Genomic DNA, 72,089 nt, shown 5'->3' with positions numbered 1-72,089 from the left:
CTCTATGGGCATGGCTAAACTTGCAGGCTCAGCTGGCCCTCCCTCCTATCTATTGGAACATAAAGGGAATGTTGGAGGTGAACTCAAAGGATCTGCCTGCCATCACCCTAAGATGGCCCCACATTGGGACAGTACTGACACCACCCTTTTATCCCCTCATTTTCTTATCTTGACTGATTGTTACCACCACACCCAGGACACCAGGTCCTTCCCACTTCACTCCTTGCGTTTAGCATGTTCCGTGTAGGTGACCGAGTCCCAGATGATATTTTCCAAGAAGACTTTGAGAGCCCCACGAGTTTTCTTGTAAATGAGGCCGGAGATGCGTTTGACACCTCCACAACAAGCGAGGCAGCCAATGGCAGGTTCAGTGATTCCCTGGATATTATCTCGGAGAACTTTCCAGTGCCGTTTAGCAACCCTTTTACCGAGACCTTTACCGCCTTTGCCTCTACCGAACGTCACACCTGGAGACAAAGTCTTGTAACCCACTTCACTCCTCCATGACCCCAACCCAGGGTCCATTTAATTAGAAATCCTTCCTTTAGCAGATTTTTAAAATACATTCATGGGATGTGGGCTTCGCTGGCTGGGTCAGCATTTATTGCCCATCCCTAATTGTCCTTGAGAAGGTGGTGGTGAGCTGCCTTCTTGAACCGCTGCAGTCCATGTGGTGTAGGTACTGTGCTGTTAGGGAGGGAGTTCCAGGATTTTGACCCAGTGACAGTGAAGGAACGGTGATATATTTCCAAGTCAAGATGGTGAGTGGCTTGGAGGGGAACTTCCACGTGGTGTTCCTACATATCTGCTGCCCTTGTCCTTCTAGATGGTAGCGGTCATCGTTTTGGAAGTCGCTGCCTAAGAAGCCTTGGCAAATTCCTGCATCTCGTAGATGGTACACACTGCTGCTGCTGTTCTTTGGTGGTGGAGGGAGTGAATGTTTTTGGATGGGGTGCCAATCAAGCGGGTTTCTTTGTCCTGGACGGTGTTGAACTTCTTGAGTGTTGTTGGAGCTGCACTCATCTAGGCAAGTGGAGAATATTCCATCACACTCCTGACTTGTATCTTGTAGATGCAGCATGTCATCCCACTGCCCCCGCTGACTGTCTGGAGAATCCGGAATGTTTACAAGTATAAAGCTCAATATCTCCAGGGTTTAATGATATGTTTTAAACTCCTATAGCTTATGTCCATGAATATCAACATGAATCAATCTACTTTTAGTTGGAATTCAATCTGCTGGAATGAATGTATTCTCTGTCTCCCTCCCTGCTGTCACCAGCTGCAAATGAAATGACATTGGGCAAAATCATACCAGTTTCTAGCAACAACAAATCTATCCATAATTTGATAGAAAGTGGGCCTAAAGTAACAATCTTACTCATGCTACTTAGTGCAGGACGCTTAGTGCAGGAAATGAACAGTTTACACTGGTACAGTTGCGCTAAAGCACATGTGGTTCAGGGGATGTATAAGTGATTTTGGCCTAGCAGCCAATGAAAGGTTATCTGACTGAAGAAGCCTCAATGGTGATACTGGAACCAAACCAAAGCAGCTTGTTGGATGAGGCAAGTGAAGCACTGATTCACTTAAAATCCTGCACAGAATTCCCATTAGGAAGTTGCAGGTGTTTAAATTTGGATGGCTTGCTGCTTTTCTTTCCCCAACATCCTGTGGCAATCTGAGGGAGAATGTCTCACCATCATGTTCCCAGCCCCACTATTAAATTAGACCCTGCCCACCGCCTGGTTTTCTTCCCTTTACTAAAAGGCAATGCAAGGGAGGACGTCCCAGAGTTAGATTTATTGATTGTTGCACTTTGCTGGTGATACTCCAGTTCATTGTTTTCCAACAAATGTTTAGTTTTTTCTTTCAAGAAGATTGAATCCTGCACGTAAAGGTCTAAAAGAAAATGATCGCTGGACATGGCAGGTAGTAAAAGAAAATATCTGGCTTTTGAGGCTGGTGGTGCGACTCCACAGGACAGGCCCATTGCCATGCTGGGTTGGTTAGGCATGCATAGTTGTGTCGCAGCTCTCAAAAAGGTCACAGTCACCCAGTGGATCAACAGAAGACACTTTCTGTCTATACACTGCTGAAGGGAAGTCTAACCTATCAGGAATACATTGCCGATTCCTGGGTGTACACTTTCTATGGTTTTCCATTTGTTTAAATCAATGGTTGTTAAATCATATGAAACATGTTTCTCAGTTTCCAACTCTTACTGCTCATGGGCTACACAGCGTGAATTCAGAAAACTGGCGCATCTGTCCCAACAGGGTGTATACAACACTCCATTGTATTTTTAATATGAAAATAACCTTCCTTCACAATTTATAATTGAAGTTGGTGAATAATAATCAAATCAGCGTCCGTATAGCAGTAAAAGCTTTGCAACCCTAACTAGGCAGGGAGAAACTGTTCCCACTCACGAAAAGATCGAGAACGAGAGGGCACAGATTTAAAATAATTGGCAAAAGAAGAAAAAGCCATGTGAGAAAAAAACTTTTCCGCGCAGCGGGTGGTTAGGGTCTGGAGTGTGCTGCATGAGAGTGTGGCGGAGGCAGATTCAATCGAGGTATTCAAAAGGGAATTAGGCTGTTATTTGAAGAGGAAGAATGTTCAGGGTTACAGGGAGAAGGTGGCACTAAGTGAATTGCTCATTCGGAGAGCCAGTGCAAACACGATGGGCCAAATGGCCTCCCTTTGGCTGGTAACAATTTTGTGATTCTGTGAACTAACTCCAGGTAGCTGGACACTGAAAGGTGAGCTAGTCCAGTAAATCCCCTGCTCCCTTGTTATGCTGAAAGAACATGGAGAGATTATTGAATTTGTTGATCTTCAAATGACATTACTGTGATGTCGGGCTCTGCTGGCATCACTTGCATCACTCTTACCAGGCAATACTAATGCCTGCTGGATTGAGATTCTAGTGTCTGACTCAGGCCTGGATTTTCACCACGGCAGAGAGACTCTCGAATGGCCAAAATTTCTAAATCCTGCCACCGAAAAGGGAATTTCCCATCTTTGTGGGGGCGGGACTGGAGTCGGGCTGGGGTTTGCACACCTACAATTCACGGAGGCAGCGGTCCATTGAAATCACCAGCTGCCTCCAAGGAAGTGGGATTTTGGAAGGACAGGAGTGTGGAATCCAGAGTATGCAGATCAGGTCAGGTAAGAGGGAGTCTGAACTTGGTGGATTCTTATGGACAGTCAGAGTACCCCTGTGGAGAGGTAAGATACCCTTTGGGATTGTTAAAAGCAAACATCATTATGCAATTTTACACACAAACTCATTGGGCAGAATTTTTCGCTGGGTAGGCGGGCACGCACCCGACCCGTTCGAGCGTAAAATAGCGCCTGATGATGTCGGGCAAGCATCCTGACGTCATCGTGCACTCACGCAATATTCCGGTCGGCAGACACATGCAGGCACCAGAGCCGCATTCGCCATTAACTAAGAGGCCACATAAGGCTATTAAAAAGGCAACTGATGCCGATTTTTCATTGACCATGTGATTTTGCGCTCGTCACACAAGCAAACGGGCAGGCGGGCAGCCCACTTTTTGCAAAACATCACCCAAAGGCAAGATAAAAAGTGTGAGCAGCATTGCCAATGTGAGTAGTGAGGGCTTTGGTAGATAGTTCGCTGCTGGTGATTTATTGGTACTTGGCAGCTTCATCTCTGTTTGGGGCTTCATTCTTAGCATTCCCAGGCCTCATTTTAGGTCTCCTTGGTGTCTCCAAGGCCCCCGGAGGATTCAGACCATGTGGACCCTTCCAGGTATCAGATAGCCTTCCGTTACCCTGGTAATGAGGATTGTGGTCTCTGCTGGTGGCACCTTCTCTGATGGGGAAGAGAAGGGCAGAATAGAGAGGAGGCCACGTGTCCCAGTGTAGCTTACAGGGGAGCGACCTGTGGGAGAAGAGGCGCAGGCACAAGGGGGCGCAGGGCCAGCAGGTAGTCCAAGGCGGAAGGGGCCGCAGAAGGTGCCACTATCCTGCTGCCAGGGTTTACAGGCGGTGATGCAGCTACCTCAATATGTCTGAGGTGCAGTGCCGAAGGAGACTCCGCTTCTCAAAGGAAACGGTGACCTCCATCTGTCAGATGACTGAGTCTGAGATCAGCTCCGACTGTGTGGATGGACACCCCATGCCAGTGGCCCTCGGCTTCTATGCTTCCGGCTCTTTCCAGGGGTCAGTGGGAGATCTTTGCGAAGTCTCCCAATCAGCTGTCCACAGTTGTCTCAAGCTGGTGACCGACGTTCTGTTCAGGTGTGCATTGACTTTCATTCACTACCGCACAGACGAGGCCAACCAGGCAGAGCGAGCCAGAGGCTTTGCAGCGATTGCTGGCTTCCCCCGCATCCAGGGTGCAATCAACTGTACAGATGTGGCCATCAAGGCACCAGCAAGTGAGCCCGGTGCCTTTGTCAACAGGAAGGGCTTCCACTCCATGAACATGCAGATAGTGTGTGATCAACACCTTGATCCATGCCAACACAGTACTCTTCTTTCCTGAGCGCAGGAGGCCGTTAAACCTCTACCGGCACTGGACCCAGATGCATGGCACAACATCATGGCTGCTCACCAGTGCTGCCATCTCCTCCCAAGCTCTTTTTGTCAGGTGCGGTGGCCTCCTCCTTCCATCCGTGGGGACAAGAGTGTACCTCCTGGCAGCCACTTCCTCCAGGAGGGCCGCGAGGCTTTCATCAGCCTTCCAGGGCCTGACTGAGCTGGTTTTAAACCAGCTGCCGGGTCGCCATTGGACCTGGCGGCCAACAGGCCCCCGCCCCCTGCCCGGCACTTCCCGACCATTGGGGAGTCGCTGTTCAAGCTGGTCAGGCCTTAATTGGCTCGCCAGCGTGAAATTGCAGTCGGAGGCTGATCGCAGGCGGTGGCACATTTCCTGCCTGCTCCTGGGCCTGCCGATCACGCCCGTCCACACGCCGAACTCAAAATTCTGTCCATCGGAACTATCAAGCCGTAAAAGAGGTGCCCAGCTGCCCAGCTGTCAAATCTCTCAAAGCTATCCTGGAAGTGTCAAAACTGTCAAGGAACTGTCCAAGGATACTAGGTGAGTTGGTATGGAGGGGGTAATGGCAAAGGGTGGTGGGGTGCATGGGTTGACATGAATTGGCACTAAAGTTGACATAGGGGAATGGAGACAATGGGGGTGGGTAGGAAGCATGGGTTGGCATAAGTTGGCATGGATTGGGCATAGTGAATGTGTGGGTAGTGAGAGGTGAGGTCAGGAGGGATGTTTTTAGTTTAATTTTTATTTATTTAAACACAGTGCCAGGGCACAGAGGCAAACCTTGCACCAAGCCTGCCTTGGCACCGAGCAGCCTACAGATTCGTCCCGGGGTTGCCCGCCCCTGACTCTTAGTTCACTCCCCCCTGCCAAAAATCCCACCTACGGAGTGTGGGTGGGGGGGCAGGGGGTACATTTTTAAAAGTTGGGTTCACTGAGTCGGGAGACCATCTGCGAACCTGACCCGGGGACAAAAATCGAGGCCTTGGTGTCCCTTTTTATACTGTTCAATATTTGGAGTCATGCCAACACGCAACAGAGCTGCAGGTGTTTTATCTTTCACATTAGCTGCAGATGTGTAGTTAGTCCACCATCAGCTGCAGCTGTAGTGATAAAATCAATAACATTGTAGAGTCACAAGAGCGTAGGTCGAATCCGCTTTTCCATTGCAGCAAACACGTAAGTTGGTCAGCTACCCGATGTTTGTTCCACTCTAACAATCAGGTCTATGTACCTCACTGGAGAATCCAGTAGGCCTTATAGCCCGCACTCACTGGCACCATAGAAATGATGGGAGTGGCAGACGGAGTTTAACTCCTCCTGAGGCAGGTAGAAGCAAGGTGAAGTAAAAGCACTTCAGCAGTAACCCTCTCTACTAGTTTACAACAGAATCACATTGTCGAAAGGGAACAATGGCAGAAAACCATCGACACCCCTTTGTCCTTTTGTCTCTGACACCTTTGACAATCTCATCTTTGCCTCCACCTATCACTGGCCCTCTATCCAGCTCTATCTGTCCCACCCCCCTCTAACAGCTTATATTTCACCTCATTTCTATATTTCCTCAGTTCTGATGAAGAGTCATACGGACTCGAAACATTAACTGTATTCCTCTCCCCAGATGCTGTCAGACCCGCTGAGTTTTTCCAGCTATTTTTACTTCTGTTTCAGATTTCCAGCATCCAGCAGTATTTTGCTTTTATATTATTATAATGGCAGAAATGAAATGTTTTTATTTCATTAAGTGGAAAAGTTAACATTTAAAAAGTGACAAATAACGCTGCAGGAGCCATAGTCGGCTCCAAAAGGAGGCAGACAGGGGTCTGGCAGTCACATCACCATAGCAACAAATGTCACACCCTGTTTGGTCAACAAATTTGTCAGTTATTTAATGGTATTCCTGAGTCTCACATTGCTTACAGAGGTTGACAGGTATACGCTGGTTGAACACGTTCACATATCGTTCAGTTCAAATTATTTCGACCAGTTCTGAAGAGATTAGTTCAACTTGAAAAGATTGCTTGCAATTTATCTTATGGCATGTTCAACCCCTTTAGAATATCCACAAAGGCAGCTCGACAACAACCTGCATTGATATGGCACCTTTAATGTAGTAAACCATAAGGCACGTACAGGAGTGTTATCAAACAAAACATGACACCACGTCACACAAGGAGATATTAGGCCAAAAGGAGGTCTTAAGAAGTGTCTTGAAAGGAGGAAAGAGGTAGAGAAGTTTAGGGAGGGACCCCCAGAGCTTAAGGCCCAGGCTGCCAATGGTAGAGCGATTAAAGTCAGGGATGGTCAAAAAGCCAGAATTGGAGGAGCTCAGCTGGCTATGGAGCTGAAGGAGATTACAAAGATAGAGAGAGGCAAGGCCATAGAGGAATTTAAAAGTGAAGACAGGAATGTTAAAATTACAATGTTGCTTAACTAGGAACCTGATCAGCAAGCACCCGGGTGATGGGTGAACAGGACTTGGGAACTCAGCTATCAAAGTGTTCAGTGTGTCACCTTTTTCAAAGAAAGACTGCTGATGAGTACTGCCCCATTTGTGTGAACTATGGACAGAATTGTCCCAGATTTGCACAAAGTACAGTAGCGAGTGGGAAAAAAGTCGTTTTACCTGTTGGCCACAATGGCAGGTTTTCGTGCTATATCGTCCCATTTCCGCCTCATTAATTATGCAGCCACAGGAAACAAGATGTCTCGTTGGCGGGCGGCCTTCGATATACCCGCCACGCCGTTATCTCACTGCTTCCTCACGCAGGGCACCATATTTAAACTGTAACTGCGCACATACTTCTCAATGCTTGTAGCCCAGGACTGCTCCAGTGAAGACATGACCCCAAAAGCCAAGAAGAGTGCAGCCCCCTGAAGCAATGATGCATTCCTGGGACGCCTTCTGGACGCTGTGGAGGCTCACCACGATGTCCTCTACCCCCGCTCTGGCCACAAGAGGCCCATCAGTCTCACCACTCTGGCATGGGAGGCAGTGTCAGAGGTGGCCAGTGCCAATGCTGCACATAAGAGGTCGGCCATCTAGTGTAGAAAACGGATGAATGATCTCATCCATGATGCCAGGGTAAGGCAACCATCTCATCACTCTAAACTCACACACTCACAAGGCTAGCACACATTCATTGGCACCTCACTCACTGCCAGCTCAAGGGACATCACCACTCACTCTTTTACACAGACCCTCACATCTCCATCCAGCTTCATCTCCTCTGGAGGCTGGCTTCTCAGCCCTCACCATCTTGAGGCCACTTGCACAGATCAACATGTGCCCCCACACACACCCTGGGTTACCCCCACTTCCCAGTACCGCCCTCGTCCTGCAGCCTCTTCCCTTGCCTGAGGCCACTTCTCCCCCTTCGCCAAGCAAGCCTGAACACTGCAGCTGTTGAAAAGCTATCCGCCCCGCCTTACAGCTGGTCTGGTAAGCAGAGACCTGCCCGTGAGCCCTCCTAAAAGTGGTGTGGTGCTGTCTGTGAAGCCTGGTGCTGATGACAGCGAGTGCTGACCCGAAGCAAGGTGGACAAACAAACCTCGAAGTCCCGAGTGAGGTACAGCTCACCAGGTGCACGTCGCTTATGTTCAATTGTGAAACACGTCAAAGTGCAAAGACGCCGATGTGCCTGGATAATCTTGCGTGGGGGGCTGTTTCCAGTGAGCAGGACTTATACTGAGATGCTGAAGTAATGAAATGAGCTTCCCAACGTGCGGTGGTGGGAAACACGGCCCACTATTGACGGACGGAGCAGAACATTGCAAACTGGTTCCACGATGGCATGAAACCAATTTTTGGCCTTCTTGCCGTATTGCTCCCCCCTCCCCTGGCCCGACACCCGATGCCAACAGGGCCAGAAAATCCCAGCCCATGTCAGTACCAACTCTTAAATGGAACAAAATGTTCACAATAAACTAAGCAATTAACAAAGCAAAGGAAAATCTTCCATCAAACATGATCTAATTGGAAACCTTTGGACAGTTCACACATTCCCAGTTAAGGGTCTTCAACTGCATGTATTTCTCAGGGGAAAATAAAGCCCAAGCATGAATCATCCCGGACTACTTCACCCAACTCTCACTCCAGTCATATGCCTGGTTGAGTTCTCAGTTATCTGCGATGACATTATTGCTCTGCCAATGTCTACCTCGCTTAAACATAAGGGGTGATGAACGTTGGGTGTACAATAGACTTTTTTGAATAGACAGTACAGAATTGTAATTATGGATAATATTGAATTGTGGAAGTTTCTGTTAGACTAATACATGAGATAAAGTGCTTCTCATTTCATAAATGTTCCATTTATTTTATTGCATATTGTTACTCACACACCTTCGGGTACACCTTCCAAACGCACAACTGCCAGCATCTAGAAGGACAAGGGCTGCAGATGCATTGGAACACCACCACCTGGAAGTTCCCCTCCAAGCCACTCACCATCCTGACTTTGAAATATATTGCCATTCCCTCACTGTCACTGGGTCAAAATCCTGGAACTCCCTTCCTAACAGCACTGTGGGTACCTACACCACATGGACTGCAGCGGTTCAAGAAGGCAGCTCACCACCACCTTCTCAAGGGCAATTAGGGATGGGCAATAAATGCTGGCCCAGCCAGTAACGCCCACATCCTGTAAATGAGTAATAAAAAAAACTGTGTGATAGAGCTGGTACCAAAATGGTAACTGTTGAACATTAGTTTGAAAGTGGGAATTATCATTTTTGAGTTTCACACACATAAATATTGTTTCCAAGTGTCAGGACTGGGGTCTATTTTTCTTTATGCTGCAATTATTTAAGCACTAGCCATTTTGAAGGAAGCCATTAAGCAATGCTGAGAATGTTATCTAAAATGTTTAAAAAATGATTTTAAAAGCTTTTCAACTACTCGGGAAGCATGGCTACATTTTCTGGAACTTCTCAAGAGAGAGGAATGTTTTTTCTCTTCCCAGAAGATGATAAACTAGAAAGAGGAGATCATTCATCATAGTTTCGAGTTTGACTTCAAACACAGCGAGCCCGGAATATTTAAATGAGTTCTTTGAATAGTTTTTATTTTAAAAATCCAGCTTGTTTGTGGCTTACAAAGGCCACCATTTTGCAATTCCCTATTAAGTATGCTGTCCTCTGTCATCATCCTTCTGTGCAAGTATTGCTGACATTTGTAAATGGATAGAAATCACAAGCAGATGACAGGCAGCCTTGTGCCCTGCAGCCAGAGGTAAAGTGCTGTCATGACTCTGTTGGTAATGTCAATCAGGCTGTTCTGCCTTATTAACTGGTATAAGTGGACATTTGCTTCACCACATTAGATAGCTTAGACAGGAATATAGAACCCCTCTGTGTGCTGAAGCAGCATTTCTGCACTTGGTCACTGTTCTGAGCCAAATTAGGTTTCCTTAGATGCACAGGTCGACCTTCAAACATCTACAATGCTGTTCCACTAATCTGAGGATCTGGAATTGTCAAATATAAAATGAATTTATTTTCATATTGTTACAGCCACGTGAGGAAGGGTAAAATATGATTCTCCTATGATACTGTTCCAAGTCTGACCATGAAGGAATTTTATAGAGTCATAGATTCATAGAGGTCTACAGCACAGAAAAAGGCCCTTCAGCCCATCGAGTCTGTGCCGGTCAAACAAGTACCTAACTATTCTAATCCCATTTTTCAGCACTAGGCCCATAGCCTTGTATGCCATGGCATCGCAAGTGCACATCCAAATACTCCTTAAATGTTATGAGGGTTTCTGCCTCTACCACACTTTCAGGCAGTGAGTTCTAGATTCCAACCACCCTCTGGGTGAAAAAATTCTTCCTCACATCTCCTCTAAACCTCCTGCCCCTTACCTTAAATCTATGCCCCCTGGTTATTGATCCCTCCACCAAGGGGAAAAGTTCCTTCCTGCCTACCCTATCTATGCCCCTCATAATTTTATACACCGCAATCATGTTCCCCCTCAATTTCCTCTGCTCCAGGGAAAATAACCTCAGTTTATCCAATCTCTCCTCAAAACTAAAACTCTTCAGCCCAGGCAACATCCTGGTAAATCTCCTCTGCACTCTCTCTAGTGCAATCACATCCTTCCTATAATGCAGATTCCAGAATTGCACACAATACTCTAGCTGTGGCCTAACCAGCATTTTATACAGTTCCAGCATAACCTCCCTGCTCTTATATTCTATGCCTCGGCTAATAAAAGCAAATATCCCATATGCCTTCTTAACCATCTTATCTACCTGTCCCACTACCTTAAGGGACTGGTGGACATGCACACCAAGGTCCCTCTGATCCTTGGTACTTCCCAGGGTCCTACCATTCATCGTGTATTCCCGTGCCTTGTTTGTCCCGCCCAAGTGCATCACCTCACATTTATCCGGATTAAATTCCAATTGCCACTGATCAGCCCATCTGACCAGCCCATCTGTATCCTCCTGTAATCTAAGGCTATCCTCCTCAATATTTACCACCCCACCAATTTTCGTGTCATCCGCAAACTTATTGATCAACCCTCCTACATTCAAGACAAAATCGTTTACATATACCACAAACAGCAAGGGACCCAACACGGACCACTGTGGAACCCCACTGGACACAGGCATCCAGTCACAAAAACACCCCTCGACCATTACCCTCTACTTCCTGCCTCTCAGCCAATTCTGGATCCAATTTGCCAAATTGCCTTGGATCCCATAGGCTCTTACCTTCGTTATCAGTCTCCCATGCAGGACCTTATCAAAAGCCTTGCTGAAGTCCAAGTAGACTACATCAAATGCATTGCCCTCATCTACACACCTGGTCACCTCTTCGAAAAATTCAATCAAATTGGTCAGACATGACCTCCCCTTAACAAAACCATGCTGACTGTCCTTGATTAATCCCTGCCTCTCCAAGTGTAGATTAATTCTGTCCCTCAGAATTGCTTCCAATTGTTTCCCCATAACTGAGGTTAGATGACTGGCCTGTAGTTCCCTGGTTTATCCCTTCCTCCCTTCTTGAATAACGGTATCACATTGGCTGTCCTCCAGTCCTCTGGCACCTCTCCTGTGGCCAGAGAGGTATTGAAAATTGTTGCCAGCACCCCTGCTATCTCCTCCCTTGCCTCATTCAACAGCCTGGGATACATTTCATCCGGGCCTGGAGAGTTATGTACTTTTAAGCCTGCAAGATCACTTAGAACCTCCTCCTTTTCTACACTAATTTCTTTAATTATATCGCAGTCCTTCTGCCTGATTTCAATACCCACGTCGTCCCTCTCACTTGTGAACACCGACACAAAGTATTCATGTAGAACCCTACCTATGTCTTCCGGCTCCACACACAAATTACCACAAATGTCCTTAATGGGTCCTCCTCTTTCCCTAATCATCTTCTTACTCTTAATGTACTCTCACTGTGTTTCACCATTTACGTGCTGCTTGCAAAGAAACTAGTCAGGCAGGCTTTCTTGAGTTTTAACACAAGAAACAGTTAGTTTTTATTGAGTTAAAAACCCATCCAGGGAAAGATAGCAAAATATTTAAAGAGGTAATTACCTTTAAAAAGGTAATCTCACAGATCTTGACCTTTCGCAACCCACATACACAACACACAACGCACACAATCACGGAAAATTTACAAGTTATACTGTAGGTAGTTACTTTATTAGCCAAATTAAAGTTCAATGTTGAAATGTAAAAAATTAAGTGTTCACTGTTTATGAGTCCTTTGGTCACTGTGGCTGCAATAGAAATTTTTCTAGGTTGGCTTTTAGATTCCAGGAGTTGAGTTGAAGTCCATGTGACTGAAATTGCTGGAGAAATTTCTTTTTGCACCTGAGGATCCTTTGGATGGAAATTAACTATCTCTGTGCTGGATTTTTAAACTAACAGAAAAAGGGTCCTAACTTGGGAGAGGAGAGAAAGGAGCTCCTTACTGCTTTATCACAGCTTTTCCAGACTACTGACTACTTCTGTCTTTAGCAGCTTGTATTAAAGAGATTTCAAAATGGCTACTTCAGTCACATGGCCTCTCCCTATAAGCATTTCGGAAGGGGTTTGTTTATCTGCTGTATGAACCAGTGGTTGCTCTTGTTTCATTGCCTGGGGTTGAGCAGATTCTGTAATATCCCAGCCATTATCCCACTGAATGAGTCATTATCCATCTTGATGAGATAGGAAGACATATCTCCATATATCCATTGTTCTGCCAGACTTTCTGTCTCTGCTGGAGAGGTAGTCTTGTAGAAATGCAAATGCTATGTCCAAGACATTTCAGTAAATCCCTTTGAAGCGGTTTTTGACATCCTCAGTTGTGAAATTTCAGAGAAGGATGTCATGGCACCTCTGAACTGCAATTCGCAGTGGAACTTAGAAGCTGGTCAACTTACAATACCAGACATCAGGTGACTTGTGGCAGCCATTTTTAGTCAGTGTTTTTCTTTTCTTTAAAATGTCCTTTTTAAACTTTTCAGTAAATGTTTGGACAGCAGTGAAATTAACCTCATTCCTGCAAAAGTGACATCATCGTGACAATATTAATATGAGTCCTTTTGAGGAATGTTTGATTACTTTTCCAAGCGACACACCACACCTGTGTGCAGAAGCTATGGGCAACGGGCTGCTCTCTGACTTCTGTAATCATTGCCTCAGAGGAAATGGCTCTATCTCATTTTGCCTCAGTTGCTGTGTGGGAAGTGCTTGTTCTCCTGAACATCTCCTTGTCACAGCACAGTTAAAAGTCACCGCATTTAAAGTTAAAGGCATTTCCTCTTTATATCTTATTGCATTGGAATTCCATGGCATGCCATTGAGTTCTGACAGTTCTGCTAAATAACTGGGAGTTTCTAATTTATGTTAATACCATTAACATTGCAAGCAATCTGACACTAGTTTTCATGGGAGAATGGTTGGAAATTAATTGTTAGAATGGCTCTTAGGAAGCTTTAAAATAAACTCCCCCATCAACACAATGCTCTCCAACGATTCACCACGAAGGATGTCACACCTTATTATTTCTAAATTTCTGATTTCAAGGCAAGTTAAACGTTGGCCTTGCTGCAATGGCTAACAAGTATCACTCCAATTATCATGGACTGTGAATGAGTTGAAAAGGTAATTCTCTAACACAACATGAATCAATAATACACAACGGACAGCAATGGAAATAATGGAAAGGGTCATCAACAGTGCTACCAAGTGGTACTTACTTAGCAATAACCTGCCCACTGATGCCCAATTTGGGTTCTGCCAGGGCCACTCAGCTCCTGACCTCATTACAGCCTTGGTTCAAACGTGGACAAAAGTGCTGAACTCCCGAGGTGAGAAGAGAGTGACTGCCCTTGACATCAAGGCAGCATTTGACAGAGAATGGCATCAAGAAGCCTTGGAAAAACTGGAGTCAGTGGGAATCAGGAGGAAAATCTCTGCTGATTGGAGTCACACCTAACACAAAGGAAGATGGTTGTGGTTGTTGGAGGTCAGTCATCTCAGCTCCAGGACATCGCTGCAGGAGTTCCTCAAGGTAGTATCCTCGGCTCAACCATATTCAGCTGCTTCATCAATGACCTTCCTTCCAACACAAGGTCAGAAGTGGGGATGTTCGCTGATGATTGCACAATGTTCGGCACCATTTGCGACTCCTCAGATACTGAAACAGTCTATGTCCAAATGCAACAAGACCTGGACAATATCCAGGCTTGGGTTGACAAGTGGCAAGTAACATTCGCACCACACAAGTGTCAAGCAATGACCATCTCCAACAAGAGAGAATCCAACCATCGCCCCCTGATGTTCAGTGATATTACTATCACTGAATAGCCCACTATCAACATCCTGGCGATTACCATTGACCAGAAACTGAACTGGTCTAGCCATATAAATACTGTGGCTACAAGAGCAGGCCAGATGCTAGGAATAGTACGACGAGTAACCCACCTCCTGACTCCCCAAAGCCTGTCCACCATCTACAAGGCACAAATCAGGGTTTGATGGAATGATCCCCTCTTGCCTGGATGAGAGCAGCTCCAACAATACTCAAGAAGCTTGACACCATCCAGGACAAAGCTGCCCACTTGATTGGCACCACAACCACAAACATTCACTCCCTCCACCACCGACTCGCAGTGGCAGCAGTGTGTACCATCTACAAGATGCACTGCAGGAATTCATCAAGGTTCCTCCAACAGCACCTTCCAAATCCATGACCACTACCATCCAGAAGGCCAAGGGCAGTAGATAGAAGAGAACACCACCACCTGGAAGTTCCCCTCCAAGCCATTCACCATCCTGACTTGGAAATATATCGCCATTCCTTCACTGTCGCTGGGGCGTAATCTTGGAACTCCCTCACTAACAGCACTGTGGGTGTACCTACGCCACTTGGACTGCAGCGGTTCAAGAAGGCAGCTCACCACCACCTTCTCAATGGCAACTAGGGATGGGCAATAAATGCTGGCCCAGCCAGCAAAGCCCACAACCTGTGAATGAATAAAAAAAAATAATCCTTTATAATTTCCACAAAATTTTTGCCAAAGAAATAATGTCAGGTTGATAATATCTTGATCTAAATTTCTGAGTTACCATATACTGGGCTTGCTTAGTTAGGTGGGAAATAAAGCTATCGAAAAATATAACTGTGATCCTGCTGAAACTGAATCCGTTACTTACAATTAAATTATTATTAAATGACTTTTTAATTTGTAAAACTAAAGGGCAGAATTTTATGTTCCCCTGCTGGCGGGTTTGCAGGCAGAGGGGACCTGTAAAATTCCTCCGATGGCCTACCCATCAGGATCTCGCCTGACCTGACACCGCAACAATTTCACAGTGGGATGAGTGAGGCCTAGGCTGGCCTGCCCCACCTTTGCACCAACTGAAGCTCTTAAGTTGACCACGTAAGGGCCATTTCCCACCCAGCCTCGGTTTTCAGGATGGAGGGAGGAGTTCAGAAGCAGGGGAAAGGCCTGGAAAGTGACCCTGCTCAGGCTTCCAGTGGGAAGGGGGGTGGGGAGGTGGGGGGGAGGGAGGGTGTGTGCCTCTATCAACAGCCTCCTTTCAACTTTGGGCACCTTCCACCCTCCACAAGGTCTGGCCCCTGCACGTGCTCCTGCTCCCTTGGCCTCTGCATCAAAACCCCCACCCCCCTCTGCCCAAACCCCCAGGTCTCAGCTCCCCTTTCCATCCTGAGACCCCAACACTTACCTGGTCCTGGACTCCTGGGTCTCAGACTCTGTTGTAGTCTCAGTCCTGTCCACTGCAGCTTCTGATACTGCTGGGACAACAGAGCTGCTGGTCAATCACATTGGTCGGCAGCTCTCTGAGGTGGAACTTCCTCCAGACTCAGAGACAGAAGTCCCATCTCCAGCCAATTAATGCTCATTGGAGCATTACTGGTTACCCTGTAGCCATTTATGGGAGGTGGTGCACTGGCCATCAACTCTTTGGTGGCAGGAATGGAAACCCCGCCATCTTAAGAGCCTGAATTTTACCCGTGGCAGACGTATGTGATCAGTGGGCCTGGGATCATTCGGGAAATGGATTGCCAACCACGATCGGCCCTGGACTGCGATTTCACACTGGCTGGCCAATTAACAGCCAGCCAGCATGAAATGCGCGCTGAAATGCTCAACACTACCAGGGTGAGGGCGGGCGATGACATCACCGCGGGCACGGGTGAGCGCTGCGAGAGAGCTCCCTGAAGGCAGCCAGCTGCCTCAGGGAGCTGCAGACCTTCAAATGATTAAATAAAGGTTTAAAAAGCTGCCAAAAAATGTCCATGCATCACAATCAAGCACCTGAAAATATATCTGATAAAAATGCTGTCCACAGATATTTATTTTTATTTTATTTCATAGCAGAGATTTCATCCTGCCCTTGGACGAGGTTAGATGAAAATTGCAAAGGCCGCCTGGCCGAGTCGCCCGTCCGCCAACCCTAAGGTTGGACAGGCCATGAAAAATCGGAGACAATTGCGCTGTTAAAGCCTCGCCAAAGTTACCAAGAGCAATAGTGAAATACCTCCCTAATGAAAATCAATAAAGCAAAAGAAACATGATCACTATTTAGTGAATGATGGAGTGCAATCACTTGTTAATGAGTTAGGAAATCTGATTATTTATTAATGGAATTATTCATTCAGTTTTACTAGTAATTGGAATTAGTCAGTGTGATCTCTGGAATTATTCAATGTTATCAATTGTCGGTGCAATCATTTATCAACTCTGATCAAAATGATTCATCTTAATATTGAAAGTCTTCTACTGTGTAAATCCTCAGAGCAAATAGTGACTTTACAATATTTTAATACCTTCATTTTGTCTGCTAAACTCTTAACAGACCATCTACAAAAATCTACAATTTTTTCTCAGGATAATGCCTTTTATTTTAAATCACGCCCACCTTGGCTTCTTGTTCAGCAAACACTTAGATCAGGGCCTCTACCCCTGGACAATAAATTCATAATAAATTCCAGCCTTTTCACTTTGGAACTGTACCTGACAACACTGGTTGACAGAGGGGACCTGTTCCTCGAGTCGTACTGAGGCACACCAAGTTATTCTGTGCCATATCTGCGGTTTGCCTAGCTGTTTGTTCCTTCAGGGACCATATATCTCAATAATATTTTAATAGCCCCAAGTGCTCAGAAGTGCCATTAGCAGAGCTGATGATTGATGGTGAGATAACAAAGGGGAGGCTTGTTGTTTTCATTAGTTTTAGGGAGACAATGGATTGGTCATCTGCAGGACTGGCAGTTGAGATAATAAGGATGAAACCTTGTAAAGAAGGGGAATTACTTTACCATTACAAAAATAAAAATACCTGGAAAAACGCAGCAGGTCTGACAGCATCTGCGGAGAGGAACACAGTTAACATTTCGAGTCCGTATGACTCTTCAACAGAACTAAGGAAAAATAGAAAAAAGGTGAAATAGAAGTTGTTTTAGGGGTGGTTGGGACAAGTAGAGCTGGATAGAGGGCCAGTGATAGGTGGAGATAGCCAAAAGATGTCATAGACAAAAGGTAAATGTGGTGCTGAAGGTGCTGATATTATCTAAGGAATGTGCTAATAGATGACATTAAGGGTAGAAAGCAGGACGAGTAAGGTACAGATAGCCCTAGTGGGGGTGGGGTGGGGGGAAGGGATCAAAATAGGCTAAAAGGTAGAGATAAAACAATGGATGGAAATACATTTAAAAATAATGAAAATAGGTGGGAAAAGAAAAATATATATAAATTATTGGAAAAAAGGGGGATCGGAAAGGGGGTGGGGATGGAGGAGAGAGTTCATGATCTAAAATTGTTGAACTCAATATTCAGTCTGGAAGGCTGTAAAGTGCCTAGTTGGAAGATGAGGTGCTGTTCCTCCAGTTTGCGTTGAGCTTCACTGGAACAATGCAGCAGGCCAATGACGGACATGTGGGCATGAGAGCAGGGTGGAGTGTTAAAATGGCAAGCGGCAGGGAGGTCTGGGTCATGCTTGCGGACAGACCGAAGGTGTTCTGCAAAGCGGTCACCCAGTCTGCGTTTGGTCTCTCCAATGTAGAGGAAACCGCATTTGGAACAGCGAATGCATAGACTAAATTGAGGGAAGTGCAAGTGAAATGCTGCTTCACTTGAAAGGAGTGTTTGGGCCCTTGGACGGTGAGGAGAGGGAAAGTAAAGGGGCAGGTGTTGCACCTTCTGCGTTTGCATGGGAAGGTGCCGTGGGAGGGGGTTGAGGTGTAGGGGGTGATGGAGGAGTGGACCAGGGTGTCCCGGAGGGAATGATCCCCGCGGAATGCTGCCAGGTGGGGTGAAGGGAAGATGTGTTTGGTGGTGGTATCATGCTGGAGTTGGTGGAAATGGTGGAGGGTGATCCTTTTAACGCAGAGGCTGGTGGGGTGATAAGTGATGACAAGGGGGACACTATCATGATTCTGGGAGGCACCAAACGCAGACTGGGTGACCGCTTTGTGGAACACCTTCGGTCTGTCCGCAAGCTTGACCCAGACCTCCCTGTCGCTTGCCATTTCAACACTCCACCCTGCTCTCATGCCCATATATCCGTTCTTGGCCTGCTGCAATGTTCCACTGAAGCTCAACGCAAACTGGAGGAACAGTGCCTCATCTTCCAACTAGGCACTTTACAGCCTTCCGGACTGAATATTGAGTTCAACAATTTTAGATCATGACCTCTCTCCTTCATCCCCACCCCCTTTCCGATCCCCCTTTTTTCCAATAATTTATATATATTTTTCTTTTCCCACCTATTTCCATTATTTTTAAATGTATTTTCATCCATTGATTTATCTCTACCTTTTAGCCTATTTCGATCCCTTCCCCCCACCCCACCCCCACTAGGGCTATCTGTACCTTGCTCGTCCTGCTTTCTACCCTTAATGTCACCCATTAGCACATTCCTTAGATAATATCAGCACCTTCAACACCTCTTCTGTCCTTTTGTCTATGACATCTTTTGGCAATCTCCACCTATCACTGGCCCTCTATCCAGCTCTACATGTCCCACCCCCCTTAAACCAGCTTATATTTCACCACTTTTCTATTTTTCCTTAGTTCTGCTGAAGAGTCATACGGACTCAAAACGTTAACTGTGTTCCTCTCCGCAGATGCTGTCAGACCTGCTGAGTTTTTCCAGGTATTTATATTTTTATTTTTGTTTTTAATTACTTTACCATGGTGTTTATTAGCTCATTTAAGATTGTTTTTATTCAGCATGACTTGGAATGTGGTAAACTCTGTTAAGTTTAATGATGTGCTGCGAATCTTGTGATCTGGTTAAATATACTGTTTGGCAAACTTGGGAATGGGTCAAACCCTCCTGCCCATTTATACTGGGTTATGATACTCGCTTTATATTATGTTCACAGCTGTATTCAGAGCAACTTGGATGTTCACTCCAGATACCAAGTGGCTGTTTATATTGCTGCCCTTAAGATCCAAAGGTCTGGCAAAGAGTACCGTACTATCGAATTTTGTTTTGGAATGCGCAACTGATTTGTTTCAGTGCATGGGCCTTTACATTTTTTTATGTAGCTGCACAAGAACCAACAAGAGGGAAAAACATACTTGAACTCATCCTCGCCAACCTGCCTGCTGCAGATGCATCTGTCCATGACAGTATCAGTAGGGGTGACCACCGCACAGTTGTTGTGGAGACGAAGTCCCGCCTTCACATTGAGGATACCCTCCATCCTGTTGTGTGGCACTACCACCGTGCTAAATGGGATGGATGTTGAACAGACCTAGCAACTCAAGACTAGGCGTCCTTGAGGTGCTGTGGGCCGTCAGCAGCAGCAGGATTGCACTTGAACACAACCTGTAAACTGATGGCCCAGCATATCCCCCACTCTACCATTACCATCAAGCCAGGGGATCAACCCTGGTTCAATGAAGAGTGCAGGAGGGCATGCCAACTGCAGCACCAGGCATATCTAAAAATAAGGTGTCAACCTGGTGAAAGTATAACACATGACTACTTGTGTGCCAAAAAGCATAAGCAGCAAGTGATAGACAGAGCTAAGCGATCCCAAGCAAACGGATCAGATCTAAGCTCTGCAGTCCTGCCACATCCAGTCGTGAATGGTGGTGGACAATTAAACAACTCACTGGAGGAGGAGGCTCCACAAATATCCCCATCCTCAATGATGGACGAGCCAGCACATCAGCACAAAAGATAAGGCTGAAGAATTCTCAACAATCTTCAGCCAGAAGTGCCGAGTGGATGATCCATCTCGGCCTCCTCTGGAGGTCCTCAGCATCACAGATGCCGGTCTTCAGCCAATTCGATTTGCTCCATGTGATATCAAGAAACAGTTGAAGGCACTGGATACTGCAAAGGCTATGGGCCCTGACAATATTCCAGCAATAGTATTGAAGCCCTTGTGCTCCAGAACTTGCTGCACCCCTAGCCAAGCTATTCCAGTACAGCTACAACACTGGCATCTACCCGAGTATGTAGAAAATTGCTCAGGTATGTCCTATACACAAAAAGCAAGACAAATCCAACCCGGCCAATTACTGCCCCATCAGTCTACTCTTGATCATCAGTAAAGTAATGGAAGGGGTCATCAACAGTGCTATCAAGTGGCACTTGCTTAGCAATAACCTGCTCATTGATGTCTAGTTTGGGCTCCGCCAGGGTTACTCAGCCCCTGACCTCATTACAGCCTTGGTTCAAACATGGACCAAAGAGCTGAACTCCCAAGGTGAGATGAGAGTGACTGCCCTTGACATCAAGGCAGCATTTGACAGTGTGACATCAAGGAGCCCTAGCAAAACTGCAGTCAATGGGAATCAGGGGGAAAACTCTCTGCTTGTTGGAGTCATACCTAGCACAAAGGAAAATGGTTGTGGTTGTTGGATGTCAGTCCTCTCAGCTCCAGGACATCACTGCAGGAGTTCCTCAGGATCGTGTCCTCAGGCTAACCATCTTCAGCTGCTTCATCAATGACCTTCCTTCCATCTTAAGGTCAGAAATCGGGATGTTCGCTGATGATTGCACAATGTTCAGCACCATTTGTGGATCGTCAGATACTGAAGCAGTCCATGTCCAAATGCAGCAAGACCTAGACAAAATCCAGGCTTGGGCTGACAAGTGGCAAGTAACATTCACACAACACAAGTGCCAGGCAATGACCATCTCCAACAAGAGAGAATCGAACCATCGCCCCTTGATGTTCAATGGCATTACCATCACTGAATCCCCCATTATCAACATCTTGGGGGTTACCATTGACCAGAAACTAAACTGAACTAGCCATATAAATACTATGGCTACAAAAGCAGGTTAGAGGCTAGGAATCGTAACTCACAAATAACTCACCTCCTGACTCTCCAAAGCCTGTCCACCATCTACAAGGTACAAGTCAGCAGTGTGATGGAATACTGCCCACTTGCCTGGATGAGTGCAGCTCCCACAACACACAAGAAGCTTGACACCATCCAGGACAAAGCAGCCTGCTTGATTGGCACCACATCCACAAACATTCACTCCCTCCAACACTGTCGCATAGTGGCAGCAGTGTGTACCATCTACAACATGCACTGCAGCAACTCACCAAGGCTCCTTCAACAGCACCTTCCAAACCCATGACCGCTACCATCTAGAAGAACAAGGGCAGCAGATATATAGGAACACCACCACCTGGAAGTTCCCCTCCAAGTCGCTCACCATCCTGATTTGGAAATATATCGCTGTTCCTTCACTGTCACTGGGTCAAAACCTGGAATTCCCTCCCTAACAGCTCTGTGGGTGAATCTACACCACATGGACTGCAGCGGTTCAAGAACGCAGCTCACCACCACCTTCTCAAGGGCAACTAGGGATGGGCAATAAATGCTGGCCCAGCCAGCGAAGCCCACGTACTGTGAATGAATTTTAAAAAACATGCATGGTAACTTAAAAGGAACAATTTGTGTGCAGTCTGTGCAGGAACATTCAGATTGCTGCATGGGAACATTGGCACAGAGGCAACTTACAGCCATCACAGTGACATCTTTTTGGTGTTATGGTTCCCATGGGAATCCGGAAACTAAAATAGCCAAATTTACCAAACCTGAATGAAGAAATTTACAAGACATGTTTCGGCATTTCATAACTTTGATTCACGTTAAAGTAATGTAAATTAAACATAAATTAACAGGCAAATCACAGTTGGTATGAGCTATAAATGGCACTTGGAAGAAGAGATGCAACAAAGACTATCTTATGAAGGTAGTAGGCAGTCCACTCCATCAGTGTGGTCTCAGTTTCAGCCATATGGCTCGTTGAAGCAGAATTCCAGTTGCTTTCCTTCAAGGACTTAGCTGATTCTCCACAGGCAGCAGCTTCCATGTAAACAGGTTTCCGCCTGTGCAATCTTCGTTATTTTATTTTTCTTTCATGGGATGTGGGTGTTGCTGGCTAGGCCAGCACTTACTGCACATCCCTAATTGCCTTTGAGAAGGTGGTGGTGAGCTACCTTCTGAAACTGCTACATTCCACGTAATGCAGGTATACTCACAGTGCTGTTAGGGAGGGAGTTTCAGGATTTTGACCAGAGATTATGAAGGAACAGAGATATAGTTCCAAGTCAGGATGGTGAGTGGCTTGAAGGGGGACTTGCAGGTGGTGGCAGTGTTCCCATCTGTCAGCTGCCATTGTCCTTCTTGGAGTTAGAAGTCACTGGTTTGGAAGGTTCTGCTGGAGGAGCCTTGGTGAATTCCTGCAGTGCATCGTGTCGATGTAACACACTACCACTGTGCATCGGTGGTGTTGGGAGTGAATGTTTAAGGTGCTTGATGAGATATTGATCAAGCAGGCTGCTTGATGGTGTTGAACTTTTTGAGTGTGGCAAGTGGAGAGTACTCCATCACATTCCTGACTTGTGTCTTGCGGATGGTGAACAGGCTTTAGGGAGTCAGGAGATGTGTCATTTACCACAGAATTATTCCCAACCTCTGACCTGCACTTGTAGCCACAGTATTTAGAGTTAAGCTTTTGGTAATGGTAATCCCGAGGATGTTGATAGAGGGGTTTTCAGCGATGGTAATGTCATTGAATGTCAAGGGTAGATGGCAAGATTCTCTCCTGTTAGAGGTGACCAATGCCTGGCACTTGTGTGGCGTGAATGTTACTTGCCACTTATGAGCCCAAGCCTGAATGTTGTCCAGTTCTTGCTGCGTATAGACACAGACTGCTTCGGTATCTGAGGAGTCACAAATTGTTCTGAACATGGTGTAATCATCAGCAAACATCCCCACTTCTGACCTTATGATGGACGGAAGGTCATTGATGAAGCAGCTGAAGATGGTTGGGCTGAGGACACTACCCTGAGGAACTCCTGCAAGTGGTGTCCTAGAACTGAGATGATTGACCTCCAACAACCACAACCATCTTTTTTTGTGCTAGGTATGACTCCAACCAGTGGAGAATTTTCACCCTGATTCCCATTGACTCCAGTTTTGCTAGGGCTCCTTGTTGCCACACTCAGTCAAATGCTGTCTTGGTGTTAAGGGCCGTCATTCTCATCTCACCTTGGGAGTTCAGCTCTTTTGTCCACATTTGGACTAAGGTTGTAATGAGGTCAGGGGCTGAGTGGCCCTGGTAGAATCCAAACTGAGCATCTTGAGCAGGTTATTACTGAGTAAATGCCAATTGATTACACTGTCAACGACGCTTTGCTGCTGATCGAGAGTAGACTGATGAGATGGTAATTGGCCGGGTTGGATTTGTCCTGCTTTTTGTGTACAGGACAAAACTGGGCAGTTTTCCACATTGCTGGGTAGATGCTGATGTTGTAGCTGTACTGGAATAGCTTGGCTAGGGATGCAGCTAGTTCTAGAGCACATGTCTTTAATATTATTGCCGGAATGTTGTCAGGGACCATAGCCTTTGTAGCATCCAGTGCCTTCAGCCGTTTCTTGCTATCACATGGAATTAATCAAATTGGCTGAAGACTGGTATCTGTGATGCTGGGGACCTCCGGAGGAGGCCAAGATCGGGTATCCACTCGGTATTTTTGGCTGAAGGTGGCTACAAATGCTTTCGCCCTGGTACATTTCTTTCTGGAACTTTCTCATCTCTTAGTTCCCATCAGTCATGATGATGTATGTCTAATAGAGCTGCCATTACCTCGACAGGGTATATGGTTGATTCTGGGCATTCAATCACTTGGAAGTGAAAGAATCGGCGGCAGCAGTCCTAAACATGTATTCTGACTGCTCAGGAAACCAACTTTCCCACTTGGCTTGTTGACTGCCTCTCCTCTCTCCAGTTCTTCCCTTTCTTCTTTGTATTTGTGTGCCATACAGCCTCCGTATTTTAACTTCCTTCCTGTTGGTACTGCTTCCAGGTCAAGGGTCACCAGGTGGATAAAGGGGAACTGGTGGATGTACTGTACATAGATTTCCAGAAAACATTTGATAAGGTGCCACATCAAAGGTTATTGCAGAAAATAAAAGCTCATGGTGTAGGGAATAACATATTGGCATGGATAGAAGATTGGCTAGCTAACAGGAAACAGAGAGTAAGCATAAATGGGTCTTTTCCTGGTTGGCAAGATGTAACGAGTGGTGTGCCACAGGGATCAGTGCTGGGGCCTCAACTTTTTACAATTTATATAAATTACTTGGATGAAGCAACTGAGGATACGGTTGATAAGTTTGCTGATGGCACAGTGATAGATAAGAAGATAAGTTGTGAAGAGAGCATAAGGAGGCTACAAAGGCATAGGTTAGGTTACATGACTGGGCAAAGATCTGGTAAATGGAGTATAATGTAGGAAAATGTGAAATTGTCCATTTTGACAGGAAGAATAAAAAGAAGCTTATCTAAATGGTGAGAGATTGCAGAACTCTCAGATTCTTTGGGATCTGGGTGTCCAAGTGCATGAATTGCAAACGGCTAGTGTGCAGGTACAGCAAGTGATCAGGAAAACTAATAGAATGTTATCATTTATTGTGTGGGGAATTGAATACAAAAGTAGGGAGGTTATACTTCAGTTATGTACGGCATTGGTGAGACCACATCTGGAGCACTGTGTACAGTATTGGTCTCTTTATTTAAGGAAGTTCGTTGGAAGCAGTTCAGAGAAGGTTTACTAAACTAATACCTGGAATGTGGGAGTTGCCTTATAAGGAAAGGTTGAACAGGCTAGGCTTGTATCCACTGGAATTTAGAAGAGAAAGAAGTGACCTAATTGATGGAACCAACAAGAGGGGCAAACATACTTGACCTCATCCTCACAAACCTGCCTGCCACAGATACATTTGCCCATGAGAGTATTGGTAGGAGTGACCACTGCACAGCCCTTGTGGAGACGCAATCCTGTTACCACACTGAGGATACCCTCCATCATGTTGTGTGGCACTACCACCATGCTAAGGGTGTTAGATTTCGGATAGATCTAGCAACTCAAGACTAGGCAACCATGAGGCACTGTGGACCATCAGCAACAGCAGAATAGTATGCAACCACAATCTGTAGCCTTATGTCTCGGCATATCCCCCACTCTACCATTACTATCAAGCCAGGGGATCAACCCTGGTTCAATGAGGAGTGTAGCAGGGCATGCCAGGAGCAGCACCAGGCATACCTAAGTATGAGGTGTCAACCTGGTGAAGCTACAACACAAGACTAATTGTGTGCCAAACAGCATAAGCAACAAGTGATAGACAGAGCTAAGTGATTCCACAACCAAAGGATCAGATCTAAGCTCTGCAGTCCTGCCAAATTCAGACGTAAATGGTGGTGGACAATTAAACAACTCACTGGAGGAGCAGGCTCCAAAAATATCTCCATTCTCAATAATGGAGAAGCCCAACACATCAGTGCAAAAGATAAGGCTGAAGTATTTGCAACAATATTCAGCCAGAAGTGCCAAGTGGATGATCCATCTCGGCCTCTCAGCATCACAGATGCCAGCCTTCAGCCATTTTGATTCAATCCACATGATATCAAGAAATGGCTGAAGGCACTGGACACTGCAAAGACTACGGGTCCTGACAATATTCCAGCAATAGTACCGAAGACTTGAGCTTCAAAACATTCTGCGCCTCTAGCCAAGCCGTTCCAGTATAGCTACAACACTGGCATCTATCCAGAAATGTGGAAAATTGCCCAGGTATGTCTTGTACAGAAAAAGCAGGACAAATCCAACCAGGCCAATTACTGCTCTGTCAGTCTGCTCTCAATCATCAGTAAAGTGATGGAAGGGGTCATCAACAGTGCAAACCAGCAGCACTTGCTTAGCAATAACCTGCTCACTGACACTCAGTTTGGGTTCCGTCAGGATCACTTGGCTCCTGATCTCATTACAGCCTTGGTTCAAACATGGACCAAAGTGCTGAACTCCCGAGGTGAGGTGAGAGTGACTGCCCTTGACATCAAGGCAGCATTTGACCAAGTGTGGTATCAAGAAGCCCCAGCAAAACTGTAGTTAATGGGAATCAGAGGTAAAGCTCTCTGCTGGTTGGAGTCATAACTAGCACAAAGGAAGATGGTTGTGGTTTTGGAGGTCAGTCCTCTTAGTTCCAGGTCATCACTGCAGGAGTTCCAGGGTAGTGTCCTCAGCCTAACCATCTTCAGCTGCTTCATCAATGACCTTCCTTCCATCATAAGGTCAGAAGTGGGGATGTTCGCTGATGATTGCACAATGTTTAGCGCCATTCGCGACTCCTCAGATACTGAAACAGTCCATGTCCAAATGCAGCAAGACCTGGAAAATATCCAGGCTTGGGTTACAAGTGGAAAGTAACACTCACGCCACAAAAGTGCCTGGCAATGACCATCTCCAACAAAAGAGAATCTAACCATCGCCCCTTGACATTCAATGGCATTACCATCACTGAATCCCCCACTATCAACATCCTATGGAATGCCATTGATCAGAATCTGAACTGGACTAGCCATATAAATACAGTGGCTACAAGAGCAGGTCAGAGGCTAGGAATCCTGCAGCGAGTAACTCACCTCCTGACTCTCCAAAGCCTGTCCACCATCTACAAGGCACGAGTAGGAATGTGATGGAATATTCTCCACTTGCCTGGATGAGTGCAGCTCCCACAACACTCAAGAAGCTTGACGCCATCCAGGACAAAGCAGTCCACTTGACTGACACCCCATCCATAAACATTCATTCCCTCCACCACCAATACACAGTGGCAGCAGTGTGTACCATCTACAAGATGCACTGCAGCAACTCACCAAGGCTCCTTAGGTAGCACCTTCCAAACCCACAACAGCTAACATCTAGAAGGACAAGGGCAGCAGACAGATAGGAACACCACCACTCCCTCTAAGCCACTCACCATCCTGACTTGGAAATATATCACTGTTCTTTCATTGTTGCTGGGTCAAAATCCTGGAACTCCCACCATAACAGCACTGTGGATGCACCTATACCACATGGGCTGCAGCAGTTCAAGAAGGCAGCTCACCACCACCTTCTCAAGGGCAATTATAGATGGGCAATAAATGTTGGCCTAGCCAGTGACACCCACATCCCCAGGGTGAATAATAAAAATATAAGATTGTGAGGGTTCTTGACAGGGTGGATATGAAGAGGATATTTCCTCTTGTGGGAGTATCTAGAACTAGGAGACACTGCCTAAAAATAATGGGTCGGCCATTTAAGACAGAGATGAGAAGAAAGTTTTCCAGGGTAGTGGCTCTTTGGAACTCTCCTCCTCAAAAGGCTGTAGAAGCAGAGTGTTTGAATATTTTTAAGGCAAAAGTAAGTAGCTTCTGGATAAGCAAGAGGGTAAAAGTTTATCAGGGATGTAGAATTGATGTTACAGTCAGATCAGCCATGATCTTATTGAATGGCGGAGCAGGCTCAAGGGGCTAAGTAGCCCATTCCTGCTCCTAATTCATATGTTTGTATGTCATATAGCCCATTATTTCTTATTATCCAAAAATTATAATTGAATCCTTTACAACTGATACCAACTCTTAAAAGTCCCTTTCAAACATTTTTAAAAACAATTACAGATTCCCCAAACAGTTTAAAGTAATTGCAAATTTTCCTTACCTGCTTCTGGGTCAAAGGCTGTCACACTTCAATGGGTTTCTGTTTGAGTTTCTCTCCCCATGGCAACCCGATCACATGAGCATGTCTCTGAGCTGATGTGTTTATCCAGAATTCTCTGTTTTACTTTGAGTTAAAGGTATGTTTCAAAACATAACTGTCTTGTACAGTTCAGCATTCATGACACTGGTTTGGAAACAGGTGGGAAAATCGACTACTCCGATGTCAGCATTTGCAATGTGTGAGGTGCAGCATGAAAGCAATGCTTAGAGGAGTGGGTGGGAATACTTTTCGGCGGGAGGGCCTCATCTGGGTATGAAAATTTTCTGGGGGACCATGTATGTATCAGAATTGGATGATTAAAATAAATAAAAATTTTTGCTACAAATAAACATAAAATCCTTATTATCATAATTATAACATCATATCATTACATTACAATAAATAAATAAAGCATAGTCCCTCTTTCACGCCCTCTTGACTTAATGTGAACAATGCAGTTCATCATCCTTCTTTACAATGGCATCAAAGTCTGTGTTCTTGTTGTGGAAATCCACAACAAGGAGCTGAGATGCTGATCAGTCAACTGGGACCTGTCGTGAGATTTGATGCTTATCAGCGAGAAAAATGTTAGCTCACACACATCAGCACAGCCGAACAAATCAAGTATTTTCTGCACCATCTTGAAGATATTTCGGAACTTAGGGCAGAATGGCCTGGTCCCATTGATGGTGGGCGTCATGACAGGCATGAGCGGACAATATGGCGAGAAGGCCAAAAATCATTCTCACGCTGTCATGAAACCAGTTTGCGATTGTCTGCTCCACCCGTCAATGGCGGGCCGCATTTCCCACTGCTGGACATTGGGAACCTAATTTCAACACTTCAGTGTCTCATTATAATCCCTGCTCACCAGAATCATCCCCACACGTCAAATTTACCAGCCACGTTAGCGTGAGTTCAGAATGGTGTGCTTCATGACTGTTTTTAAAAGGCGTGCACCTGGCGAACTGAACTTAGAGGGGAAATTGGAGGTGAGTGCACACAACCTTGTGCAGCGTTTGCGACCATCAACCATTGGACATCAGTGAAGAGGCACCACGCATTCAGGGGTTTGGGGAGGAGGGACAGCCAAGTCACCTTTTCCCATCTGGCTTTCAGTGCAGTGCCGGACAACGGCTGCAGTGTGGGTGGGGTCGGGGTTGAGGGGGTGGGGGGTGGGGGAAAGGCAGCACAGACGGAAGGGAATACTCAAGTACATGCTGGGGGTGGGTAGGGGAGGCGTGGGGGTGGGGGAAGTTGAGGGAAGCAGCCACACACTTGGAAAAGCTTGTTAAAAGTGAGCATTCTTCTGCAGCTGAGACCATTCAGCAGCAGCTCCACTGACATGCTTGGAGTCGGGCCTCTGAAGCTTTTCTGTCCACTCAAGCAACGCTAAAGCAGGAAAGTGCCAACAAATGCTCCAGAACTTTTCACCCCTCGGGCGCAGACTGCAAATTAATGTGGGTTTTAAGGGGCAGCAGAGCAATTGGCCGGCTGGGCAAGTTATAAAATGCCCTTGTGAAAGGCGCCCACGGCGCAATCACTGGTGGAGCCCCTTGCAATGTCTTTATTAAGGTTTGGACCAGTATCCCCCATGGTTCAAGCTAACAGTGCAGCCTTGCAGCGTGGGTTAGGAGAATGCCTGCACCTGAGCTGAGAACACAAAATGTAGTCCAATGGACAAAGCTGCCGCCAATCGGTCAAGTGGGCGGTGGGTGGGGTTTCAGACAGCTATGAAGCACACTAATATCCGAGTGGTGGCCAGCACTCTCCTGCATGAATGAAGAGGCCTTCAGACTTAACCAAGGGAGGTTCCTAGGACATATATCCTAACCCACACATCTCTCTCTTTGATCCTGCAGGAGGAGAACATCAGGAACATGGAGCCTGGTGATCTAGTGGTATGCCTCATGGCTTACAGAGAGCAGGGAAGAAGAAGAAGAAGAGAGCTGTGGCGGCACCTGGCTCGGCAAAGGGAGGAGCACCTCTCTCAACATGAAGGGTTGGCGGGGCCTGCTGTGCACGCAGCTGTAGGTCCACAGAGAGCTGTAGCTCATTGGCGCTTCACTGGAGTCAGGGTCTATAGACGGCACTTGTCATTCCTGTTGACTGAGAACCAGTGTCACTGAAGATCGCGTGCATCTAGGGAACTGGTCAGTCACATATGCCACCTGCTGCAGGATTTGGCGCCATGGGGACAGCGAGGGCATCAACCGTGGCCGTGAAAGTGACCATGGCGCTCAATTTTTACACCAGCGGCTCCTTCCAGGGCTCCACAGGTGACCTGTGTGGGATCCCGCAAGCCTCCAGGAACAAGTGTATTCAGGGGGTCACAGACACCATCTTCGCGAAGGCACAGAACTTTATGCATTTCGACTGGGATCAGGGAAGCCAGGAAACAAGAGCGCTGGGATTTGCGCAGATCTCTGGTTTCCCACGGTACAGATGTCATCGACTGCACTCACGTGGCACTTAGATCTCCGTGGGAAATAAGCTGTCAACTGCAAGGCCTTCCACTCACTGAATGTTCAGCTGGTCTGCAACCACCACAAATGCATCCTACAGGTCTGCACACAATTTCCAGGGAACGTCCATGACTCCAACATCCTTAGCAGCTCTCAGATCCCTGACATCTTCCAGGGTCCAGAGAGGCAGCAGGGTTGGGTCCTCGGGAACAATGGCTACCCACAGAGGGTGTGGCTGATGATGCCCATGTGGCGACCTCAGACTGCAGAAGAGCGGCAGTATAACGGGGTTCGTGCCAAGACACGGACTTTGGTGGTGCAAACGATAGGCATTTTGAAAATGAGGTTCCAGTGCCTTGACGGGTCTGGTGGAGCACTGCAATACAGTCCCCAGAGCCTGCTGCACGCTTTACAATCTGGCGCTGCAACAGGGGGAGGACCTGGCTGAGGAGGAGATGGAAGAGCTGCACGTCTCCTCTGATGAGGAGGACTTCAAAGTGGATGATGATGAGGAGGTCCTTGGTGACGAGGTGATTGTACTGGCCAAACGAGGCAGGCACACTCAGGAGGCCTTCATAGCCACAAGATTTGTGCAGTATAATGATGAGATACAGTGAGGACAGTCTGGACATCCTCACCTTGCATGTGAACATTTGACTCCTGTGTGGCTGATGGCAGTGCACATACTCTCAGCGCTCAGGCTCTTGATGTAGCGGAGACCATAATAGTTGTTAGATTCTAGGAGGATGATGACAACATGCAGTGAGGACACTCCATAGATCTTCACATAGCCTCTGTGAATGTCTGACTCCTGTCTGGCTGAGGGCAGCTCGCTCACGCTCTGTGATTAGGATCATATCATAGAGACACAGCCGTGAAACTTTATAAGCATCTGATCCTTTATCAGCCTTCAGCACCTGAGCCCTTTAGGAGCACAGTGTCAGCAGTCACAGATGCTGAAGAGATTGTTATGATACGGCAGGTGGTATTTGCCAGGCTGACTAAATCCACAGGGAAAACTCGGCCACTGCAATACAACGATTTTGCAATTTGTATTTATTACGAGAAGGCTTGTGTACTGAAGGCAGAAGTAATGAGTCCACTACCACCTTTACCGATTTTAAAGATTAAATTTAAACATTTATTAACAAAAGAAGAACAAACTTAAACACGCACAAGATTACAGTTATACATTTCTAACAGTTCCCAAATTTCTACCTAACCAGACTCCTAACTACACAGCCCCTTTAAGGCAACAGTCCAAACAGATTCCAAATATATAAAATCAACCAGCAGTTTTATCATTAGCACCCACTGGACAGTAGACTTCCAAAGGTTTTTAACACAACTTTGGTTACTGGAACAGCAAACTTCTGCAGGGTGGCTACAGGCTTTTTCCCCCAAGTCTGTTTCATACAGTCACCTTTCAGACCTCACACGGCCACACCTCGCACAGTCTTCCATCCTTCTTTAAATACATTTTATCCCTTTTGATTTGTAAATCCCATTGTTTTTACTTGTCTTTAGCAGTTACTTTCCCCAGAATATTAAAATCTTTCATGTTATCATTATGGCCAGTACTTCTGGGAAAAATAAACGTAAACACTTTACCTTAATTATCTTGCCAGTTGTAAACGTTTTCCATGTTCCTTGAAAATCAAACATTTCTCCACTTATCTAAAAATACAAATATGCAAATTTCATTCACACCATCTCTGCGAAGACATCACCCTAGCTTTACTTATCTCCATTTAAAATGCCTGTTTCACACCTCACTTCCTTGATAATTTAAACTTTGCAGTCTAATCGTCTCTAGTTTAATTAAATTAGCCACACACAGAGAACCATATACACACAAACATAAACCTGCTTTAAAATATTCCACAAAAATATTAGGAAAAATATAGTTTCTTGACAAGATGGGGGCCAGCCTCACCTTAAAAGTGTTGAGAGCACACAGAGAGAACGACGGAAGTCTAAGATGCCTGCCCACAACATTCTGGCAGCAACGACAAGCACCATCAATGTGCAGGCATCAGTAGTGTGTCCAGTGAGTGTGAAGCTGGACCATCATTTTGCTCTGAAGGTTACACACTGTACAGGGAAGAGGCCCTGGACTGAGACACCTGCCTTTGTCTTGTGCAGGAACCAAGTTTCACATGTGAGTGACACAAACACTGCTCATCAGAACAAGGAGCCATAGGCAGGGAGACATTCTTGGGAGTTTATTTTCAATAGTGAACATTATGTACAAGCGATTAATACCCGAGCCCAGGGTCTGCAACTACATCTTCTTACCCTTCCTAACTCTTGGCGCTCCCCTGTCATCCACAGCGGAGGTGGAGGCAGCCTGCTGACTGCTACGCCCTGTCTGTGATGTCCTTGGCGGGCGTCCTCTGTGGGGCCAAGACCTGGAGGGCCCCGGCGTTCTTTTGGTCTCCTGCTGCGGGACAGCTGCACCCTATACGGCCTGTGGAGCTGGAGCTGCTGAGGTCACAGGAAGAGGGGATTTGGATGGGATGGACATTCCCGGAGTCACCTGGGTGGATGGCCCCAGGGTGTGCACCTGCTGATCCTCCTCCCTATGGGTGCCCAACAGCCCCCGGCTGACTCCTTGAGGAGAAGGGGAAGCTGGAGTGAGATTGAGCTACCCGTACCCTTCTCGTGTTGACAGTCTTGGAGGCCAACTATAGCGTCAGTGATGGAGTTCAGCCTGCGTAGCAGTGCAGGACCAATGTCCTGGACCATGGACTCCATGGCGGCCGCCATCCTACCTGTGTTGACCTTGGTATGTTGGCATATCGGCGCTATCACCTCAGCCTGAAGACAGATGGATTTCTCCATTGTGCCTTGCAACTGGAGTAGTGCAACGGACATCCCTTCCTGATATTCCCAAGCTTGCCATTGCAGCTGGTGCAACTGAGGTATGACTGAGTCCAGAGCCTCCACTTCTGACTCAGACTCAGCCAATTTCTGGTCTCCAGCAGTCCTCTGAATGCCAGACACCTGGGAAGCCTCTGCCGCCACCTGCTGTGAATCAGACAGTGCGATGTGCTGACCAGATTGTGACCCCAAGGCTACTCTAGAACTAGGTCCCACTGAGGTGTGTGCCTCTGTGCTTGTGGTGGGTGTTGATGAGCGCTGTGACGGGTCTTCAATTAGGGTGTCCTGAGGTTCTTCTTCTGAGGTATCTTCGGGGCTTGAGTTGAGGACCCGACTCATAAACCCCCTCGGCTGCTTCTCAGATGGGCCTGCTAAAGCAAGGAGAGTTAATTAGTGCATGGCAGGGGACTGCAGAACAGAACTCACTTACAATATGGTTGGCTAACGGATTTTTTTTAATTCATTCATAGGATGTGGCTTCACTGGCTGGGTCAGTATTTATTGCCTATCCCTAGTTGCCCTTGAGAAGGTGGTGGGGAGCTGCCTTCTTGAACCGCTGCAGTCCATGTGGTGTAGGTACACCCACAGTGCTGCTGCTGTTCCAGGATTTTGACCCAGTGAAGGAACGGCGATATATTTCCAAGTCAGGATGGTGAGTGGTTTAGAGGGGAACTTCCAGTTGGTGGTGTTCCCATCTATCTGCTGCCCTTGTCCTTCTAGATGGTAATGGTCTTGGATTCGGAAGGTGCTGTCAAAGGAATCTTGGTGAGTCCCTGCAGTGCATCTTGTAGATGGTACACAATGTTGCTTCTGTGCTTCGGAGGTGGAGGGAGTGAATGTTTGTGGATGTGGTGCCAATCAAGTGGATAGCTTTGTCCTGGATGGTGTCAAGATTCTTGAGTGTTGTTGGAGCTGCACTCATCTAGGCAAATAGAGAGCATTCCATCACACTCCTGGCTTGTGTCTTGTAGATGGTGGACAGGCTTTGGGGAGTCAGGAAGTGCATTATTTGTCGCATGATTCCTAGCCTCTGACCTGCTCTTGTAGCCACAGTATTTATATGGCTAGTCCAGTTCAGTTTATGGTCAATGGTAATCCCCAGGATGTTGATAGTGGGGGAGTCAGTGATGGTAATGCTATTGAATATCAAGAGGCGTTGGCTAGATTCTCTCTTGTTGGGGATGGTTATTGCCTGGCACTTGTGCGGTGCAAATGTTATTTGCCACTTGTCAGCCCAAGCCTGGATATTGTTCAGGTCTTGTTACATTTGGACATGGACTGGTTCAGTATCTCAGGAGTCGCAAATGATGCTGAACATTGTGCAATCATCAGTGAACATCTCCATGTCTGACCTTATGATGGAAGGAAGGTCATTGATGAAGCACCTGAAGATGGTTGTGCTGAGGGCACTACATAGAGGAACTCCTGCAGTGATGTCCTGGAGCTGAGATGACTGACCTCCAACAACCACAACCATCTTCCTTTGATTCCCATTGACTCCAGTTTTGCTAAGGCTCATTGATGCCACACTGGGTCAAATGCAGCCTTGATGTCAAGGGCAGTCACTCTCACCTCACCTTGGGAATTCAGCTCTATTGTCCATGTTTGAACCAAGGCTGTAATGAGGTCAGGAGCTGAGTAGAACAAAAACGGAATTACCTGGAAAAACTCAGCAGGTCTGGCAGCACCTGCTGAGTTTTTCCAGGTAATTCTGTTTTTGTTTTGGATTTCCAGCATCCGCAGTAGCTTTTTGTTTTTATCTCAGGAGCTGAGTAGCCCTGGCGGAACCCAAACTGGTCATCAGTGAGCAGGCTATTGTGAAGCAAGTGCCGCTGGATAGCACTGTTGATGACCCCATCCACTACTTTACTGATGGTCCAGAGTAGACTGATGGGGCAGTAATTAGCCTCGTTCAATTCGTCCTGATTTTTGTGTACAAGGTATTCCTGGGCAATTTTCCACATAGCCAGGTAGGTGCTAGTGTTGTAGCTGTACTGGAACAGCTTGACTAGGGGCGTATCAAGTTCTAGGGCAAAAGTCATGAGTGCTATTGCTGGAATATTGTCAGGGCCCATAGCCTTTGCAGTATCCAGTGCCTTCAGTCGTTTCTTTATATCATGTGGAGTGAATCGAATTGGCTGAAGGCTGGCATCTGTAAAGCTGGGAACCTCCGAAGGAGGCCGAGATGGATCATTTACTCAGCACTTCTGGCTGAAGATCGTAGCAAATGCTGCAGCTTTATCTTCTGCACTGACATGCTGGGCTCCTCCATCATTAAGTATGTGGATATTTGTAGAGCCTCCTCCTCCAGTGAGTCGTTTAATTATCCACCACAATTCATGACTGGATGTGGCAGGACTGCAGAGCTTAGATCTGATCCGTTGGTTGTGGGATCTCTTAGCTCTGTCTATCACTTGTTTGGCTCGCAAATAGTCCTCATCCCTGCCACACGTCAACGTAACAATAAAAATCTATCATTTAAAAAGGTGACAGGTCACGCACACACAAGATCTTTTACTATAACCGTTCTAGGGGGCAAAGGCACTCTTCAGCGCATTATTATGCCCATACAGACCTAGAATCACCCAACTTAACGGCCGTAACATACTGCCATCTATGCCTCATGGACAAGCAAAGGGCTTTCTTAACTTCTCATTTCTGATCTGTGTGTATGTGTGTTGCATTTTTACTATTTTTCCTGAGTTTTAGTAACTAGTAAACTTACAATTTCTTTGACTCAAGAAAGCCAGGTTAAATTGGCTCCTTAATATAAGTAAATACATTTGGACTGGAAAAAGGTTTCCATGGTGAAAGGATTTTTAAATTAACCTTGTTGCAACCTACCGAGGAGGTTGAATAAAGAAGGGGAGCCAGCTCATACCTCCTCATAGCAAAATCGGGGTCCTGTCCCAGTCATAACAAATTGGGCATCTTGTCTGGGAATTTAGCAAATTGGGGACCTCATCTGGAGACCGGTTGTAACTATAGATCTGTATACTTTTGAATTGACATAATCAAGAGACATACCCTTAAACTCAGTCTAGTGTACATTAGCTCACAGAATGATTTTCACATTCTACACATGAGCTTCAAGCTCAGAGTTACATGAATGAATGGAAGCCAAACTTCAGTTTATTTTGTAATTAAATATACGCTCCAATTACAACTATAAATAGACCAAATTCACTCCAACTGTTTCCTTAGAATGCTAGCTATAAGTAGAAAACTAGCTACTAACCTTTTTTTATATCAGCTATTGTGACATACTGGGCATTTTTAGCAGTTGAATTTTATACATTTAGAAAATCCTTCTATTTAATTCCAGGGTAAGACCAATAGTCAAAGACCAGTGTTGTCATTCAGCCAAAAGTATTTAAGAAAATATCTCTTTCAGCCAAAAACAGATCAGTAAAATAACATAACTGGTCACAGCTATATTCCTCACGATGTCCCAATTATTTGGCAACACTACACAAATGCAAAATACTGCAGATCTCAAAATCTGAAATGAAAGGAGAAAATTCTAGAAATTCTCTGTGGGTCAAGGAGAAGTTCTGACAAAAGGCCACAGTCTTGAAATCACAGATTTATAGAATGGTTACAACACAGGAGGCCATTCAGCCCATTATGTTTGTTCTAGCTCTCCGCAAGTACAAGTCACTGAGTGTTGCTTCCCACCCTTTCCCCATGATCCTGCAAATGTTAACTCTGCTCCTCTCTCCATAGATGCTGCCAGACCTACTGAGTATTTCTAGCATTTTATCTATTTATTTAGCAACACTAATTTGATTGTAACATAATCAAAGACGGCTGCCCACATTCTGAGAGAACATGAAATAACTTTGATTGATGTCATGTCGAGAATGAAGCTTTTATTATTAGGACGGGTTGCATAAACTTTGCTCCTCCCCTCTTGAGACTAAAAGGCCAAGGGTTGATCTAATCAAGGTCATTACAAAGCGATTTTCTGGGGTAGATACAGACAAACTATTCCCTCTGCCACAACAAAGGAGCACAATCTTAAAATGAAAACAAGGTCACTCTAACTTAAATCAGGAAGTTTCTTTTCAGAGAGAGAGTAGTGGAAATCTGGAACTCTCCCCCAAAAGGCTCTGGATGTTAGATCAATTGAAATTTTGAATTCTCTACAAAAGCCACTCTGAATCAGACAGAGTCACCCACAGCCCACCTCAGAGTGTTTCAACCTTGTCTCCCGAGATTCCATTCCCCTGGATCTCAAAGTATGCACTCGAGCACCAACTCACAAGCACAACTTTAGGTCTTCTGCCGTGCCAAACAGAGCACTGCTGCTCCAAAGGGGAACCTTTGCTCCAGTGGCCTGCAGCACGGAGATGCCAGCCTTCAACTGCCTTCTTCACTTACAGTCTGCCTGCAGTCCTTTTCGCTCTTTGAAGCCTGTTTTTCTGCTCCTTTAATTTAGCAGAACTGGGACCTTTTCCTGTCCCTGTCCCCTGTCTGAGATTTTCTTTTGGGACATCCCCCTGTCCCCTCCCCCTCTCTTCTTTGGGACCTGCTCCTGTCCCCTCTCCCCATTGGGACCTCCCACAGTCCCCTCTCCCCATTGGGACCTCCCACGGTCCCCTCTCTCCATTGGGACCTCCCACGGTCCCCTCTCCCCATTGGGACCTCCCACAGTCCCCTCTCTCCACTGGGACTTCCCTCTCTCCCCATTGGGACCTCCCACGGTCCCCTCTCCCCATTGGGACCTCCCACAGTCCCCTCTCCCCATTGGGACCTCCCCCTCTCCCCTGCCCGAGACACCTGCCTTCTATGGCACTCTACTCCCTTCTTGCACAAACACACTGGGCCGAAAGAAGGTTAAAAATGCCGGTCTGCCCATATGCAAAAGCTCCGACGTCCATCGGGAGTTCCCGATCTTCACTCTCAACTCCGAGTTAAGTATAGTTTCATAACAAGCTCTACTTTGTGAATCAACCTTGTACTGATCATTTTAATTCTGCCCAATTCGTACTGAATGGACTTCTGTAAGTATTGGTGTGGGGTTTTCTTCACCTCACCCAACCAACCCCCTACTGAAGAATCCAACTTTTTGGCCCAAATCTTCCGGTCAGTGTCGGATCCCCATGTCCGACGCTGATCAGATAGAAAACTGCACATTTACCTAAACGGCTTGTCTGTCCAAACTTCCGATGGCTGAATACTTCTAGCTGCCGTATTCGGTAAGTGTTTAAGGGTCTCTACTCTCCTCAGTGTGTTAGTGAGTAAGTGTATGAATGAATGGGTGGGTGTGTAAGTGAGTAGGTGAGTGGGGTAACTAAGGAGGTGGAGTGGGGAGTCGGGGGTGAGGGTCAACATGACTGCCTAGGGTGGGACTGGGGGATGGGGGTCAGTTGTATAGCTACCCAGGAGCTCTGTCTAACATTTCCTGGGTAAATATCCAGGCAAGTAAGTCAGTACTGTCCGAACGCAGAGGTTCCTGGGGAGCAGGAGAATTGCCGATCAGAAGTTCAAACTTCCTGAACAATTCCCACGGATTCAGTGCGTTGGGACTAGCGCGGGGTTCCAGTGCGCATTTTGGGGTCCTACATCTGGTCTTCACGATCTGGAGACCAGAAGATCTTGGCTATGGTATGGTACAATTCCATCAGTTCTAGTACCTTATCTATTGGATATACTTCATATGTGAACCTACAATGGACGCATTCATAGACTATTCAACATGGAGGGAATCGCAGATTTGTCCAACCCTGCCCTTTTTCAGATCCATACACATAAGGGAGTAATTCTGATTTTGGATGATGTAGGATCAGCTGTCCATTATACTCTCTCGAGTTTCATTCCCATCGAAGTCCATGAAACCAATACACTTTCCAGCAGATTTCACTTTCTAACTGAGAGGTGGTGGATCTAATTATAGCATCCCAATAGCTTCTGTAGCTCAGGTCAGTGAAATCCAGGCTAATCGCTGTGGCTGAATTCCCCAGCACCCTGTGGTCATTGGGCAGGATAGTTCAGCCAAATGGAGGGTGGACACGGAGATGGCAGGCATGGAATTTCCACCTTCAGCCAATGTGCTGGTTCTCCGGCTCCATCTGCACCAGGCCATTTTTTCCAGAAGTGGATTGGTGGATTGGAATGGCAGGGCCAGACAATTGACCTTGTTAGTAGCCTATTGTTGGAGGCCAACTGGTCCCTCGAGACATTGGGGAACAGTGTAGTTGCCTGGAGGTGGCCTCTCAGCAGCTGGCTGACCAGGGACCAGTGCTACAGACAAACGTAGAAGCCCTCCGTGACTATCTGGCTGCAGCCACAGGCCACCCTGTGGGTGGGGTGGTCTGAGTGCTGAGACCATTAATTATTTTAAGTTTGTAAAAATTGCAGAGAGGGTACCTCCATCTTGAGGCACCCCCCCACCTCTCTCATTTAACTTTGAAAGGCCAGCCTCTGCTTCTTCAGTGCTGGAGTACCCTTCTATACAGCCTCCAGCTTTGAGAGCCCATCCGTCATCTTTAGTTGAATGGTGAGTCCGCTGTCTGGTCACTAATTGTCCAATTTGGGGAAAATTACTGATGAGTGACTGTTTCCCCCCCCACAGTGTGGGTTCCTGACACCCATTGGCAGCTGATGGTGGAGTCCTGAAGCCTGCTGGGCAAATCCTGTCCATTGTCTTTGCCAGCAGTTAATGTCTGAAAATGGGACCTCTTCAATGATTAAACTTTAAAGGTTTCACTTTTTCACGCCATGAAAGAATGACTCTATACTTAAATGTTATTTGGTTAATGAGAAGCTTGAGGCTAAAAACAATGACATCATAAAGAAAAAGCGATTGGTTGGAACATGTCAATTTGTGGCATCCCTTCCCACACATCCAAGCATTGCCAATTTTCAGGCAATGTCAAATGATTTTGAACGCATTCATTGGGATTCCACATAAATTGCTCCAGAAATGCTATTGGATTTAATTTCACGCAGTATGTTAGTGAAAGATAACCATCCCTGTTTGTCAAATTGTAGCTGAAATTCAGTCTCCAACAAAGAAAACAGTAGTGCATGAATGAAGACAATACCTGATAAACCTGATAACCACACAGTGCATTCAGGTTTTTATCACTAAATGTTTTGTGAGGCCTCTAGGTAATTATATCCAGCTGTACTCCTACACCAGAAAAAAAATCAAGGAAGTAGCTTTCCCTATGATTGGAGGGACACCCTACATATTGTCCCCTTATTTAAATGTCTAAAAGTGACGTGACAGCATAAAGTCCCATTAATCAAGCTCCATGCCATCTACCCACAATGTAAAGGATCACAGGGGATTAGTGAGTGAGACAATAAATAGCCCTTACACCATCGTGCCTGCAGGCACTTCCGGCTAGAACATGGGCAGTCTTAATCTTGTAGATCTATAAGGAATATTAAAGTCAGAAAATATCCTTTAAGAAATGTAAAATGTTCCAGTCAGGCAGCTGCATGGATTTGTGTTTAACATTGGAACTGCATTCTGTGCATACCATGGAAAAAGATGCAAAGCGTCAGACTGATGATTCCGCCACACTAATCAACTCATGGTGAAAATGCAAACAATAAAAATACTGTTACCATACAGAAATCCAGTAATGTCAAAGCTGTGAGCAAAATGCAGTGAATAATGGCAGCTTTGTATTGGAATAGGCATCAGAAGCTCAATAAACATTATTGGCTGGCTTTTTCAACTAAAGAAAGAACATGTTGAACAAGAAACCCCAGTTCTGTGTAAATTAAATGTTTCTATCTGATTTACTTGTTAGCCTGCGCAGCTTTAGTGCACATTTTCCTGAAATTCATTAGCTGCCCTAGATAGTTGGCACAATGGAGCTAAAGGTGCAATATTCTGCCTCTCGCCCTTTGCCCCCCCTCCTTGTCCCCTTCTCTCTATCCCCCTCTTTCCTGATGCTCTCCTTTTCCTCAAACCTCTCCTTTTCTTTTCCACTTTTCCACTCATCTACTGCCCCACTCCTTGCCTTCATCCTACCCAATTCCCTGTTCCTTTTTCCTCCTCCCAGTCTCCCATCTCCCCTCTGTCTACTGTCTACTCACCACCCTCCCCCTACCCCATCTACCTTTCCCATACCCACCTCTCCCCACTCCTTTCCCCCTACCCTCTGCCTCATTCCTCTATTCTCCTCTTCACACTCTCCATCTCCTAACTCTTTCCCCCTGCTCCTTGGTCTCCCTCCTCATTTCAGTCTCCACCTCTATCCCTCCTCCCTGCCTTCCCATCTCTGTCTCCAATTCTCCTCCTCTTCCTTCCCCATCCCTTCCTATTCCTTCCCCTGTCCCTTCCTCTTCCCTGACCCTCCCCCTCCATCTGTAGTCTCTCCTTTGCCATTCCCCTCTCCACTCTCCCTCCCATCATTGTTTCATACCCTACAATAGAAAGACCTGTGCAGTGACTTGGAGAGAATACATCCCACCTCACTTTGACCAGCAATAATTCACTAAAACAATTAATTGTACACTTGAGAAGGTTAAATCTTTTTACACCTCAGGTGCATTCAACTTCTAGATAACAACAGAACTGGAAGCCACAAGATTCTGAGATCCTGACTAAGCTATTATGAAGAGTTCCTGTGCAGCTTTAATATGTTTCCTGAGCACTATCATAAATCAAAATGTGCCCAAAATAGTATGGAATTGCTGCAAAGGTCTCTATGAGCCTGTTCCCCTCATTGTGAATTGTTCACAGTGTATATTGCACAAATGATGATTGAGATTGAGTCTCAGGAAGTTTGGCTGCAGGACAGACTGTATTACCTTCTTGTGTGTCATAGGGACATTTGTTGACAAGTGTCCAGTACATAATTGGAACAACCAGTATAGACCAAGATCGCATGACAGTGCAGGTTTCATATCCTCCTGATTTCCAACCTGATATGCAATTGAATGATATATCGCAGGTGCATTCTCATTACAAAGAATTGTAATGAGAATGTAAGAAGACAACATCCACTACACTATCCTCATCAATCCTCCTTGTTACTTCCACAAAATATTTGATTAAATTAGTAAAACATGACCTTCCTCAAACAAAATCAAGCTGACTATCCCTGATTAATCTGTTCCTTTCTAAGTGACAGTTTATCCTGTCTCTCAGAATTTATTCTAATAATTTGCCCACCACTGAAACCAGACTAACCGGTCTATAATTTTCTGGCCTACCCCTTGCCCCCTTTTTAATTTGCCCACCACTGAAACCAGACTAACCGGTCTATAATTTTCTGGCCTACCCCTTGCCCCCTTTTTAAATAATGGAACAATGTTTGTAGAACTTCAATCCTCTGGTATCTTGCCTGCATCTAGTGAGGATTGAAAAATGATCCTCTGAGCATCTGCTATTTCCTCCCTGGCTTCTTTTAACAGCCTAGTCCATCCGGCCCTGGTGATTTATCCACCTTCGAGGATGTCAGTCCCTCCAGTACATCCTCTCATTATGCTTGTTCTATCTAATATTTCACACTCCTCTTTAACTGGAATATCTGCTTCATCCTTCCTTAGTGAAAAGACAGAAACAAAGTACTCATTGAGAATTCAACATCAACCCACAAGTTATCATGTACATCTCTGACAGGCCCTACCCTTTTCTTAGTTATTCCCTTGCTCTTACTATACTGGTAAACACCTTTGGGTTTCCTTTGATTTTACCTGCCAATATTTTTTTCATATCCTCTCTTTGTTTTCCTAATTACCTTTTTTACTTCACCCCTGCACTTTCTATACTCCTCTAGGCTTTCTATAGTATTAAGGTTTTTGCGACTGTCATAACCTTTCTTTTTCTGCTTTATCTTACCTTGTATCCATCTAGATAACCAGGGGCTCTAGATTTGGCAGCTCCCTCCCCTTTTCTTTGTGGGAACATATATACACCGTGCCCATAGAATCTCACTTTTGAATGCCTCCCACTGGTCTGATTTCCCTTCAAGTAGCTGTAACCAATCCACTTTCACCCGGTCACCTCTCAGCTTCATAAAATTTGTCTTTCCCCAATTTAGAACTTTTACTCCTGTTCTGTCTTTTTCCTTTTCCATAATGATGCTAAATCTAACTGTATTATGGTCACTATCTCTAAAATGTTCACCCACGGCTTTTCAACCACTTATCCAGCTTCATTTCCTAATACTAAATCTAGAATTGCACCCCCTCTCATTGGGCTTGTTATGTGTTGGCTAAAAAAGTTCCCAGAATGCCATTCAAAATTTTGTGCCCTCTGTACCTATTACACTGTTCGTGTCCCAGTTGATATTAGGGCATTTGAAGTCCCCAACTATTATTGTCCTATTGTTTTTTCACTCAGTAATTTGCCTACATATTTGCTCTTCTATCTCCCTCTCACTATTTGAGGTCTATAGTGCACTCCTATGAGCGTGCCTGCCCCCTTTTTATTTCTGAGCTCAACCCATATAGCCTCATTGAGATTCCTTTGGTATATCATCCTCCTCCCAGCTGTAATTGCTTCTTTAACCAATAATGCTACATCCCCACCTTTTTTAGCCTCTATCCTGCCTGAAAACTCCATATACAGGAATGTTGAGCTGCCATTTTTGCCCCTCTTTAAGCCATTACCACAACGCCAAGGTCTCCCCCACCCCCACGCACCTCCCCACCCCCACCCCCATCATGCCCAAAGAAGAAACAGAAAATGATCCTTGGCCAGACCCCAAGCTGTTGGTAAGACCCGGTTAGGGACCAATACCATTTTGTGTAAAATAGATGAAGTTTGAGATTCGAGACACTTGTCCAGTGAATAAAGCCACAAAATTCCATGGGTTTTGAAAAACAGAAGTAAACTTTACTGTACAAAGTCAGAAAGATGAAACAATTTACAATATCTATCTTATACTCTAACATTCAGGCATTATGTGAGGTACATGTGAATTAACAAGCGAACTGTGGTCGAACATACCACACTGCACAACAAATGCTAAATGCAGCCAAAACAGATTCAATGGATTTCTCAACAGCCCACGCAGACATCCGTAATACTGAGAGTCAGCCAATCTCACTGAAAGTTCGTCTTTGTCATGGGGATTTCCAATCTTTCCCTTTAAAGATGTTGCCTTGGAATTCTCTCCAAAAGTCGCTCCAACTAAGACTGATTCACCAATGGCCCACCTCACAGGGTTTCAATCTCATTTCCCAAGATTCTGTTCCCCTGGATTCCCAACTATGCACTCAATTACCAAATTACAGGCACAACTTCATATCTTCAGCCAAGCTGAGCAGAACGCTACTGCTCCAAAGGGGTATCTTTGCCTTCTTCAATCACCAGGGCTTTTCCTGAGCCCTCTTTCCTTAAAGGCTGCTCCCTGCAGCCCTTTCTCTAACTTGGAGCCTGTTTCCCTGCTCCTTTCTTTTAACTGAACCTGACTGGGAGCTGTTTCTCTCCCCTGCCATTGTCCCTTACCTGGGACTTCCTTTTGGGAACTCTCCTTGTCTGAGGTGCAGTGCCAAAGGAGGCTCCATCTCTCTAGGGAGACAGTCAACTATATCTGTCAGATGATATGGCCTGAGATCTCCCCTAACTATTCGGGCGGACACCCCATGCCATTGGCTGTAAAGGTCACAGCTGCCCTCAACTTCTATGCCTCTGGCTCCTTCTAGGGGTCGGTGGGTGATCTTTGCGGTGTCTCCCAATCAGCTGCCCACACTTATGTCAAGCAGGTCACAGACGCTCTGTTCAGGCATGTATTGACACTCATCCACTACCGCCAGGACCAAGCTAGCCAGACAGAGCGAGCTACAGGCTTTGCGGCAATTGCTGGCTTCCCCCGTGTCCAGGGTGCATTAGACTGTACACATGTGGCCATCAAGACACCAGCAGGTGAGCCCGATGCCTTCGTCAACAGGAAGGGCTTCCACTCCATGAACGTACAGATAGTGTGTGATCACAGGATGTTGATTCTACAAGTCTGTGCAAGGTACCCAGGCAGCTCCCATGATGCCTCCGTCCTCAGACACTCCCAGGTGCTGGGGCTCTTCAGTGCTCTGGCCCAGCTTGACGGATGGCTGCTGGGTGACAAGGGCTACCCCCTCAGAAGGTGGCTCATGACGCCTCTCCACCATTCAAGAACAGAAGCTGAGCAGCGGTACAATAGGAGCCACACCTCTACAAGGGCTGTGGTGGAGAGAACCATCGGTCTTCTCAAGATGCGCTTCCAATGCCTGGACCACTTGGGGCGCACTCCAGTACCCCCCAGATCGTGTCTCAGTGATAGTGGTTGCATGCTGCACTCTCCACAATCTTGCGCTGGAAAGGGGGGACACAGTGGATGATGAAGATGTAGATGCAGTGGCTGCGGCTGCACACGATGTGTCCGGCAGTGAGTCCGAGGATGAGCATGCACAGGGAAATGCTGACCCGGGCATACTCCAGGGAGGTAGGGACACCTGGGAGGCCTTAATCCAATGAACTTTCAGCTAGAACACCACAGATGAACCTCCAACAAAAGCCTGTGCTGCAGGCTCCATACTCGATACCTGAGGGCTAAATCAGCCATGTTAGGAACATTAACTAAGGGCCTTGTCAATAAAGCTCAATGTGACACAACCCACTCATAACATCATGGGCAACCATCCACCTGCAGAGGAAGAGTCACCCTCAGCCATGGTCACATGTCAAAATTTAATGATATCACAAAATGATCTTAAGGAAACAAAATGACAAAGGTGTTAAACACCACACCAACTAATCATGACCTCATTGTGGGGCAACACAAAAGCACCAGTGAGAAACCCGTGGTGTGCCTAAGGCGCCTTAAATTTACACCTTCGGGTGCTAGGTCTTGGTGCTGCCCCCTCGCTGGCACTGGCATCTGAGACAGCCTGCTGACTCTGCTGTCCTGTTGGCCTCGATGACCTTGGCAGACGTCAACTGGCCCATGGAGCCTGTGCTGGCCCCACCTGGAAGGGAGCTGCCAGTTCCACATCTGGCATCTCCCCAGTCGTCGCAGCCTCGCCAGTTGCCATGGTCACTGGCAGAGGGGCGGAGGAGCTGCTGCCCTCATCCGGAGCGCCCTGAGAGGAGCCCGCAAAGATGACAGACAGCTGCTGCGCCGACATGAGGTCGCTTCGGACCCCCCTGCTCACTGTGGATGGACGGGCACCGAGCTGGGAAACTTGGTGCCCAAACCATCTCCCACACGGGCACTGACCAGCTGAGGTCAATGCTGATGTGAGGGTTTGCAGGTCCGCGCACATCCTCAGGAAGCCCTGATGGGTCTCCTGGGGGAGCCTCTCTACGAGAATCACCACTCTCTCCATGGAGGAAACATGGCGCTTGACCATGAGGGTCATTGTATTGGCGATGGTCCACGTGGACTCCTCCACCATGGAGACCAAGCCAAGCATAGCCTCATGTATCTCCGCCAGACCATCCTGCACACCCTGCTGGACTTCCAGCATTTGCTGCCTCACGGACGACTCCAAAGGCACATCATCAGCCACCGACTGAGCATGTGCCTGGTCCCCTGCAGTCCTCCCACTGTTGATGCATGGGCACTCTCTGTCTCCGCCAGTTCCTCCAGCGACTGTGAAGTGCCCTCACTGCTGTGCCCCAGGAAACTAGCCGATGTTCTAATTCCCAGCGAGATGCTAGTATCTGCACTGGTGCCTGCCTGGCAGAGATGGTGTGACGCCAGTGGGTCAGAGACTTCAGGGCCATCAAGTGTGAGAGGGAGCCTCTGCTGCTCCTCCTCCCAACCCTGCTCCGGTGATGCTGAAAGGAAGAATAAGGACATTGGAACAGTTAATGTGGAGACAATGTCAATGTGCATCCCTGTCCCCCGGATCATTATGCGCTCATCCTTCCATAAGCAATGGTCAAGCCATATTGCAAACTTCAATCACTGAGTATTCAGCTGTGCCATGGCTGCTGGGACACTAATGGTGACCTCAATGCTGGGCAAACATACCTGCCCATGGACCTGGGAGCGTGGCGCCTCTCCAGATCTAGAGCCTCCTGCTCAAACTTGGAAATGATGGCCAGCTGGGCTGGCCCTCTGCCAGTCCTCACCCAGTCGGCAGCATTATGAGTATTCTTCTCCTGAAAAAGCGAGAACAGCATTGATTAGTGCAACTTGTAGCTGAAATCTCTTCGCTACCGTCCCACCCCCAATCATACTGGAACATTGTCCAGTGCCTCCTCACCCCGCAGCTGCCGCATGCTCATACAAAGATGCCAGGCCTGTTTCCTCCTGCCCCTCCACCCGGCCAAATGCAGCCTACATCACATTTGACACCACGTGATCCAGCCTTGCAGAGCAAGGAGGTGCAAGCATGTGGAACGCAAAGGGAAGCTGATGGATCAGTGCTCCACCACCTGGAAGCTCCCCTCCCAGCATGTCAGCACCCTGACTTGACATGTTTTGCAGTTCCAGCACTGCGCCTGGGTGCAGCTCCTCCAGGTTGCCCCCAAAACAGTAATGTGGGTCTCAGTGTACCACATGCTGCGGGGGCAGAACCCATCTCTTCACCACCCTCTCGGGGTGACCTTGGCATGGGCAATATCTGCTGGCCCACCCAGCCAGGGACACACGCCATCAATGATTCAATGCAGTCACTATACTCAGAGTTGGGGGGAGGGGGTGAGGCCAGGAAGGAAAGCCTACCTGCTGGGTTCAGTGACCAATGCCAACATGGTACTCACCCTTCCAGAGTGCAAAAGGTTATTGAAGCGCTTGCGGCACTGGATCCAGGTGCGCCGTAGCACGTGGCGGGAGCTCACCACCTCCGCCACCTCCACCCAGGCACGTTTGGTCATATGGGGTCCGCAGAACAAGGACCTCCTGCCGTGCTGCCACCTCCTCGAGGGCAGCAAGGCAATCGCCTGAGAAGCGAGGGGCAGAGTGGCCCCCTGCCCTACCCTCCTGCCTGGCCTGCTCACCAGCAGCGCTCTGGGGAGCCCTCCTCCTGGCCATGTTTGGCAGCCTTTGCAAGGCTGCAGGAGCACTTTTAAACAGGCCGCTGGGTCACCACTGGACCCGGTGGTCATAGCAGTCCCGCCACCGCCCGCCCACTCCAGCTGTCCTCGGGGTGGGGGGCCACGTTTCACGCTGTGCAGGCCTTAATTGGCCCGCCCGTGTAAAATGGCGGTGCGGGCGGTGATCAGGTCCACGCCCGCTCCTGCACGGCCTGCCCAACAGGAAGAAAATTCTGCCCAATGTCTCAGTGTCTGCTTTTATCAAGCCTCTTCAGAGTTCAGCATGTTTCAGTGAGATCACCCAATTACTCAGCCTCTCAACACAGGAGCCAATCGCTGTACCGCCTCCAAGACAAATACATCCTTCCTTAGACATGGAGACCAAAATTGCATATAGTACTCCAGGTGTTGTCTTGCCAAAGCCCTGTACAATCGTAGCAAGACTTGTTTATTCCTGTACTGCAATTCCTTACAATATGCCACTCTCTTCCTAATTGCTTGTGATCCCTATCAAGAACCAGCACAATTAGGCAGCAATTTATGACATAATTTTTAAAAAGAATTGCTTTAAGAAATATATCTTGATTATATTTGAGGTGTAACTTGGTGCAGTTTGATTAATACAGCTGAAAATGGGCTTATCAGAAAAAAGAAGCATTTTAAATCAGTCATTTCATTTCCTATAAGGAACCCAATTTTAAATGATTTTTTAACAAGTGCACAAAATGATTTTCCAGTTAGATTGAGCTACAGTAATCAGTTCTTTGGTTATTAAAAAAATACTCAAAATGGACATGCTATCGATTTCCAGCATCCACAGTTTTTTGCTTTTATCGTGCTATTGTACTTGTTCCCAAATGAACCAGCTTAATTTTTGAAGCTCTCTCAAAGACCAATAACAAGAATAATTAACGGAAACTTCCAGTGGTGATGAATTCATCCTGGGGGCGTGGCTGGTTTAATAGGTGGGGCCTGTTTCTAGTGCTGGATTTTTACACTCGCACAGACGAGTTGTGCTGAGTGCAGTTTGGGCTTAAAATTCCATGGTCTTTTGCAATGGTTAAGCCAAAATCAGGCAAATTGCATTGAAAAAGCCAACATAGTGGTGTAGAAGTTTCATGGCACTATACATAATCTTAGCGTTTGAGGTGGCAGTACAGTGTCCTCATTATGTATGTTGGAGAACCAGTCATGACTATCAACTGTCTCTATTATTACCTTCTAAACATGTCCTCTTACTTTTTTCAATGCTTGCAAAGACTCTCTTTTCTGATCCCTCCCAAGTTACATTAATACTAGGTCAAATTCTTAGGGCCGGGGGACCAATGTGCTTCTAATTAATAGAGTGAGCAGAAAGGGACCAAGATGATGGGAGGTAAGAGAGCAGCAGAGAATCAGTGTCAGAACATTTGATTAGTTGGGTGGGAGGGAAGTGGAGAAGATGGATGAAAATCAGAGAAAAAGGAGAGTTAATGTTATGCACAGGCTCTATTATTATTTGTATAAGAGCTTATCAGCCTGTACAATCAGCCTCTAATTTCAAGAAGGAAACAGAAATGCTGCATATAAAAGTGCCAGTCATGTAGCTACTATTGTGCAATGCTTTAAACAACAGGATCTCAGCAAAACACTATTATTGACCAGGGAGCAAAACAATATTTTTTCAACTGTTAACCATTAACTCTTGGCAGTCTATATTTATTTTAAACTAAGGTGCAGGGATTGAATAAAAAAAACTGAAAAGAAAGATAAAGGAAAAACTGCCATTGATAACCTCTTTTCTCCCCCACCCCCCCACCCCCAACTCCCCCCAATGTTTCTCTTTTTAATCATTTCTCCCTTGATTCGTGTCAGGCTGCTTTAGCACGTTGCTATCCTTCACGTGCTAGCCAAGTTGGCAAATATTCACATCGCTTTGGCTATGAGAGAACCCCAGCTGAGCACAACCTTGCCCTCACCTCATGTCTATACATAGAGATTTTCCAGAAGTGGACACAGGACAGCAATTAAGCAAGAAAAGCAGATGATTTTTCCTCTTTCCAGGGCTTCGGAGAATAGAAAACAATTACCAGCCCATGAAATATGGTTGCTGTTATACTATAGGAAATGCAGCAGCCGATTTGTGCACAGCAAGCTCCCACAATCAGCGATGTGACAACAACCAGATAATCAGTTTTAGTGTTGTTAGTTGAGGGGTAAATACTTGTCAGGACATCAAGGAGAATCCCCCTGTTCTTTTTCAAAATAGCATCATGAGATCATTAACCCTTACCTGAAGACACCTCAGTCTCAATGTCCCTGTTAAGAGATAACATCCCTGACAGTGCAGCACTTCCTCAGTACTGTGCTGGGGTGCCAGCCTAAATTTTCGACATGAGTCCCTGGAACCCAAAACCTTCTCATTTGGTACCTATTGAGGTCTATTGCATCCCTGATACTGAGCTCTGCCAACTCAGCACAGAGGCCACAAAGCTCATTCTAGCTGCACCATGCAGGCTTCCCTTCATTCCTCAAGAGCAGCTGTCACGAATGACTACCTATGCAGCCCAACAGCATCCATCTTTGATCTGGGCACATGCGGCTGTGTCTCCTGTGTTTTCTCGATCACACTGAGCGATCCCTGTGTGATCATGTCACACAGTCAATGGACAAGTGAGAGCAGCTTACCAAAATTGGACACCCCAGGTCCTGGTGATGCCTGCATTGCCCACTCTTCAGAAAAGAACCATGAAGCAGCATGGCGAACCCTGCAGCAGAGACCTATATTAATGAGCTAAACTTGGGTTTTCAGGGAACAATTTCAAAATGTACAGATGAACTTGAAAGCATTGTGAACTGTGAGGAGGATAGTGATCAACTTTAAGAGGGGACAGATGGGCTGGTGGAATGAGTGGACTGAGTGGCAGATGAAATTTAATGCAGAGAAGTATAAAGTGATCATGATGGGCCTAGGCAGAGTAAATAGACATAAACTGTTGCAATTGATGTAGTATAAAGAGTTAACAGATAGGATATGCTAATGTATGATGTAGATGATGACGTACCACTGACATCAGTCAGTCATGTGTTAGACTCTCAAGAGGGATGTTGGAATTATGCCTAAGAGCTATGTGCCTACTCTATAACCTGGTTAGATGTAGTACTAATAAAGAAGTGTTAAGCAGAGAAATGTATACAGTCTGTCCACGAACCAAGTCCTACGCCTGGAGTCCAAGACAGGAGGACCCAATCTCAGAACATGGTGACAGCTCAGAACATGGTGGCAATTCAGAACAATTGGCAGAAGGGTTGAGAACCAGATCGAGGAACTGATTTAAGGTGAATGGCAAAAGAACCAAAGGCAACATGAGGAAAATATTTTTATGCAAGGTGTAGCTAGGAATCTGGAATGGATTGGCTGAGTGTGGTGGAGGCAGATCCAATCATGGCTTTCAAAAGAGAATTGGATAGTTACCTGAAGAGAGAAAATTTACTGGGCTACCTAGAAGAGGTGGAGGCCTGCTGGGACTAGCTGAGTTATACCCGCAGAGAGCCGGCAATTGTACCGTAGGCCCAATTCTCTGCTGCAGCCATTCTATGATTTTATAATCCTGAGAGTCTGAGGCCAGTGCTTGAGCCGCAGTTAATGGTGCTGAACTCATCCAGATGAGGTGGGCAGATGAATTTTGTGTGTTGCCCTCCATGAACCAAACAGGTAAAGCAGGGTGAATGAATTCCACACCCAGACTTGCAGTGGAATTTGGGACATATGGAATCGGTACTGCACAGGGAAGTGCTTTTATCTACTGAATCAATCAGTAACTCTTATTTCTTTTATTTATTATTTCTTTTCTTAATTTAATGCTTTTATTTAAAAGGTAGATTTTTTACTCATTTTACCAGGTTGCAATAGATTCAAAGTATGTTATAGTTACAGCACTAATGAGACACCTATAGCTTCCCACAAAAGCCTGAAGTTTACCTGTTGTTCAGGCAGCCACTGGTTTATATTCTGGCACTTTGTGTCTCAAGAGGGTGCAGATGGTTTTAATCCCTGCTTTCGGAATAAAGGAATTAATCAGGAAGAGTATTGGAAAAAGAAAGAAAAGGGCCTTGCTTTTGGCGCCAAAACCCTGTGAAAGTTTTCGATAGAATTCAGACCTCTGTGGGGATAACATCAATCAATTGCTGCGTGCTGTCCGATTACATCCAGCCAATCAAACACATAGACAATGTGACCGCTAACTTGGCTGCATAACCAAGTCTTCATATGCTAATAATATCTGTCCCCTGATACATGCTCCTCTCTGCGGAAGGCATGGCTTTTGTTCCCATTTGATAGCACAAAGAAAGGATATTACACTTCTGGGTCTTGCTCAGTAAAATAAAATATTACTATATTTCAATTGCAAAAACACTTTACATATATATTACATATATATATATAAATTGAATCCACACAAGAACAACTCTCCCCCCACCGCCAACTCATGTTTATATTAAAATAAAGCACTTTGAATTTTATATTTGTGAGTTGTATTGCAGCTTCAGTTGTTCACGCATAACCTGACCTGGAAACTGCATTCACAGCTAATGTACTAGCCAGCATGAATATATCACTCTCTGTGTAAAAAGTGCGACTGTGCGAACAACTACTCTGTAGGGTTTGTGCATACTTTGCCTAAAGGCACTTTAAATAAAGCTGGGACTTTTTTTTTTACCGGGGTGAGTTACCAATGTCTTTGACTATTTCCTGTTCAGAATCTTGATAAAATAATATGTAAATCATTCACAGAGAAGAACAGTGTCCCTTTAAATGATGACATTCCCTTTCTGCAGTCATTGCACAGTAGTAGCCAGAGACCAACAAAAAGAATGAAAGTAGCACCACTTGGCGCAAAGCTCTTTAGTGGAATCCAAGAGAATAACCAGAATATTGAACAATTTTCCTACACTTCAGATTGCACTTACTGCAGGTTTGTGAAAGGAAGATGATGTTCTGTTTTAAATGATTCAAAAGGAACTTTTATATACTGGGGCAAGGATAGGTACTTTTACATGGACATGTCGTTTTACTGATCAGAGGGACCTTTTCATGACGGCTTAGACAAAGTCTGCAATAGAAGTTGCAAACCATAATTGTGTTTGAATTGTCCCATCACATGTGTACGTATCGGAGACTAGTTTAGAAAACTCAAACACATTTTAGACTTAGTTGGCAGCTTGCCTGAAGTTTACTTTATCAAGTTGTTTTTGTCACTAAAACCTTCATCCTAAAAAAGACACAGACACAATTACACATTCGCTCTGCCCCCGCACTCTGCAAATCTTTTCTCTCGATGTATGGGAAGCACTCTTTCCTTTGCATGTGTTGTGTTGAAATCTGTTAAGACACCGTTTATAGAAAAATGAGGAAGCCCGCAACATCCCTTCATCCACACCAGTCTCCGCATATATACTCTGTGAAAATGTAACCTTGGTGTAAAAATACTGTCACGTATCAAAAGGTCTATCTACATTGTTCACCAAGCACAATGGACAGAGGGAGTGCTCAATGAACAGATGTTGCACACTTGCTTCGTTCATCAGATGAACAGAAATTTTGTGTAATATAGTGGATAGCTAATAGCCAGTCTGAGATTAATCACATACCCTGCATGTGGGTCTGAGAAGATGAACAGCGATCTCTCTCACCAGTGCAGATATTTATAATGACTCACTGTTAGCCATGTCTTGTTTCAGGTTAACAGAATGGTCTAGACAGAGATCCCTTCAAGACCATTGTCAATTTTGCAGTAATAATCTTAATTTTAAACAGCTGCAGGAATCCAACACACTACAAGTTACTGAATTCCAGTGCATATATAAAAAAAAAACAACAAAGGACTCTTGTTCCCAAAGGGATATTGAGCCCTTCAAATCGACTTTAAAAAATGTAAACATGAAATATAAACAGAAGTGGTCTTGTACCAGCTGGTTTTGCACCTGTAAAGCAACATTGACAATTCATTCTAAGTGCTGGGAAAGTTCCGCTAGTATTGTTGCATTCAATTATTTCTATAGGTAACATTTCCCCTTATACGCACTGCTAGTCTTAAACACTGTGCTATTATCAACTGTATCCTGTTATGCAAATGATAAATTGCTGCCTATTTTAGGCACACTTTTTTATTTACACTTCTTATTTTAAAGCCTGTACATAGAGTTGGTGGCCAAATTATTCCAGGACAAACAAACCTACACCATATATTTAAGAAAGCAACTATTGTTAAACTGAAGTATAGAAGAACAAAAGACATCCCCACTGAGACAAGGGTGTACATTTAACCCAATAAATCGTTACTACTGTGGGCACACATGTAGAGGAAATACACTTTCTTTGAGATCACGACACTGTGAATCTCCTTAAAGCTGCTCTGGTGCAATTTGCCGCAACTTCGGTGTAAATTAAATGCAGCTCCAAAGAATTTCCCAGCTAATGATTTTGCACAATTTGCCCATTTGAGCCATCCACCAGACTTCCGGCAGCCCTTTGATTGAAGTTGCGGTGAGAGAGCAAGATAACTCGGCAGTGTTAAGGTCATCTCCATGCTGGGTCAAGAGATTTATACTTTCAACAAACACCCACAAAAGACCAAAGAATTGGCCATTCCTATCAATACTATTTACAAATGCTGAATAACTGCTAAATTTACCAAATATAAAAGCAAGAGCAATGCTCCAAACAGCACGTGAAGATCTTAAAGGAGTTTCCATTTTGAAGCTCGTTACAAGTTAACTTCTCCAAACGCTGTTTCCTGTGTCTAACACAAAAACCCGCTTCATCTTTCAACCATAAACTTCTTCTGAACTGAATCAAGATTGTGTATTTGTTACCTTTTCCCCAAATGTATTGAGAATGGTCATTTCACTTTAAGATTAATGAATCGTTGTAAAAAGGGAGGGAGAAAGTAAACATGAACAGATCAATAGGCCAGCTTGACATGCAAACTTTCTCTTACAATTAAAATTTTCTGGAGGAGCTGTTGTTTCAACCAGTTCTAACCTGGGGTAAGTTGTTTGGGCAAACATTAAATCTATTTATAGTTCTTTGGACTCACAAATGAGATTGGTAGTGTGTGATTATCAATGCCACTTACCTCACCACCATCAGACTTCTTTTCCATTTGTTCATGGGATGTGGATGTCACTGGCTAGGCCAGCATTTATTGCCCATCCCTAATTGCCCTTATTCAGCCACATTGCTGTGGGTCTGGAATCACATGTAGGCCAGACTAGGTAAGGACAGCAGATTTCCTTCCCTAAAGGGCATTAGTGAATCAGATGAGTTTTTACAACAATGGGCAATGGTTTCATGGTCATCAGACTTTTAATTCCAAATTTTTATTGAATTCAAATTTCACCATCTGCCATGGTGGGATTTGAACCCAGAGCGTTGCCCTAGGTCTTTGGATCACTACTGGATTACTGGACGCCTCCACAACCTCCCCAAGCCTAAAAGTTTATAAAAAAATCAGCTGTAACAGTGAGCCCTTGAAGTCACTGCAAATAAAGACAGCAATTTTGAATCAATAACTACTTGCATTTATCTAGCACCTTTTAATGTAGTAAAACATCCCAAAATTCTTCACAAGAGCATAATCATAAAATATGGCACTGAGGCAAAGGAGATATTAGAATAGGTGATTAAAAGCTTAGTCAAAGTGCTAGGTTATAAGGAACATCTAAAAGTGTAAGAAAGTTGGTGAGATGAAATGATATAGGCAAGGAATTCCAAAGCTTGGGTCTAGAAGATATGGACACTGCAGAAAGGCGTATATGAAAAAGAGGTCAAGGTGCTTCACAGAGGCGTAAGTAAAGAAATGGACACCGATCAAAGAAGGAACTATTAAGAGGAATTTGCAAAAGGTCATTCTCCAAAAAGCGATGCTCCAAAAAGTTTTTTTAAGGAGGACTCTAGAGTAGGACAGGGAAGTGCGGAGACAGAATGGTTTCAGGTTGGAATTCTAAAGGTTGGGGTAAGGGTAACGGAAGGCTTGGTGATCAATTACAGGCGCAAGGGAGGACCAGGAATACGCAAGTGGAATGTGGTGGATTAGTATACTGGAGAAGGTTAAAGAAAATGAGAGGGCAGGTAAATGAAGAGATTTAAGCTTTAAATTTGAGGTTTTGGGGGATTATGAGGTATTGTAAGTTAGCGAGGCCATGGGTTATGTGTGAATTGGACTTGGTGCAGCCTTGGATATGGGCAGCAGAGCTTTGGACGAGTTGAAGTTTACAGATGGTGGAGGATGGGTGGTCAACTAGCAGAGCAATGGAATAGTTGGATCTGGAAGTGTCAAAGACATGGATAAATGTTTCAGTGGCAGATGGATAAAGCTGGATAATGTTATAAAGGTTGTTTTTTTATGAAAGGGGTTCATGAAAGGTTTAAACAGACAAACCAATAAATTAGGTTGTTGTGGCACAGCGGGTACCATTCTCCCCAAGTCTGACAGTTCTGAGTTCAAGTCCCACTCTAGGATTGAGCAGAAAAATCAAGGCAGGCATTCCAGTGCAGTACTGGGGGAGTGCTGCACTGCTGGCAGTGCTATCTTTCAGATGAGATGTTAAACCTTCTCAGGAGGATGTGAAGGTTGCCAGGGCACCATTGTGAAAATGAGCAGGGGGTTACCCCAGTGGCTCAGTCAATATTTATTCCTCAATCTACAGTACAAAAAATAGATGATCTTGTTTTTATATTTCTGTTTGTGAAGTCTTGCTGTGTGTAAGTTTGCTGTCCCATTTCCTGCATTCCATCAGCCACTACATTTCAAAAACCCTTCATTGGCTGTAAAGCACTTTGAGACTTCCGGTGCTGGTGAAAGATGTTATATAAATGCAAGTCTTTTTTTGACTCTGTAAGGCATCTTTCAAGATTTATGAGGTAAACAATAGACAAAATGCCTTAAAAGGGAATAGCCACTTGGTCTCTCCAGTACTTTTATCTGTAAAGAAAGAAAGGAAAAGTTGCATTGATATAGAGCCTTTCACAACTTCAGGGCATCCTGAAACACATTACTGCCATTTGATTGTGATGGTCATTGTATAATGTCAGAAACATGACAGCCAATTTTTGCGCAGAAAGGACCCACAAAAAACACAATGTCCAGATAAACTGTTTTTAGTGATGTTGGCTGAGGGATAAATATTGGCCAAGACAATGGGGAGACGTCCCCTGTTCATCTTTGAAAAGTGCAATAGGATCTTTTATGCCCACCTGAGAGGGCAGGCAGTGCCTCAGTTTAAGATCTCATCTGCAAGGTAGCAACTCTGACTCTGCAGCATTCCATCAGTACTGCAAAGGGGTGTCAGCTTAGATTTGTGCGCAATGTTTACCATGGATAGCATTTTACTTCCACATCTGTTGCAGCCTGGTGAAAACTGTAACTAATTCAGAAATCCAAAGTGTTTAATCCTTACATCTGTGAAACGCTATAAAACCTAATTCAAAGCATTTTGAACACTTTTGCATTAAAGTCATTGATTTGCAAAGCCAAGGTACTTTACCGGAATAATGAATGAACAGCCAATTCCACAAATATACTCAAAGGCATGCTGACGCCTGATGTAGTGTCTGCCAAGCATTATCTACACCAGAACCCTATGATGACATGCAAGCCATGATCCACACCAACAGAACCACCACAGACTCTATCTCACTGAAGACAGGGGTCAAATAAGGCAGTGCATTTTTCTCCACTTTTGTCTCTACAATACTGGAACTCACCTCTGGCAAATTACCCATAGGCACAGAGATAACCTACAAACCAAAATCACTGCAACCTCAGTCACCGGGCTCCAGTATGCAGGTGAAACTTCTGTGTCCACTCACTTAGAAACTGAGCTCTAGGTCATTGCTGACTCTTTCTCTGAAGCATATGAGAAAATGGGTGTTTTATTAAGCGCCCGGAAAAAACACCCAGAATACTAAGGCCCGCTTCCAACCGCCACCACAGCACAACACCTCTCCCTGTCGATTAAGATCAAAGGCAAGACCCTGATGGATGTGGACCATTTTCCATACCTTGGGAGCCCCCTATTTCCAAAGGAGGACAAAATTCATCATCACCTCCAGTATGCCAGCTCAGTCTTTAGCCAACTAAGGAAAAGAGTATTTGATGATGAGGATTGCAACCCCGAGGCTAAGATCATGGTTTACTGGGCAGCAGTGATCCTGTGCTCCTATATGCTTCAGCGACTTGGACAACCTACAGCAGGCACCCCAAAGCACTGGAGAAGTCCCACCAGCAGTGCCTTCACAAAATCCTTCAAATCCAGTGGCAAGAAGGGGTGGCCCAACAGCAGCGTCCTCTCCTGAGCCAATTAGCCCAGCATCGAGGTGCTACTCACTCAAAATAGCTCAGCTGGGCAAGACATGTCATTTGCTTGGCTGACGCCAGATTCCCAAAGCAACTGCTTTACTTGGAACTCGGTCATGACAGGAGACACTCGGAGGACAGTGGAAATGCTTTTGGGATGTCCTCAAAGCATCCCTGAAGAGATCATCCCTGCCCACTGATGGGCATCCCTGGCTTGTGACTGACTAAAATGGAGAAGGTTTATTCAGGAGGTCACCGACCACATCAAGAGATTTTGTCCAGAACACGTGAAGTGGAAACATCGGAGGGAGCACACAAAACTCTAAACAACCCATCTGGCCGACCCTTCAAGCACCACTTGCCCCCCATGTCAAAATCTTGGAATTCCCTCCTTAACAGCACTTTGGGTGTATCGGCTCCATATGGACTGTGGCGGTTCAAGAAGGCAGTTCACCATCCCCTTCTCAAGGGCAATTAGAGATAGGCAATGAATGCTGGCCTAGCCAGCGATGCCCACATCCCATAAATGAATTGAAAAAAATGTGGCAGAGTCTGCAGATCGTGCATTGGACTTATCAGCCACCTCAGAGCCCATCGAATCGGAGTGGAAGCAAGTCATCCTCAATCCTGAGGGATTGCCTAAAAAGAAGATACCAGAACTATCCTAATTAGATTGTAGAACTGCTCAACAGCAACGCAAAATCCATTAATTGAGGATTTTAGTCTCAGATATAAGACTACCAATAATCAGATATATTGGTTTGATTGGCTTCTTATCAATAGTCATTTGGTAATAAAGAACTTGAGTATTGCTGAAAAAAGATTTTTTGTCAAAGCTTTTTATCTTTTACTCATCATGGCAATTCGCAAGAAGATACCAATGTCCGGGGAAACAACATATTTATACTGTATGAGAAGAGAGTGCTGATTGGTTGGTAAGTTAACTCCGATGGGTAGAGGCGTTCCATGGAGAATGCACCAGTACTGGAAGCGACATATGTTGATACACAGGACCCTGTTCTTTGCAGACAGAAAGAACACGTACACACATTGCTTCTGTTTCAGCGAGAAAAAAAAAAGTGACATCCATTTGTTGGCTCATTCCCCATGGCAATGTCTTGACCAATCAGAGTCAAGCTGCCTGATTTAAATTTCAAACAATGCTTGGCATTTAACTGTCAGTCACCATCAACTGGTGCATTCTCCATGGCAATGCCTCTACCAATCAGAATCCACTTGCCAATCAATCAGCACTCTTCTCATACAGTATAAATATGTTGTTTCCCCTGACATTGGTATTTTCTTGAGAATGTCCTGATGTTTGTTTATTGGTATATTTTCTGTGAAGGAAATAGGGGTATATTTTTTAAGGCCAGCACTTTTTAAAAATGTTTCTAAGTTAAACAGCATTGTGTATTATTAGTAGCTGGGAGTCTTCTCACTTGGCTCCAGATATCCCCTGATGCCTGTATTCCAATAGATAAGGGGGTCCTAAATGGATATACGGTAAGAAGCTTCCCGATGCTTTGTAATATTTAGCTCTATGCAGACTTGAGAGTCACCTGCACCTAAGCTCTCTGGACTCATGTAAGTGGGATTTATCCCTGTGGAGAAAGTGTGCGAAACTTTATATTCAGTAAACAGAAACTGCACCTGTGTGACTTTTTCAGTAACTTAGCTTAAAGATACACATATGTCATGTTGTTACAATGATATAAAAGAACCAGTTGCTTGTAAGGGATTGTGCAAATTGGGTTCATTTATTGAGACTAGGCCCCAGGGAACATTTACAGAGGCATAAGGCTTGAAGACACCAGCAGCAGAGTTGTATACTGTGCTGTGCTCTGCTCTAAGCAAAAGTGAAATTAAACTGGATCGCATGACAGACTTCCTTTCTAGTGGGGAGGGTAGGTGGGGAGGAAAGAACAAAAGGAAAAGTCTGTGATAGGGTAGTGCAGGAGAGATTAAATGACAAAAGATGGTGCAAGGCAAAAAGGTTTTGTAGTGCCACTCATAAAGCAATTTTTCACTGTCCTGTCTCAAAACATTTTTCTAAAGCAACAAGAGTTCTTAGCTTTGAACCCTCAACTGCATTGTTGGTCAATATCCCTCCCATCCCTTCCATTTTTTTTGAAGGACACTTCTCCCAGCTGCTCTGTCGAGGATGTATTTCTCTGTACTGCTTCACCGAGTGTAATAAATATCCAGGAATGATCAGCAAGGGGAATGATCGGTTTTCCAATTCCAGCAAAAGAAATCTGAGAAAATACCAGCTCTCCTAAAGCTGCTAATAAATGCCTGGAGTCCTTTCGATATTGTCCATCTTAATCAAATTAAAAAGGAAGCAGAAAATGAATTAGCCTCTATAGCTATAACCTACTATAATTTTCATCAAGGGCAATTGGGGATGGGCAGCAAATGCTGGCCTTGCCACCGATGCCCACATCCCATGAAAGAATGAAAACAAAAAATGGCTTATTCGATTTACAGAAAGTTGAGGTATGTTAAAGAATTACTCCAGCCTATGGTTCTTTGGTGGTTTTACTCTTAAGCTTCCTTTGCCAAATGATAGTCACAGAATAACAATGGGTTTAAAAGTTTTGGAAAGGATTTTTTAACTGCCTGTGTTCCTGAATGTTGTAGTGCTCTGCGAAGAGCTCCAGTTTACAATGTTTTACATGGAGAATCCCTCAGTGACCGGTGGATAACTCGCTAGGGTACTTGGTTAGGTTTTCCTCCATAGTCTTTCACTAGGGAATTTTCACAGGAGGTGCACAATGAGTGTAGCCGATGGTCATGTTGGCACTTGGTAAAGGGTGACTTTCAAAATTATTTAGATAGTATTGGAAATCCCAGTGATGTAATCATTTTTAAACGTTACCAAGGATGAGGATTTATCAACTGAACCATGATGAGTTTCTGACCACATTGCTGGTGCAGGGTGGAGGGGATCTTTCCCACTGAGAGTGTATATTGGAAAGTCAGGTGGGCACCGGCTGTGGCTTTCTGGCTGTTTTAGGCGGAATTTTCAATATGTGGTCACAGTTCCCTGCTGGCAGTGGAAAGTTAGAAAATTACTCCCAAAAAATTTCTAAGGGGCTAATCGGGTCCTGTCACGTTCATTTTTAGATGCTAAATGGCCAACTACAATTCAAAGATGGGGTCCGTGATCCAGGCACACTCTTCCAATGGGAAGTGCACTGGACAGCATCTTGGTAACTGGGTTGATGTTCACACACCTAACAAACTGCTAGCAGCAGGCAGATGATGATGTCAATCAGTCTGTAATTCTGATTTGACGTCAACATTGCCATTTTCAAATGCCATACTTCAGCCAACACTTTGTCTTAATCTTGCACAGCTGAACACAATGTTAAATGGAAAAAGGGGCAAACCTCCCCAACCCCCTCCCCACCTCTCCCGGCCCCCACCCACACCACCACCAGCGTGACTTAAAGGGATCATGAACTAGTCACAGGTCAGTTGCTAGATACTTTACCTGGTTGCTGGTGCAATTGTACATATTTTTAGAGGTTCCCTATACTTGGCTAAAGTTTGAGAACTCAACAGGATTGGTTGGTCTTGCAATATGTTTTTGTCATATAAAACGCTTTGTCGAAATAGGTTGTTTCCAGACTTAGGAAGGCCTGGTAGGGTTCCTCTGGGATTTGAACATGACTGGGAGAATGAAGAGTGACCACTCAGAGCAGGACAATCCTGGAGTTTGCAGGTAGTGTGTGAGATCCTTAAGTGACGAGAACTATCAATAAGATTGAAACAATCCAAAGACGTGCGAATCAGTACGAGAAATACACCAGTGTCACATCTTGGATCAAAGATTTGGAATGGGAATCATTACAGCAAAAAGGGGGAGAAAAATATTCTACCCATGTTGTCTACATTTCCCAGGAATTCACTGCCTGGTTTGGTGGTGAAGGCAGAAAACCTCAACTCATTTAAAAGGTACCTGTATCTGCACCTGAAGTGCTGTAACCTGCGAGGCTACGTACCTGGTGTTGAAAGCTGGGGTTAGAATGGATGGCTAGATTTTTCATTTTTCTTTTTGGTCAGCGCAAACACTGTGGGCTGAATGGCCTCTTTCTGTGCTGTAACTTTTCTATGAGTCTGTGTTCTATACAATATGGAATGGACTGGTGGGAATCAACAGTAACTAATACCTGGTGCCCTCCAGGAATGACAAAACACAAGGTAGTCATCCACACAAACTACAAAGACCATTTGTTTCCAATAGAGTGTATCAGCAATCTTTCTTCCTAAGGACAATCCTATATAACTGTTGGTGGAATTCAGAGATTAGTCTGTGATGCCAACACAACTGAAACAGAAGAAGCAGGATGGCTCTGAACAAGAGGGCAAATCCACCGAGGGTCTTCAAGGAGCAATTCTCTGATCTCAACTTCAACACCAACAAATATTTGAGATGTTGTTGCTTCACAATTGCAATTTGCCAACTGCTGCAGCCATAACTGCAGCCTCGAAGCAGGGCAAGGACAGCATTGCCTGTGTCGGTTACGAATGGATTAACTTTTATCTGATTCTCTACAGGCTGCTGCCAGAATTTTAAGTAACATCTCACAGTTTGCAGTGCACTGCTGTATAGGGGGTGTCACTGAGGCTCTCTGTACCAAGAGAAACGTATTAATCCCATTTCCTTTCACCAGAGACAAGCATGAGGAGTGAGCATGAGGGTGGCATGGATTGAAGGCTTCTGTCTGGTACAGGGAGCCACTGACCATAAGCCCATTTCCTTGCATGCTCATCATCCAAAATCAGCCACGATTCATCAACAGGAAGTGATTCCACTCCCTCAATGTGTAGCTGGTGTGTCACCATAGGCAGCACACCATGGAGGTGAATGCTCAATATCCTGGCAGAAGTCACAATTCCTTCATTCAGAGATGGTCCTTTGTGCCAGCACCTTTGAAACACCATGGCAAGTCAAAGGCTGGCTGCTGGGCACCAAGAGTTATTCTTTCTTGGCATGGCTCACAACTCCAGGCAGGAATCCATGCACATGTATGTGCACAGCAGGCCGACTGATTTATAAGGCTCCATGCTGCCACATGGAACATTTTAGAGCACAACTATTAGAGTTGTCATGCAAGGGTTCCACTGACTGCACTGAAGGAGCTTTAGAATAATCAGCTGAGCAGGTATCAAGATTTGTGGTAGTATGCTACTAGTGTGAAACCTCACCTTCCAACGGTGTTATCCATTCCCCCTGCCCTGGATCCAGTGCACTTTGTGCTCAATGTCTCCCTTCCTCTATCCTAGCATCTAAAGTCCACACAGGGCTGGATTTTATAAGTCGTTATATTCCCTGCCCCTGCTACTCAACCCCCCCGACCACAAAGTCAGCTGGGAGTCTGCCCTACGATAAAGTTGGCTGCCCCACAGCCATTTTCCACTGGGTGGGCATTAATTGGCTCAGGGCAAGACTTCTGCCCCCATCTGGGGAGCAAGTCCAGCCTTAGAGATCTTTTAATCAATCAATCAAAGATCGATCAATCTGATTGGCCAGCACCTCTGTTGTCCTAGCAGCACCAGGCACAGGCAGTGGCCACTGGGGGGACTGCAGCCAGTCCTCAAAGAAGAGGTCATGGAGGCTGGACTTCAGGTAAGTCTGTGGTATTGTTGGGGCCAGGCTGGCAAGCCCCAGTGAGAGTGGGGGGGGTTGGTGGTGAGGGGGTTGGGGGTTTGAGAGGCCAGGAAAGAGGGTTAAAGGTCGGGTGGAGGGAGACCCCTAATGGTGGATCCCCCCCCCACCATTCCTGACACCAGCTTGTGCAGTAAAAGTTATCAGGTCTACCAGCTTGGTGTGGGCATCCCTCTGCTGTGGGTAAAATAGCAGCAGGGGAGGGATAAGGCACTCAATGGCCATTACATGGCCACTTAAGGGCCTCAATAGGCCAAAGATTGGGCAAGCTGCCCAACACCACTGCCACCTTCTATAAAATTGGAGACAGGTCAGGGGCAGAAGAGAAGGCAGTAGGCAGGCCATGCAATGCACCCTATGAGCATCCCTTCCCTTGCATTCAGACTCAGTGGCTGGGGAGGGTAAAACTTTCAGACCACAGTGTCAGTGTCAGAGCTAGTGGCTGTGAGTCCAAGATCAAGTAACTGTCCCTCTTCATCTTCACTGCCTTCTTCCTCTTCCTCCTCTGACTGTGCAAGTTCCAGTTCCTGAGCATTTGAAATGAAAGAGGAACAAGGAGTGGCCATGGTGATCGGGGAGAGGAGAAAGGAAGGAGTGTGTGCTTACGCTATCTGCAACCTGTGAGCCAGAAGAGATAACTGTGGGATGAGGGAGAAGTGGGAAAACAGAACGAGTGTGAGGTTTGCAGATACCCTCACCATCGAACCCATCAGGCAGTGACCATGGCCTCAGCAATGCTCTTTTCAATGATGGTCAGTTCTGTCTTCTCAATGGGGATTAAAACATGTAGACATACTTGGCCTCCTCCAGTTCCTTCCTGCTCCCTGTTGTTATGCGCAGGTGAAAACTGAGTGGAAAGAGGGAGTTAAGTCTTTGCACAGCTAATTTAACTACACCTTGTTCCAGTCAGACTGAGATAAATCGGATTAAAATTACCCTATGGGGACACTGGCAGAAAGAGGTGACAGAGAACCTGAAAGAAAATATTAAATGTTAAGAAGTGTCTATAAGCTGATATGAATTTTAAAACACTGGCAGACTATGTGCAGTGGTTAGCTGGCATACACTCAGACTGTGGGTGATTGTAGTGACTGATCCTGTGCCCCCAGCTGCAGAATGTCCTTCCTCAAAAGTCTGAAGCAGTAGCAGGTGTAATAAACAAGACCCCATTTACCCACAGATTCACTGAGTCTGCATTCAGCAACTCCTTCACTCTCATAACAAACTCCAATATCAAATAAACATTCCCATACTGGATAGCAGCAAGCTCTGAACCAAGAGTTATTTAGGAGTTCAATGAACAAGTAAACATGGCACAACTAAGGTCGGATAATTTCCCAGGAAAAGCCCATATCATGTTTAGACCTGTTCCTTGTGAATAAATTGTGGGAACATATATGCTGTATTTGCTTATTGGAAATAACTTAGATTAGTCACATTTTAAAATCCATTCTATTTAAAGCAATAATTTTGCCAATATAGCTGTTAAGTCACAAATATTTTAATGTTTTGTTTCACAATAAGAGTTTTAGAAGTGCTCATTCACAGCCATCGCTTGGACCTCACAAGCTCACATGGCCTTATTTGTCCCATTGTGTCAGTCACAGATATAGCTGATAATTTCCTTGTATTATTCTCCGCCCTCATTACTCTTGCCCCTTCCTAACCCCGCTTCCTACTGTGTCCACCCCTGACGAAGCTCTCTCTCAAGTAAGAAACAACTGCACTTCCAAATTCTCAGCCTTTAGCTAGATGATGAATTACCTCCACCTTTGATGCCCCAGTCCCCGTTAAAACCAGGGGTGGAATCTTGTGGAGGTAACAGGGGTGTCAGAGACTGGCTGGAGAGCCAGTGAGAGTTTCACATTGCCTCTTTTTGAGCGGGTCCCCCCCCGACTCCCCAACATCATTGGGAGATGAAAAGCTGGCCTTTCCCCTGGATCAATGATCCTGGGGGCAGAAGTCCTGCCTGCTCAGTGCTGCCAACCAAACAGAGGCAGACAGCTCTTTACTCAGCAGAGCCACCAGGAAGACAGTGGCTTTGCCGGGACTGCACCCGCCAAGGCCTCAGAGCGAGGAGGGATCCAGGCACAGGTGAGTGATGAAGGAAGGGGGATCAAAGGGTGGGGGCCGTGGGAGAATGGTGGGGGAAAGGGAATCGGCAGTGAGGGCATGAGGATGGCTCTCAGCAACTCCCTTATCCCGATGCTCAGTGTCTTGATCAGGCACTGAGTGCCTTTGAATGAGGGGCCCCAACAGGAGCTGGCTTGCAAACACATCAGGGCTTGCTTGTCATGCTCCCTGCATGGCAAGCCCCTGTCACCCCACCCCACCCCTCCTCCCTTCGACCGCTGCTGGATTAATACCAACAGCAGGATGAAGTCATTATGTGGTGTGGCAGGTACTGAAGGGCTTGATCTGGACTTCTAGACTTCTGCACAAACCATTTGCTCTCAGACATGAGTGCAGGAGGAGGCATTGCCCTTGGAATACAGTGTGTCTGGGAGAATGAACAGAGGTCAGACAAAGCAGGACATGCTGTTAGAAGAAGGAGGAGGCAGAGGGGTGGAAGGGCTGTCAGCTGTAGACCATATCCACCCAGGGTGTTCAGGGAACAAATCTCCTATGTGAAGCTCAATGGCAAACAATGTTTGAGACATCTGCACTTCAGTAAGGATGTCTTCACTGAAATTTGCCATCTATTGCAGCCACAACTGTAACCTCAGAGCAGGGCAAGGATTGTGAAGGTAACCATGGTGATGAACTTCTATGGGTTGGACTCCTCCTAGGCCAGCGCTGGAGATTTGTGCAATATCTCATAGTTTGCCCTCCACTGTTGTGTAAGGGAGATCAGTGGTGCTCTCTATTCAAAGAGAGCTGAATACATTTTATTCTCTTGCCAGAGAGAAGCAGGTGGAGTGAGCACACAACTTGGCTAAGATTGCAGGCTTCCCCATGGTGTGGGATGCTCTTGAATGTAGCACCTCCCTCTGTGGCTATCCCATGTCAACCCCACCTTATACCGGAACTGAAGGGGATGCCACGCCCTCAATGTCCAAATGATGCATGACCATAGGTAGAAAATAATGCAGGTCAATGCCCAATATCATGGCAGCAGTGTTGATACCTTCATTCTGTGACAGTCTGTTGTGCCAGCTGCATTTGAGCCAGCATGGCAATCAGAGGGTGGCTATTGGGTGACAGGAGCTATCAGCTGACCCACCATGTGGCTCATGACTCCAGTGTGTAACCACCTGAGCAGCCTACATCCAGTGAAACCGTATTGTGCATGAGTACAGCAGACCATTGGCAATGTGAAATAAGGCTTCTGTTGCTTCTGTCGGAGCCCTGCTGTGCTCAGCAGATTGGGTATCAAGGATGGTGCTGGTCTGCTATATGCTGCATAATAACCTTGCCATCATGTGGGCATAACCCTTGCCACCTTGCATATGACGAGCAGCTGAGGAGCAGGAGAAGAATGAGGAAGGGAGGAGGCAACAAAGGCAGCCACATTCTGTCTGGGTAGTCTGTGATGAACTCATCCAAGTGCAATACCAATAACCACAAACCCAACTCTCCATTCACCAACTCCTCACCTTCCCTCTGTCATTGACCATTACAGTGTCTGCTTGGTCACAACCACCACAAAATAAACATTCCAAACCAAATTTATTAATCAAATCATTCCTAATTGCATACAAAAGGCAACTAACCACCATTGTACATTCACTTACCTTGCAGGTACCTTTACCTGTCCTAGCACTCCTATGCAGTGCTATTCCAGCGGCTGCAGTATGGCTAGTGGAAGGCTCCTCATCACTGGGGGAGGCTGCAGATGACCTTGGAGGCTGATCTCCAGGCAGCTCTGAGGTCCCAGCTGTCCATATCTTGGCATGTGTGGCAGCAGATTGCACTGGCTGACTGACAGATGACCCTAAGAGTATTGGTGGAGTGGCAGCGGTGGCAGGATGAATGCTGTAAACCTGAGAGAGGACAGCAGCCTCGTGCTCCATGGAGGCACTGCCACTCACTTGGGGTGGCTTATCAGCAATCCTAGTCCTCTGCTGGAAGACAGACTGCTGGACAGCTGTGAGGGCCTGCAAGCCCCTTTGAGTCCTGGTAGCGCAGTAAAGGTGGTAGCAGTCCGAGCCAAGTGGCAGAAAGCTGAGCTTGCATAGGAGAAGCTGGAGTTTCCACTGCAGCACTCAGACATTGGGTGGTTTCTGTTTGTGCTGCAATGGAAACTGGCACTTCAGACGTCAGATGTTGCATCATGTTCAGGTCCGCAAGTGTTCTCGTGGAGTTGGACACCACTCCCGTGCTGTAAAGATGGGCATGAGCTCTACCCAACGCCCTGTGTCAACTTGGTGCTGGTCTCCTCTGTGCCCCTTGACATTTTGGCAGGCCTGCCAATGCACTAAGCAGTTCATGTGCATTCCCATCAGCGTTCTTCTGTAACCTGCACCATTAAAGTGCTCATCAGTGTCCTCTGCAGCCGAACCCTTATTTGGAAGCAGCAATTGTTTGCCTGCAACATTTGGAGCTTCTCAATCAGAAGAGTGTGGGATGAGATGGAAGTGGGATATGAGAAGGAGGGTTAAGGATGAGGATGCTATCATCTATTTTTCAGTTCTGTCACTGGCCATGGCTAGAGTAATGGTCATTCCAATGATAGTGAACAGCGTCTCCCTCATCAGGATAAGGACATGCAGCCACACCTTTCCCCTGTTGGTGAGTTTTTGCTGCTTCTGGTTGTGCACCATCTTGTCCTGTAAAGGAGAGGGAAGTGTGTCAGTGAGTTAGATGCAACCTGGCTGATGTAGCTGTCAAAGTTGAATAGCTGGCAGTTTGTGCAAGCTGTGTGATGTGGGTGTCAGGCTTGCAGTAGTGTTACATGTGGGGCAGGGGGAGATGAAGCTATGAATGTTAGATGTGAACTCTGGTTGATAACAATTGTTCTTAGATGAGTGATGGGGGTGTGGTGAATTGAACAGTGAGTGAGGCTAGTGATGCAGTTGAAGATGCGCTCACTGACCTTGACCATTCATGAGGTCATTAAACTCCTTGTGGCATGGCATTCAGATCGTCGGAACTAGACTCCTGGCATTGATTGTCACAAATATCTGGTCCCAGTACCTTCTGAGAGTTTGCCTGGATGGCCTTCAGGACACAGCTCTCCACTGTACCTCCTTGACACCAGTGCCGCATTGGGAAATCTTTGAGCTGGGGCTCTTGCTTTCTGTGCCATTCTTCTGTCGAATGACTTCCAGCATCTGCTTCAGCCACAATCCACCTTTAAGACATGCCACTACCTTTAATAACTGCTACCCTCTCAAAGTTTGGGCCTCCTACTGAGGCCTGCAGCCTCTCAACAGCGCAGCTAGTGCTGGCTGCATGCAACGATCATTTAAGTGATCAGGCAGCATGAAGCTGTTATGCTGCCTGCCTCAGAAGCGACAGGCCTAGATAAATACCACTTTATGATCCTCGTGCCTGATTTCAAGGAGTATTGAATTTAACCCCCATCATTTCTTGTGGCAGAACAGTTGTTACTCGGAGAGAACAGATTTCAGGTGATTCACAAAACAAGCAAAGATGACATGAGAAACATTGCTTTACACTGCAAGTTGTTATGATCTGGAATGCACTGCCTGAAGAGCGATGGAAGCAGACTCGATGGTAACGTTCAAAAGAATAAGACAAATATTTGAAGGGAAAGAATTTACAAGGCTATGGATGTTTTGTACGGATAATGATATAAAGGTACCAATCACTCATAAGGGATTGTGTAAACATGTTTTGGGTTCATTTATTTAGATCAGGCATCTAAGAGCAGCTATACAAAGGTAGAAATCTTGAAGACATCAGCAGCAGAGCTGTGTGTGCTATGCTCTGCTCACAGGCCAAAGTGAAATTGAGACTGAATCATATGACACACTTCCCTTCTAATGATGGCATGCTGCTATCCCTTAAAGGTATATTACAGCAAGGGGGAAAGAGCAGGTCTTGGATTAATCTACCAAAGAGCCAGCACAGGCACAAAAGACCAAACAGCCTCCTCCTGTTCTCCCCCATTCTACAATTCTATACGATTCTATGGATGGTATTCACTGTAAGTTCCACTCATGGGATAGTCAATTAAAACTTCCAGGCAAAAAAAACATTCTGTATAAATTTTCCTGGATTGCTGAAGAGAATTAAGTAAAAGAATTGCGGAATAGTGACACTGCCAAGATTAATGTTAATAAAACAATTTTCATCCACCTTTGTGACACCTGTCATGTTATCATAATGATATAATACCTTGGGCTTATTTACTGTACAAGACACAAGGCACCAATCATTCATAAGAGATTGGGTAAACACGTTGTGGGTTCATTTATTAAGAATAGGCTGAGAAGAACGATTGTACATAGGTATAAAGCTTGAAGACATCAGAGTTGTGTGTGTGCTCTGCTCAAAGAAAAAGTGAAACTAAGACTGGATCACATGACACATTTCCCTTCTAGTGATGTCATGCTGGTATCCCTAAAAGGCATATTATAACAACATCCATGCCTGCACCATGAACATTCAACCCCATTTGAGTCAAAACCTTAAAACACTTCTATTGTCCCCACATTTGATTTTTCTATCACTCTAATAGACAGTCCTATCCTTCACTGTTCAGTATCTTTACTTCCACCCTTCACTAGTGGCGATACATTTAGGATTCCATGGTCCACACCCCTGCATCCAAACCTCCTGATCCTCACTCTTGCCAAGTGCTTTTAGTCCTGTAGTTTGCAGCCATGTTTTCATTCATAATTTTAAATCTCTCCATAAATTTAGCCCACTCTACCTCAGTAATTTCACCCAGTAACATAAATTTTATTAATTGAATTTGTAGTAGGGAGATTTGTACCCATGTACCCAGAGCATTAGTGCTGGGCCTCTAGATTATCAGTCCAATGACATTACCAATATGCCACCATCTTCAACGGGCAATGTTGGTTAGAGAAAGAAGTACACAGCTTCCAAATTTTTTTGATGAAGGCCGGCTTAACAAGGCGACACCTGGAATACATCCTTGCATTCATCTTTTAATTCTGTCACACCTGGTTACTCCATGTTACTAGTATCCTCCACTCCATCATACTTCTTTCAGCCTTTATACCTTTTCTGCGTAGGACTCACTCCACAAATCTCCCTGGCTTACAAGACTGCCTTCAAAACTTTCCTTTTCAACTGACTTTCAAATCTCTGACTCCAACTTTTCCCTCCTCTCCTTCTCTTCAGATCCATTGGGTGAGATTTTAATTCATTCAAAACCCATCCAATTTACACAGAGTTAAAATCAGGTCCCTTGTTTTTCCTCCACTCTGTGAAGTAGTGTGAGTTGTCTTTCTGTGCATGAGAGGTTTGGTGACGTGACCTGTTATTATTCTATAAGAAATATTTTCAGGTTTCCAGCAACCCAAAAAATACAACTTCCATACAATCAGTCATCTCCAGATGTACCCTTACATCTTCAGTACTAAAGAAAGATGCATATTGATTTATATAGCACCTTTTATGACCTCAGAAAATTCCAAAGCACTTTAAAGCCAACTTTTGAAGTGTAGTGACGTGTTGGAAACATGACAACCGACTGCACACTGCAAGTTCCCACAAACAGCAACGAATTAAACAATCAGACCATCTATTGTGTTTTGGTGTTGGTTGAGGGATAAGT

The sequence above is a fragment of the Cetorhinus maximus genome, chromosome 15 (assembly GCF_964194155.1).
Source record: "Cetorhinus maximus chromosome 15, sCetMax3.hap1.1, whole genome shotgun sequence".
Classification (NCBI taxonomy): domain Eukaryota; kingdom Metazoa; phylum Chordata; class Chondrichthyes; order Lamniformes; family Cetorhinidae; genus Cetorhinus; species Cetorhinus maximus.
This window is presented reverse-complemented; position numbering follows the sequence as displayed.